Genomic DNA, 72,089 nt, shown 5'->3' with positions numbered 1-72,089 from the left:
TTATATTTCCGGTTAATTCAAAAGATCCACAACCAGGAATACGCGCACACTCACCCTTAGAAACACGAAAAGAAGCGTCACAAAATAAGAAACCATTAGACTCTGATTCGGACATAGAGGACTCAAGTGCCGACGAGGACATGACACTCGATTCCGTATTTATTACCGGAGGTCGACGACTTAGGAAAATAAATGATAGACATGTCAGATTTCGGAATGGCACAAGTTCACAACCATAATTTACATTTCCATTTACCCTGTAAACTTGTGAACAATATGATAATATGTTATTCTAATCTGATAACTAAGTTATCATATTCATGTAAATTTTCCCACTCAAGGTTATATATCCAGTGGTAAAATATACATCTTTTCTCTTCAGCAGGGGAGACCAACTATATGCAATATACGTCGACTAAAGAGTCGATCCCTTCAAAAACACTTACATAAAAAAAAAATTTTTGCATATAGAGAGTTTTGATTCTGTATAGGCAAACAGAGTCAAACGATTGATACAGATTGTACAAAAATACGAATGTTACAAATGTTAAATATGCACCCTGACATATACACAAAAACTATTTAAAACATTTAATACAAATTGTATAAAGTGTACAAACATAACAGTACTAATAGGCAACCTATATATATACGCCTTGAATTGTGATGAGTTGATTAGTTATTAGAAACTATAACCACTCTACATACAAAAAATATGTCAAAAAACTTTAATTATAACTTCGGACAGGAAACGCCCACTCAGAATTTTAGTAGTAGTAAACAATAACGATAACTTAAATTTTATCCTGAAATTGAGTCAGTTTATTATAACATATCCACAAGTGAGGAAATCACCAACCTTGTGAAGTACTACAGTTATCACATAACACGTAAGTCTTAACAGAATATTTTACAAAAGTTATAAAATGCAAACTAGATTCCGAAAGCCTATGCCTAGATCACAACGAATTCTACATGAGACCTTCGCAAACCTAGTAGAATATTGTTATAACTTGCTTACGATGATTAAAGAAATGTTAGCGTTTAAAATTAGTTGTGGAATCAGCCAACCTAGTCGTATTGTACGATACTTGCATTGTCGTATACTTAGAAACACTTATAGAGACGCATACAACCGTTTGGTTATACGGTATAGACAGCAAGAGTATAGAAGCCGACAGACTATAACAGACGAATTACGGGCAGTAGCACGCCAAATAGAGAATCTGAGAGACACAGTCCTCCTTATTTCTGGACATTGTACTCTCCCCACTATCCACGAAGAGTAAACTAGATTACAACTGATTCTTATAATCTGATTTCTAAACAATGACGTACGGACGTATCCTAACGATATAAAAGTTTTGCATATGATAAAACCTCTTGTACATATGTGTATTGATGTAAAATACTTATATTCTCATATATCTCTATGTAATTATTGAAAACGATAGGAAATTAATCGCATAAATCATAGTAGAGATATCAAAAAGAACATAACAAGAAATTTTGTTATTTATACAAGTTATCATAAACCAAGTGAATGTAAGCTAAACTAAGCACCTTGTAAAAATAAACTTTAATTATGTATCTAACTAAATTAAGGAACAGACAATAATACTTATAGAGTAGCTACGTAAACGGGAGTTGTACACAACAAATACTAAATCAGTAAATAACAGTGTATATGCTACTTAAAATCTCTATATTTATTTTAACAAAAGTAAAAATCTTTAGAAAAGGTATAAAATTTTGACAAATATTTTTCATTGGTGAAAACTTAAAATTAAATCAATTCTGAAAACAGAACATAGACTTTTATTTTTACAGTTTTTGAAAAACATTATGATAGTAAGAAGTTTTCTGACAATTTAACATCTTAGTTAATATAATTTGGACATAAGCTGTATATTGGCACATAATAAAACTTCGAGATTGCTAATACGATTAATTGAATGCTAAATGTTGAATTTGTACATATAAAAGGCACATAGCCTAATAACAAGCCAACGGGAGCCAAAAATTTAACTCTACTTGTTGGAAATAAGACTTAGTTTAAATTCTAAAGGGACATAAGAACATTTTACCTTGAAACTTTAAACTTTATGACTATTGTATTGAAATTTAAAAGGGAAACGCTATTTATTCTAAGCCTTACTAATTATATAAAGCTTCCTTAATGAGATCATCCAATCAATGATATTACTTAAATTACTTGAATCACAAACAGTCTTTACATGAGTTTTCTTAAAAATACTTAAATAAGCGTATGTAAATAACTTTGTCTAACGTCAGTCTTTCGGTCTACTTAGATATTGGTCACAAAAAAAAAAACATATATATGCTATTTACAAGTCCTCTCTATATCACAGCACAATTAAAATTCACGATTAATGCACAGGGATGGATATAAATGAAATTTAGAGAAAAGGTACTGAGGTGCGAGTTCGATTAAATATCTATATATACATGACCCTTACAAGCTAACAAGAATGAATAAACTGCGACATAAGGCTGTAATTACAGTTGTTAATATACTATTGAGAAAGAAAAAAGGATTAGTTCGCTTACGAAGAAAGTAATTAAGAATTGAATGAAGTTTTAAATTATGGGCATAAAGAAAATACAACCTTATAATCATTTCCTTACATACTAAATATCCTTACAGACTAAACATATATATATATAATATAATGGCAGAAGTGTAAATTAATGTTTGGCTTTGTACAGTATAAAAAAGTCATAATGTCTAATAACAAAAGTCTTTACTTCATAGTGATTACTATTTTGACTAGTTACATAAGAATAGAAAATCTGTAAATTTAGTCACATGTTGTCTAAAACTGGTCATTGTCTTAAAATTTGTATGTCATATTTTCAACCAAGCTAACAGCGCCACTTTACGGCGTACGTCTAGGGAACGTGGGACCCCGACGTCGAGGGACTCCCTCAACGCCGGAATCCTCTGTCCTGTTATTATCTGAGGAATGCGTAGCTGAATTGAAGCTACTCTCCGCTGATGTTATCTCTTCCAAGATGGCAGGAGTTGGAGTACGCATGGAGCGGCGCAAACGTTCTAAACTGAGGACCCGCAGTGGAGTGGGGTACTCGATCTCATCAGTCACCGCATTAAATCTAATGGGCGGGAGATCGGGGTCCTCGATATCGTCAACCAGTGGGACTAAACTGGCCGCATCCTAAAATTAAGAAAAGGGACATTATTAGACAATCATTTTAATAAATGTTCACAAGAGAATGTATCAACGCTAATCCATATATGTTTGTGAGTAAATTTTTTTTCACTAATACTTTATCTAGAATCTTGCTATTAACTATTAGGAAGGAATTACACCATAGTTAAAGTAAAGTTATTGTCTAAAAGCATAGCTATCTGAGCTAAACAGCCTAGCCTAAGTTACGTAATTTTTGCAACGAAGAAATATTATAAGAGCTTATCAAACTTACCACAGACAAATCAGCTGCAGATGGAGATTCAATGCGACTTAGGCACATAATAGAACTCAAGGAAGAGCTGTCGCTGGATCCCTCAGCTGTCCTCTCAGAACTGACCCGATTACACCGCCCCATATTGGTGTAAAACTGCGTCAGGGGGATGGAGTTGGTCGCCTAAAATATAATAGATCTTATTAGTTTAATCGCAACGCCAACAAAGAATCTAGGAAAATCAGGAAATAAGAATGCCTAAAATCCTGAAAAGCTATATGATTAGGTAGCTATTCAACCCACTTTATACTAGAATTAAAATCTTAGATCGGTTCAAAAATGCTTATGCAACCATACATTTTAAGATTAATATTCTACCAATAAAAGAATTTTAGTTGCAAATACCTCTAGATACGTGTACAAATATACAGCCTCTTTCTGAAAATTAATAGAAAAACTAAAGCATGGATACTTACATGTAAACGCTCTGTTTGATCAAAGATCAACGGACGGAAGCCAGGACTTCCCGTCGAGGCTTCCAATCCCGCAGGCACATTACTTCCAGTAACTCGATCCTCAGTGGCAGACAGACGGTGTACGGCAAACAGCCCAATTCTGGACCTTACTTCTGCTGGAGTCGATGGACTAGCAGAGGGAGCCTAAAACAAAAGGAAAACATTAAAGTCTTGATCTAACATTTAAACCCCAATGAGAAACGTGCGGCACGAGCAAACTCTTAACCTTCCCAGAGGGAAATAATATTAGGTTGCTACTTAAGATTTTAGTAAATGTTAACTGGTATCTCAAATTAATTGCGGTAACCGAGCGGATTTCTCTGGCGACATAAAACGACGACAAACGGTGAGCGATATATATGGAAGAGCCGAAAGTCAACGTTGAGGAAGTGAGAATAGGACAGAACAACCCTGCAACAACATGATGCTTTATTAGACAAAACGGGTGGCTAGAAAAAAAATTATACAAAACAAAAAAAAAGAAATATACAACAGAAGAAAACTCACCTGTGTATCTGACAGAATATCATCAATCTCAGAGGACGCGGCTTCATACATGGTGTCCGACGGCTCCGCAGTTGGCGACATAGCCCCAGATCTAGTCCTGTTGGTCCTGTTACCGCAGTGAAGAAGCTCAATGGTCCTGACGCCTATGTTTCGGAGGCGCGTACATACATCTCTTATCCAGCGAGCCAGCGACCTGTCTGAGGTGTTGTCAATACGTGTTAGAGTCTCAAGCCCTACAGCGCCGAAGAAGACCACTATGAGAGCACATGAAAACAAGCCTAAACCCAACAACATGTTAATTAAGCCATCCATGTTGAATGTGTCCAGACTCGTCTTCTGGTCTCTCCTCGACTCGGCAGACCCAGAATCACCTCCGGCAACATCGTCACCAATGTCACCGCAGGAGTTCTGCATCACCGAATTGAGGAGAGACCAGATGATTTGTATCGTTCTACTAAGCATCAGTGAGAGATGCTCGTTGCCAAACATCTCCCCTTGATCCCTTTCGGACTCTACAGTATCAAAAGTACTTGTACTCCCATAGTCATTGACATCAGCAAGGCTTGGCATCCCAGACTGGTCGCTGTACACTGAACTCGAGTCGTCTAAGGAGTTTTCAAGAAACGAGGAATTGGCAAGAGTGGCCGCAGCCGCCCTCATTGATTCCTCGAATCTTTCCTTAATATTCTGATGCGCGTCCAGGCTGTCAGGCACATACATTATGAGCGAATGTAAATTTAAAATAGAGGACTAGTGATTCTGAAAGGCAATATAGTAAAGTTAATTTTATGAAAAAGACTGTACACACGAATTTTTGTATTCTAAGCAACTATGGTTGAACCTCCTAACCATTAAAACTTTGATTTATCATCTAAAAGTAAAATTCTTTAAGTTAAAGAATATGTAATTAATATTACATGATTCAACGCTTAAAAATAGCTATCGCTGAGCTATCAAAAACATATTCATTATGATGTATCAAGCAATTAAAAACTTATATACTAGCTAAATCTGAATATCTTCAATGATGTTTTAAAAACACGTTCGATAAAGCTAGCTAAATATAATTTTTGTAAGCGATCAATTTTTTTAATATGGTTGAGTTACTCGTAACATAAATAACCTATCAATTAACGTCATTATACTTGAATTAAGTAAAAAGAAAATCTTATTTTAAAACCTATAGTAAAATTGTTTTAGAAAATTTGAATCAGGACTCAATAAGTTTTGATTATAAAAGGGAATGCTGTAATCAAAAGTTAAAACGAATAGAATGATGGAACATATCTGTGTCAATATAAGTTTTGTTTACGGCGAACGAATTTAACTTTTGCAGACGGAAAACGTAAACAAAACAAGGTACGTCAATTTACCTGATGACTCAGATATGTCCTATCAAAACTACAAATATTATATAAAACAAAAATTGTCATATATCGAAGATGTACCCATATTGCTTCTAACCCACTTTCGTTTAAAAATACAGTGATAAAGGCCTTATCGACGAAGAAAATAAGATTCTTGAGTCTTAAATAGCGGCTAACGAATGCAATAATGGGCATATCAACAATCTATAACATAAAAACATTCATATAAAACAAACGGGTTACTATATTTTATCACTTTTATATAAACTCTCTTGGAATTTAGCGGTAAAATTAAACACTCGAACGCAAGCTCCGCTCGCAAAGACAATTATTATATAAATGAGCATAATTACTGGGCCGCCAGCTTTTTATAACCTCGCTCAAATCCAACCCCTATCACTTTTGACCGCCCAAACATAAACAAAGGGTTGACAACTTATTGTTACGTAAAATTTAATTACGGACGTCGAACGATATATTTTGTAGATATTAAGTCTAAAAGGTACACTTGATAGCGACGTAATGTAAGATATTAGTCTTTAAAATGATTAAAATTTATTCATGTTAAAAATAACATAAATACAGCTAATGCCAACAATGGTATAAACCATATGTACATATACAAAATATACAAACAAAGGGTTACCAACTATTGTTAGTAAAATCTTATATTTTTACATACATACGAGTAATGTAACCAAAGAAAATAATACGATATGTAAATACTAATTGTACTTATACATTTTTATATAAAATATTGTTTATATTCAGGAAACAGTTATATTTAACAGAGATAGAGATAACTAACCAATCCATTATAGGTCTATCTGTAACGAAAGAATTTCTAGAATATCCCAGGGATGAAAGGATTAATAAAAGATTATTAAAACTTCTTTTGTTTAGATTACCATAGCCAGGATACCCCAAGGAACCGGTTGGAGCACGCGCACTAACTCTTTTTAGGATCTACCATGGACCAGCCTGGAGATAAACTAGATGATCATGGAGTATTGGAGCCCTACCACCACCCTACCTTGGACGGATTGCGGTTGTGTTCCTGTCAACACCTTGACACTATAGACGAGAACAACAACATTATCACCACACCAGAGTACGATGGATTCTCAGAGAACCTGTCCATCACCATCAGGAATTTCTTGTTAAATACAGCCCTGAATACCACAGAAGATAGTAGAGTGGAGACCGATAGTGACATTAGCTCCAGCAGCACACTATCCCTCTCTACAAATGACCTCAACCAACTCTACTATGACCTGGAGAATCACTCAATCACCTTGGACGAGAATGGAAACGAGGTAGCACAAGTGGACGCCCTTGGCTACATATCTACCTCACCCCCAACCTCAACCTACACTTCGAACGAGAGCACTTCACCACCTAGTTCATCATCAGAAGAAGCTGAACTATCCAGAACAACCAACGCAAAAACATTTATTGATGTGACAATGTTAGATAAAACTAAACCCCTCAAGAAAAGAATGTACTCTATTTGGGAGGTTTATCATCTTGTATACCCAGCTATGAAAATACGCAAAGCATACTTTCTTAATGGAAAGCGTATTTAACTTAGCTTGGAATACATTTATAGTTTATTATATATGCCTATATACTGGGACTACTAAACTTTTTCTTTTTCTCTTTTTTCTTTTTTAACAACTTACCCCCATTGGAGATGCGATCCTCAATTTTCAAATTCTTTGAACGTACATATGAGACTTTTACAGAAATGCTTCGCATCCACGACTATCTATCTATGCTTGATATAAAGTTAACACTTTATAGATCATATTATGAACCTTTGATTGACACGTGCCCTGCAATTAACTAGTAGCACTCAGGGGCAAGACACAATTACTTTAGCTAGGCCCAAGGCATTATTTGTATCAATTTATGCATTCATAGGCCTATCTTTACCTATATGACACCATATATGGGTAACGCTAGCCTATTCGTGGTAATCTGTATGTGATTTGCTAATATCATATGTTTATTAAAGATATTATGTTTATAGTTAATGTAATCTTATAAACAACCAGTTCAAATATGTATGCCTACAACCATGCCTGATTTACGTCACATATTAACACACAGATATTTAATTGCACAGACAAACACTAAAATCCTGGTCCAGAGCTAATGTTATAGCATGTACCTCTTGAATTTATTCAGTTATTTACTAACTCTCCTACCATCAACTTCTCTTTCTGGCTTTAAAAGGTAATGACTTAGTTGTTTGGCATGCATTGTAGTTTAAATTTAGGCCCCTTAGTACTTAGCATGAATTGAGCTCAGGCCTTATGTTAGAACTCTAACACTTAGCACAATTCACTGCTTGGGACTTAGGGCACATTTCTGTCCTACTCTACTTATAATTTTAACACTTATCCTGTAAATATTTTCATACTTAACTTATGCACTTGTAATATAAATACACTTTATAAAAACATTTTCCTTCCTTAATATTTAATATGCTTATATAATTCTGATCGAATATCAAAACCAACCATTTATTCTTAGGTTAAAGCAACATAATACCTCGCGTGGGACTTTTGTTGAGCTTCCACCAGCTCAACCAAATTCGTATTATACTTGTGGGAATAGAGGGTTAAGCATTCTAAACAAACGAACCGACGATGAGAATGTCTATGTGTATTGCATTAAAATTAGGTTTTAGTAGTACTCATAGAAGAGCGGTCTCCATACCTAAATATGGACAAACGCCCCATTCGCACACACATCCCTGTCAAAAGAAAGTAAATTTTACAATATTCGAAAGAAACAAAAATGATAACATCGAAATTCATATTATGTAGTCAATAAATGTAATGTTTATAGACAATTGTATATATCATTAGTGCATGTTTTCATTTATTAAAATCACTGATATTTAAACGAAAACATTTATCCAGGTGAATGTTAGATCTATTGTGCGACATCATTAAGATTTGGTCAATAAACGAAATTGAAAGTTATTATATGTATTATAGTTATTTACTGTGGGAGTTCTTGATAATATAAATAAATGTCCTGAATTAATTTGGTATTTATGATAGGATAGATATTAGATTTTAGTAGCCAACTTTGCTTTAGCCTAGTTTCTCTACAAAGCAGAAAAAAATTATAATTGTATTAAAATGAAAAGCAATTGAATAGACGATGGACAGACAAAGTGATTATAAAGCTTATGCTCATTGGTAGGAAGAATTGTCAGTCGTTTATATCTAAAAGCTGCCGTGCAAATTACATTTTCCCAATAGAACGGACAAGCAGATGGACAGACGGAATATATTACCTCGAATTGCACCAGTTGTTTGAAAATATTATTCTTTATCATAATGAACAACCTGGAGGAGGGAATTCCTGGATGAACTGAAAGGAAAGAATCTATCATCTTTCAGTGATCCCTGTGCCCAATTCAAAGATAAATGGATATCTATGCTCTGGAAAGAAGAGATAAATGGCAATGATGATGATGATTATAATGATATCCTCGAACTTCTAATAAACATTCAAAGATAGTTATCATGAATTAAAATTTATCCAGTAATTAATTATAGCCATATATGTAATTACTTTCCTGAAATGAAATTAGACCAGCCATTTTGCAGATCTTTTCCTTCGGACAAAAACTTATCACAATATTTACAATTTCAGTTACTACACTAAAGAAGGTGTATCAACTTTTTTTTTATGGCTAGCCGGTTCTTTTAGTAAGTAGTAGATGTAAAATTTTTCATAGAATTCAGATATGCAATCGGTTTTTTTGTAGACCTCTTATTTTTTAAGTAATTTAAGTTTTTTTAAAAAATAATTAAGTCGGTTTTAAGGTACTAAAACGCAACAAAATAAAAGAAGAAAATGGCCAGTAAGAACAAAAATAGTAAGATCTTTAATTTGACACCTTACTTTTAAAATTCTGTTGAGTAATTATTGTAAAAATCTATTTTTTTAACCTCGGTTTAATAAAAACTTTAGACCTAAATATTTTCTCAAACAGACATAAAAAACATGGGTTCATATATACCTTTAGAATCAGAAAAATATTACAAATCCATTGTAAGCAAAATTGAAAAAAAGTAAAAAAATAAAAAAATATAAAAATGGCCAATTGTATTTTTTGTTCTGGCAACACTATCGTCTTCCCTTTTTTACCCCCTCTTTACCCCCTCTATACCCCCTTCCCATTTTTATACCCAATTCAAAAGTTAAGACGTTGCCTGTACAATATAATATGATATTTTCATATAATTCCTTTTATTGTAGTTTATATACTATATTGTAAACTTTTTTTTTCAATTTTGCTTACAATGGATTCGTAATATTTTTCTGATTCTAAAGGTATATATAAACCCATATTTTTTTACTTGTGAAATGATAAAATTGAGTTCAAAGTTTTTATTCTCGTGGGTTAAAAAAAATCGATTTTTTCAATAATTACCTGACAGAATTGAAAAAGTAAGGTGTAAAATTAAAGATCTTACTATTTTTGTTCATAATGGCCATTTTCTTTCTTTTTTTTGTTGCATTTTAGTACCTTAAAATCGACTTAATTTTTTTTTTTTTAAACTTAAATTACTTAAAAAATAAGAGGTCTACAAAAAAACCGATTGCATATCTGAATTCTATGAAAAATTTTACATCTACTACTTACTAAAAGGACCGGCTAGCTATAAAAAAAAAAGTTGATACAACTTCTTTGAGAATTCTTGATTATGTTCAAAAATTTTCCAAATTTTCATTACCAAATACCATTTAGGCTCATTTATAGATGGCTTAATTATTTTCTTATGTTAATGAGTATATCTGTACTGCCTTGGGATGTTCTTCCTTATTATTATTCTTATCTTTAATTGTTAACAGCAATACTTATGTACAATTTAGTACAAGATCGTACTTTACTTGTTAATGTTTAAGAATTTTAGATTAGATTATTATTATTTTTTTTATGTTTCGTTATAAAAATAATTGTATACCGTTTAGTTTAAAAATAATAATTGAAACTTCGAAATACATACTATTTGACCAACCCAGCTAGCTCTTTATTTTAGTTGTCTTTTTAAAAGCAAAGCTTTTCTATAATTAGGGTCGGTCCGTCCGTACGTCCGTCCGTCCGTCCGGAACCTAGTAATAGTTTCTAACTTTTTATCTTTGTGACGTAACAAAAATCGAAGGATGACAGGGGAGGTGGGGAAGGAAACCCCTAAAAAAGAGATGGATTTTTGTTACGTCACAAAGATAAAAAGTTAGACACTATTACTAGGTTCGTCCGTCCGTAACGGATAGCTTTTTTCGTTAATTTAGGCATGTTAGAATTGTCCTATCGATTTCAAATTTTGCATGGGGATTCCTTTAGTAATTAGGTACGATTTAGAAAGCGTAGCAACTCTATAATCATTACCAAAATGTCCGTACGTCCATTTGAAACATGTTGATTTTTTTTCTTTTTTAACAACAAATTTGTATGTGATCTAATCATCCGATTGATCTGATTTTTGGTATATTGATTCCTGGGACAACAAAGTATAATGTTATTAGCGAAGCAACTCTATAATCAAGTCCTAAAAATGTTAGTATGTATATAAACATAATCCTGTATAAAGCAGTTTTTAACAAATTTACATTCTGATTATTCAGTTCTGACACTATATAAGTGTTAATGTCCGTTTGTCCGACTATTTCAGTGCTTCGCTTTTATGGATGTTATCATCCTTGTTTAGAAATATCTAATTACCCTTTATTTAATTAGGGTCGTTTCATAAAATACTTTAATTTGCCTTGGTTTTTTATCTTATTTCTAAGAATATGTTTTCCTTATTTGTTTTTTTTTAAAGCGAAGCTTTTCTATTATCAGGGTCGGTCCGTCCGTCAGAACGTCCGTCCGGAACGGATAGCTTTTTCGTTAATTTAGGCATGTTCTTTTCTTCGCTTTTATTGATGTTGTCATCCTTGTTTTCCTTAAAAACAATTTCTATGTTCGCATTATTTGAAGTAAATATAAATTTCACCTATTTAGTTTAAAACTAGGTTTTTTAGGAACCTGAAAACTCATATTATTTGACCGACCGAACAATCTTTGACCCTTTTTTCAATTAGATCTTTTCATGGAACACTTTAAATTGCATTGTTTTGTTTGTTTATTTTTTTAGAAAGCGCTTTTCTAAATTTTAAAGTTTATTTTTCAGTTTAATTTATTGTTTTAATATCATGCCTGTAATGTTAAAAAGGAAATAAACATAAATAAGAAATGTTATTAGTTAATTTCAACAAAGTATATAGAAATACAAACCCTTTGAACCATATTACATATTACACTATGGTTTATAATTGAACAAAATAAAATATACTTGGGCAAAACTATAATCGCCAAATACCTACCTACAATCATTGAGATTTTTAAAATATTTTTTTACCATTTTTTTGAGCCAAAAAATTCCCCCTAATCTAACAAATAGTGTCACGGGCCAGACATAGCAGAAATAAAAACAATATTTAACTTCTTTGTGACGTGGTATTGTTAAAACTTGAATCCGACGCAAGCGGACACGCAACTACTACATGTATGTATGATTTGAACCCAATGTGTTTTGGTAAGGTATATAGTTGCATGCCCCTAGTACATAAAGAATGTGGTTTAACAAGGAAATATAACCAATATACTTTATAGTTCAGAAGAACCATTCCTTCCATCCCCTTGATTAAATAAAAAAAACGATAGCCATGTTTTTTTGTATACCTGGTGACTGTGAGCTTAGAAAAGTTAGTGAGAATATTAGTCTAAAAAAGTATAGACAAGTGGCTCCGCCCCTATATATGTCTACGAGTTGTATGTGTTATAAAATGTAAAAAAATGAATTGGCTTATATTTCAGTTTCAATTCTCTTTTTGGTGATCTAGTTCCATCAAAAAAGCTGAAAAACTTACTAGGATCAATATAAAGCGTATCTGAAAACAGTAGACCAATCATTTTAGTAGTATTTCTAAAGATTTACAAGGATTGAAATGAGGTTTAAAAGAAGTTAAAAGATATTGTCAAAAAAGTACTGTGTTGAAAAATAATTAGGGCCTATAATTAACTTTAATCATTTCACACTTCGCACACTTACACTCATTATTACACGTTATAGATGTTTCCATTAGACAACCAGTTCAGCTAAAGAAAGATACCGTTTTTAATGTCCTAAATTAAGTATAAAAATCGCTGATTTCCAAACATAATTTCTGTTCAAAAAAGAAGAGACTAATCCACAGCACAATCACACATTTTAGACTACCAAAGGTTCAAACTCAAATACACTTTTCCATTGGTACAAGGAGAAATAGTAATTTAATTAGTACTCTAATATGTGACACTCTAAATGTTAAAACTGTTATTTAGCACATGCAAAAATATTTTGCCCCCAGCTAGGTTTGCAAAGTTTTACTTATTATTATAAATTTTTGGTAGCACAGCTTCTGTTTAACTATGGAATGTCCGACAGACGAATGGGAGGGGCTCGAACTCTTGTATTCCAAATGTTTATAAGGTTTTCTTGAAAAAAGAAACAAATGTTAATAACATGTGACATGACCTTTTATTTAAGGATAAATGTTCAATATTTTCAACAAAGTTCATTGTTTATGATAAAAACATTTTAATTTTGACCTTGATAAAAAAGAGTTATGAGTGTGTTATGAATTTTTGCAGGTGGGGGGCGAATCACAACAGATAATGCAAATTCCCCATGAAAAATTGTGAGAAAAAAAAAGAAAACAAAGTAACTATGAGACTTTTTTGATCATCTAGCATCAGCATAAAGGAGCAACGTTTTTGAAATGTGTAATTTGTTTGTAAGCACTATCCTTAAAAATATCAGGAATGGATCTTTCATATTGGAATATAAAACTATCAATCAGTTTAACCTTTCTTAGAGGAAGAAAACCAGAGAGAGAGGGGACAATAGGTGGTTTATTACACTATTACCCAAAGTTTTACAATACCGTTTTGTCATTCGTTGCCTTAACAACTTTGGAGACTTCAATGAATTATGATTAGTTAGTTCATTAAGTTGAAAGTTCAAACGTTTCAACCACTAATTTAAATCTACAGAAGGGGTATTTTTTTGATCATCAATAAGAATGTACATCAATCTATCGGCAATTGTCTTATCTTTTTAGAACCCTGAAAAAAAAATATTTTTTGTAATCAGGTTTATAGTGATAGCCTCAAAGTGATATTACATAAACCCTTTTTCAAGACTTCATGGAAGATTACTTAAAAAACATATCTTGTAAACACTTTTTCTTTCAGGTCGCGGGAATATTATTTTAATATCACACTTTTCGTAAAGATTCGAGAAAAATAGGCCTAAAAGAGTAATCATATAGTATTTGAGATAATTTTGTTATTGATGATGTCCGTGTGTGTGTGTGTGTGTGCTAGGCTGTTGAATAATGATTGAATTGTGAGATGAAAAATTAAGACTAATCATAGCTATTTCAGAAACCCTTTTTCAAGGAAATGGAGGTGAAATGTCATCTAGTTATAGAGTATCTACGCTAATAGAGAGTTGGTCAATCAACCTGTTCCTTTTTATACGGCCATATTTATCTTTTGATATTTAATTATTGCATCAGGAAAATTAATTTACAGTTTATCCATATTTTTTTCATTAAAGTAATTCAGAAAAAATCGAATATATTGAAGATATTTTCTATTCTTGATTTTAAAAGTTTTACCACTAATTGACTTGGACTTCCTTGTTAAAAATAAAATAGCCAAATGTTTTTATTGATCCACCTACACAAAAATTATGAGACGTATATCATTATTTTGTCAAAACAGTCAGCCCTAATATAAAGAACATGCTTGATGAACTGAAAGTAGTTGCCGAATGTGTACGCAGTTTCCTGAGTGTTTCCTCATCCTAGCTCAATATTTACTACTAGCTAAAAAAGCTTCAAACTTTTCAAAAAAAAATCCAAATTTTAAAAATTCAAATTTATAATGTATAATGTATAAATCGTTTATACATTCAAATTTTGAATTTTTTGAGGGAAGTTTGAAGATTTTTAGCTAGTAGTAAATATTGAGCTAGGATGAGGAAACACCCAGGAAACTGCGTACACATTCGGCAACTATTTTCAGTTGACCACATGCTTACTCATAGCTAGACGGTTAACTGTTTTATAGCGCCGCTAATCTAAATATATAAAGAGTAAGTTCGTCTTTGATTCGGTGAGAACAGCAAATGGTAAAAGCATATTAATATTTAAAACTTTTTTCATTAAGATTCCTGTAAAAATGGGGTATACTCTAAAAGATGTAGGATTTTAATTCCATGTAAAGAAGTTTTTTTTAGTGCCTTGAAAAAATGACGCTATACTTACCTAACAATGGTCAATTAAAACTTTTACTGGCAAGTCATGGGTAATCAGGTCTGTATATTGGCCTATCATTGGTCATTTGCATTCTAATACGTAATTTTTTCATAGGCACAATAAAGAGCTTCCTCTGTAAAACCAGGGATGTTTTTATGCTAATTTGATATTAAATGAAACCTACGGTGATCAAGTTCTATAGTAGCTATACCTTTCTTTATTGGCATGCATTTTTTTACATTAAGCTTCTTTTGAAAGCTAAAAATATATTTTTTTAAACATGTTCATCCTTGTTGGTTAACATAATTTTTCAAATTTATTCAACGTGTACTTACATTATGTATGTAAAATTTTGTAGGCGCACAATCACATGGCCATGGTTTTTTGCAAGTTAAAAATACAATACACGCAAATCCTTATAATTTTTCGGTTCCCTCACTTTGTCTGCAACAATATTTTATCCTTTCTATATGCCAAACGTTTATTTGGGAAGATTATTAAAGTCCCTCCACAGATTATGACGTTATACGATAAAATAACCAATGAGAGGCCAGTAAAATTTTTACCATTGCATTGGTCAATTACAGTGTATATTGGCCTCTCATTGGCTATTCTATCTTATGACGTCATAATCTGTAGAGGGACTTTAATCATCTTCTTTCTTGGCTCACATAACCTCATGGTTGAAAATTGATGCATAATTTACCATGCTACCTTTTAACCTATTATTTAATTACCTCTTTGATTGGAGTAATGTATAATATAATTTGTTTAATATCACCCAAATTTTGTATCCTTTCCATTTCTGATAAACTATTGCATAATAATATATTAGTAATTTATTTTATCAACAGATAGTTTTGTTGACTATATTAATATAAACATTACGTGGTAGATCTTTGTTTCTAGTAGCAATCCTAACTAGAGTTCTAACCTCTGGACCAAAATAACTCTCCTTTTATTGTGAGGATTATTATACGGCCTGGGATGTTTTTGGAGGGAAGGTACAAAGAGAATTAACCAAAAAAAAATTTCAATCAAACAAAAACCTTTACAAAAAGCAGGTGGTTCGACCACCCCCCTTATTGATTGATATAGTCAACAGAGAAGTTTCTACAAAGTCTAACAGGGTGGTTTGTATACTAATCTCATTAAATTATATTTGTATATTATAATATCATGTAAGATCATTACTTTACCATCATAAATAAAATGATATCATATAAAACACGTGTCCCCTCCCTCCCCCATTTTGCCTGAAACTACACATTTCCGTGTTCCCATACCCTCTTTGTATTCCCCTTGTTGTTTTATTGTTGTTGCTTCAGGGATTTGGGATCTTGGGATTTTCTAATTAATTGCCCTAAATATAGCTTAGTAGACCTTACCTTTAACTTTTGAAATTAATCGCACGCAGCCGTCCAAAAAACAGCAGAGATTTTCGTGGAAAATTAGCAAAGCGGACAGATGGACAGCCCGACAGACCAGGTGATTTATTTCAGTAACTTCGCCATTCCCTTTATCCTGAATCTACATAGTCTAACCCCTCTATAAAAAATCTATTAGAAGTGGGAGGGATTATTTTTGCATATCATCTTTAAAAGAAAATTTTTGAGGAAAAAAATCCTGTTTTTTATATACAATTATTTTTATATCCTGGTTATTTATATCCAAGTAGTATTTTTTGGCTGTAGCTTCAGATTTCAATATCTACTGAAACGATTTAGTTCTCCATTTCAGGGCAGCTTCACTTAGACCCCGGGATGGTTTTAGGCTATTTTACTAATAGATCTCAGTCATAGGATGTTTTGGGACTTTTTGTCCTAATTACAAAAGACATACAAGGAAAATTCGAAGATATTTTTCCAGGTTAAAGAATTAAAATGTGGCACCAAAAGTCCGGGTTTCAAGGTACCAAATATTTTTAAAATCCTAGATTAAAACCAAAAATTTCCCTCCAACACTTGATGTCTTTGATATGATAGTTTACTGAAAAGTCATTAGAAACGGAATTAGAAATAGAAGTCACGTTTTTGTTTTGTTTAATTTGTTTTGGATCTAGAGCTAATTATACATAGATCTTATTCAGGAAAAAATAAATAGATATTCGATTTAATAATTATCTTAAATTTTTATTCTGTAGAAAAATTGATGGTATATAGAGTGAGTAGCACTAAAAACACAAGTATCGTATACAATTATAGACAGTTGTCAAACAAAACATATAAATATCTGTACTACTTTTTGCAACAGGGCAATATCTATGTTAATCAATAATCATTTAATTTAATACTCTAATTCCATTTACCATATTAATTTTGCCCAATTAGTTTTCCCTATTTTCCTAACAATTATATAATACAGCTAATGACTAAAACTCCATAAATGGTGGGAAAATGTTTATTAAACGAGAAGGGTTTAATTGAATATTTCGTATACACGGATGGGGGCCCTATAAATAATTGATAGTCCTGCAAAAGGAGCTTTTAAAATAGATGATCATTGATCATTGAGCATTATAGCTTTTTATTATCTATAATACAAAGTAGCTTGATGTCTGTCCGTCTGTCCGTCTGTCTGTCTGTCCCTTAAAATCTCGGTAACCACTGAACCGATCGGATTCTACTCTTCAGGGAATATACCTACTGGTCCTGTGGTGGTTTTAGGCTATTTTCTTGGGGGGTGGGACACCCCCAACCCCCCCAAAAATAAAAAAACACCCCCCAAAATTTCTTTTTTTACATTTTTTGTAAAATCTCAGTAACTGCTGATCAAATTGGGCTCTACCCTTCTGGGAATATACCTAATGGTCCTCTGGTGGTTTTAAGCTATTTTCTTGGGGGGTGGGACACCCCAACCCCCCCAAAAATAAAAAAATCCCCACTTCCAAAATTTTTAATTTTTAAAAATTTTTGTAAACAAAAACCAGTAATTGGGGTGGGGGAACCCCACTGCAACATGGGGCGAAGCCCCCATGAATCCCTCCCCCCCCCCAAAAAATAAATTTTTTTAATTTTAATTTTTGTGTATGCGAACAACCTAGGTTTAATTTTTACGAATTGAAATTTTTTTGTACAAATGAAAATTTTTGTGCATAAACCGCACAACCTGGGTTTAATTTTACCACAAAGTAATTAAACAAAGAATAATTTTTTTGAATATTTCTATTAAGGAGGGTTGACTTCCCATAACTTTATAGGGCGAAGTCCCTAGAGGCTAGGTGTCTTAACCTCTTTTTAGGAAGCTTTGTGTTTATCAAGATCGAAATTAATTCCTTATTCAAATTTCGAATTAGGCGCAAATGTCGTCTTTGTTTGACTTTCCTTTTCCAAAGAGACGCGGCATGGATTGTTTATATTTTGATGTGTCCTTGTTCTTTACTTTTGAATGATATGTGAGTGGGTGAAGAATTCGGAGAACAAAGTTGGGCCTATCATTGGTCTCATAGTGCGTGAACGACCCTAGTATACCAGGGGCTTTAAACCATAAGAACTTCAGGTAGAATTTGTTCATTTTATTTAAATTGAATGGCGTATAGGACGATTTTAGTAAGTTTAAAAGGCTTTAGCCAGCTAAACATGAAACTTTATTATGATTAAATTATTATGTTTTAGTTATTTTTATGTGCCTTTATTTTTGCATTTAACAATGATTTATTAAACCAAATAATTTTCCTTTAAAGCCAAAGTACCCAAAGATTCTTAACCGTAGAAAAAAAGATTTTAAAAAGCAAATAAGATTACGTGGTTATAAAAACTGGAATTTTGTATTAATTGATTTTGTAATTTCAGGACTTTGAAATAGTTTTCCTCAATAAATCTTTAATCAAACCTGCTGTTGAAACTTGATGGTTCCTGGTATTGGGGGTTTGTGTGTCCGTCAAACAAGATCTCTAGAACTTCCCGCTAATTCGGAAGTCACACTCAACCAAAGTGTCATGGTTGAGACAATTTCAAAGTATCTGAAGAATAGGCGTTAGCATTCTTCAAGAGATCAATAGCATCCAGTGATTATTGATGCAAAAAGCTGTGACAATTTTTTCTGTAAAATAAGTACCTAGTGAATCAATATGCCACTAACCAAAAAGCAGAAAATTGAGAAAATTGAAAAAAGTGTCATGGTTGAGACACTAGGGGCGAAGCCACTAGTGTATATAAAAAGAGAAAGAAGAAAGGGGTTACAGAAGAAATAACATACACCGCAATTTTTTATGAAACCTTTCTATTGGAAAGCTAAAGTTGGCCATACTGTACTACGATAATAGTTATTTCTCGCATCGTATTATAAACGGCTTTCCGCGGATATAGAATGTACAATTATTCGTAGAAAGCTGAATATAATACGATGCTAGACATAGTTTTTCGTATGAATGAGAACCGGTTCCTATCCAACGGATTCGAATAAATACTAGAAATAAATTTATATTATCTTGGTACAATATTTGTATGTATAAATTTATTAAAGCACTTTTATGTTCTTATCGAAATGCTTGATTTTTTAAACCAAACAAAATAAAGTTATCAAAATAAACAGTTTATGCGTTCTTTTTGATTGTTAAGCCATTTTAAAATTTCTTTGAAAAATATCTTATTAAATAAATTAGACCCCTTTGAGGCTAGGAGCGAAGCACCTTGTAAGATATTAAACAGGGAATATGAAACACAAAGAAACGGGTAATTTTTTGTATTCCACCAGATTTATTGAATTTTTCTAATTTTCAGATGTTAGATTCTCACCAAAGGTTACGCTCTTTTGTTACTCTTTTGGAATATCTAGATATAAAAGATCGGTAAATGTTTGTTATTCATTTTATGCTTACTTATATATATAATGGCATAGAGAAATTTTTTTATACACAAGATAATTATTTGTAAGTTGTTATCATTTTGTTATTGTAATGTTTCTAGTAGATGATTTTTACAGGCTCTTCAAAGATTGAACTCCCCCCCCCCCAACAAAAAAAATGAAAAAGACCTCTAACTATCCTGAACCATGGTTGCCATGTGATATCTCAATGTTCTACTTTAATTGTATCAATATCAATCATTATGATTATCAATTGTAAAACTATTTAAAACTTACCAAAAAAAATCAAATTATAGAGGGTGGATTTTGTAGAGTCGCTGCATTTTCAAAGATTCAGTGAATCAGAAAATAAATATTTATGTGTGAATATTGAAATGTATTTTTACTGGAAAAGTTCAATGGGCAGAAGATTTGTATTGATTTCTTATTCTTCAATTTAATCAGGTATCTAAAGGAAAAGACAGTGACCGATAAATTGATGTACATTCCTAATGATGATACACAAAATTATCCCTTCTATAGATTACTATTAAAGATTGGAACGTTTGGAAACCCAACTTTATGAACCAACCAATAAAAATTAAAAAAAAAAAAAAGTTGTGAAGCCAATGAATAACGATGACCTTTTTCGTCTGCTAGCAAATTGTTTTCTTCTACATGGCTGTGTTATTATTCCTGACACAATTGGTTGATTTTAAAGACGCAATTGAGAGTCAGCACAAGGTCACCAAACCAATCAGACAAATTTACATTTTTACAAATGTTCTAATTTGATAAACATCCAACTATTGCTATGAATACATATAAATTAAAGATGTTATAAAACTTTTCGGGTATAATCTAAGAAGTTTTACATTTACTGTCTTACCCAAAATCGCTAGGGTTTTTTTTAAGGAAAGATTCTTTCATTATGGATGTTCTTGTTATTTTAACATACTGTTAAAGTTTATCTAAATTTGTATGATAATATGGAGAACAATACTTAATAAGAAAGTTGCATTTAACTTTAACATTTAACTCCAGGTTGAAAAAATGTTACCTTGTAATATTGTTTTAAAACAAACTACTGCCAATTATAATTGTAGAATTTTTGTGGTAATGGTGCTTGTTATCGTTGACGTAAATAGTAGTCAAATTAATTATGTTATGCCAATCTCGGTCTTATGTCAGTTATCGCCACTTTGATCAAATGTCTCATAATCAGTTTAACCATTTCGAAATTTTTGACATTCTATTAAATGTCATGGGTTTTTGTCAACAATCTGACTTTGATTTAAAGTTGCCATAACTGACATAATAATGTCATAATTTATTATACAATAAATCTGACAGGATCTTAAAGTATTTGGAAGTTTTGCATGTCTTTAGTTTTACCAGGTTCACGCCAGGACTTGAACCCCTTCCTCTTATATATAATATATAACTTGAAAACACCTTACTTTTCTAACTTTTAACTTAGCACTCCTTGAATGAAATACATTGTATAGATAAACTACCAAAAGTAAAAAACAAAATCTTTTTATTGGGCGATAAAATTCGATACTTATCAATTTTATTGAACTTCACTGCCCTTTTAAGGAAATCAGAACGGTTTTTATACTAGCACAGAAGGCCTATGGAACGCATAAGAACAATAATTATGCGAAGTCAAATTATTATGAAAAGAGTATAATAATACACATAAGTATGAAATATCTAATACTTACTTTCAAAATAATAACACGAAAATTTGTATTAGTATGTAGAAGCTAATAATTTTTAGATCCAAATAAATTCAATACCAACTGATAAATTCGCGTTACCCCCCATGTAACTGACGGACATATACAATCATAGAGTAGTTGCTGAATCTAAAACAGATTAAATTTGTATTTTTCACTCTGTTAAATCAACATTAACAATTTTTATACTGAAACAGATTCTTAAATTATAACTTTACTAATGTATGTATAATTGTCTTTCTTTTCTAAACGAAACTTATTCGTTTTGAATCTTTTGATACAACTGCTTAAGAATCAAAGATACTGTTTTGTGTGTCTGTCAGTCTGCAAGAACTCATAAATTGTTCTTTACTGTGTCGTCTAGCTCTATACCACCGCATTTTTTGAGATAAACTAATGTACAGTTTTATTCAAGCCTTGTGACTGGTCAAATTTCCTAATTCCAAAGAACGGCCAGAGGGGTGGTGGATTAATGGGGTGTTTTGTTTACCCACCCCACAATTTGAAGTAAAGCCACTAAAAACTAAGAGCGGAGCCGTTCAAGAAGAGTACAAAATCGTAAAGTATTGATGTGAAATGATGTAAAAAAAACGATTTCGAGATTTGAGATTAGTTCGTGGTAGAGAATTTTTAATAAAAATTCAATTTCAAATGTTGAACACCATATGTTACAATGGGGAAAAGAATAGTTATTTCTCGCATCGTATTATAAACGGCTTTCCGCGGATATAAAATGTACAATTACAAGATTAAAACCAGTTTTTTAACCCCGAGATGCCAAAGGCACAGGCTAAATAAAGTGGTTTTAATCTTATGATTGTACATTTTTATATTCGTAGAAAGCTGGATATAATACGATGCTAGACATAGTTTTTTCGTATGGATGAGAACCGGTTCCTATCCACCGGATTCGAATGAATACGAGAAAAAAATAGACAAATAAATGAGTCTCAAGTTTATTTATTTCAAATATAATAGATGGTATTTGTGTTAGTCTGCCTGTTGTCTGCATCTCCTTATTTTTGCAGTTTATTAATATAGGCCTTAATAGGATTTAAATATTTAGGAAGGTTAACCTCCCCCGGCCAAAAACAAAAATTTATTTTTGCAGATATTTTACTGTATTGGTAATGATTCAAAATTTTTTTTTAAATGGTCCTAAATCGTAAAAATAAATAAATAAAAAACGGTTTTTCCTTTCAACTTTTCATAAATCTATTATAAATTTGCAGGATGAGACACTCTAATGTTTGTCTATTTAGGAAATAGATTGGCGATTAATGTAAAATATGTATATTTGGAATTTTCACAGTTTAAATTTTAATTTTAAAAGATTTTTAGAATTGTGAAACTAACATAATTCTTATAAATACACAAATAAACAAAATATCTTTTTTAATTGAAAGATTTATTCAAAAGTATTTTGTGATGTTTTGACTTTCATAACGCGTTGGAAAGTAATCTTTTTTATTCTCTAAAATGAGTTAAATGATATTATCGGTTGGTTATTGCTTCGCCCGTTGCCTTAAAAGAGCTGCAAGGGGATGGGGGCACTCCAGAAAGTTAAACCTAAATATAACCCAATAAGAAGCTATCTTGGAAAACACAACCAATCTGATATACTTATTAGTTTTGTCTCTGTAAAAATAATCTTATTTTCATTTACACAAATTTTATATTCCTATTATATTCTTTTTCTGTCCTTGGCCGATTTTTTTCCTAAAACTGGGCACCAAACCAATCAGACAAATTTACATTTTTATCAAAAACAAATTTAGAATATTTTCCTGGTCTAGCTGCTCTAAAACTAACCATTTTCGTATGATTTTAACTTCTACAGCAGTTTAACTACTGAAAAATTTTAATTGGCGGATTTATCGGAAGCAGCCAATAGTGCCTATTAAAAATGACGTCATACAATACAAATGCATTGACCAGTGATAGGCCAGTATACAGTTTATCATTGGTTAATTAAAATGTATACTGGCTTAGCATTAGTCATTTATATTGTATGGCTTGTTCTTTTAAAATATTAAACAGCGATTTGATTCCAGCTTGTTTGCGTTTAATTGTGGCTACTGAACCCTACAATGACTTACCCCCAAAGGATTTGTTGATATATTTCCTGATTAGTAGAGTAGAAACAGATAGGGTGGTTATAAGATCTTAAGCTTTAAACAGATATCGTTTTAGTTTAGTATTTCTGAATATTGATGAAACGTTTAAGTAAAACTGTTCAACTTAGTAATCTCTCCATCCTTGTATTATATAAAATAAATTCAAATCTAGTATTTCTTTTTACACCTTTTGTTTTAAAGGATTACTAAGTTTGGTGAAAACTAGGGCGCGTAGCGCAGTTTTATAGAGGCTAGGAAACCCGACATTAAATTATCCACTCTCTTATCTTAACATTTAAATAACTTAGGTTTTTCTCTGACCGTTAAGATCTCGCTATCTAATGAACAGATTGAATAATGTATTTTAAGAAAAGTGTCATGCAGGTCCAAAATGGTTTTATGTTATTTTATTTAAAACCTAATACTTGGAATGTCTTTGGACTTTTTTAGTTGAATATTAGCCCTTGCAAATATCATAGAAAGCGCTGGAAATTGTCATAAAAAGTGTGACGTCATAAAAATGCGTCTTTTTCCATCTTATTTTTATGGGTTTCCTTTCCAAATTCTCCTCTCAGCCGTATTTTTATAACATCACACATAACACTTTCCAGCACTTCATATTATAAACATGTTTACTCTTTTTTGCTATAGATTAAGCCATCTAATCATGATTATTCTATTGTAAGGATAAAAGTAAAAAAAAAAAAAAAAACTTGAAAACTTTAACAAGGAATAAGGAAAGTGGAAGGGAGCGAAACTTTATAAAAAATATCAACAAACAAAGGAAATGGAAAGTTGAAGGCAATATTTCAAGGAGAATTAGGTAATATAAGTAGTTTAAAAATCATAACAAATATAATTAATATGAAAGTTATAACCAATTCATTATATGAGTATGAAGATTGAAGACATTATAGAATTACTAACTGCTTCGTTCTTTTCTCTCAAGGCTTTATCCCAAGAAGGAATGGAGGGTCCAAAAACAAATTTTTTATTATCCAAAAAATATATTAGTGTTTGTATTTTTTATAGGGTCATATAATATCTCTAATCAAATGTTAAGAACTTCCTCCTAAATAGCCTAAAACCTTCCCGAAACTTTCCTAAGAAATAGTATAGTCGTTTACAAGATCTTGGTGGGCATGTTTATATAAAATTTTAAAATCCTATTATATAAAGCAGTAAGCTTTTTTGTCTGTAGCGAAAGATCTCACCAACCGCTGAACCAAAAAAGGTCTTTTTTAAAGTGTAGCTTCTTATAGGCCTAGGGAAGATCCATGACTATTTTTTGGAAGGGCGTGTTTACACTACTAAAAGAAATCGCCCCTTGTAAAATTAATCTACCCCCGCCTTCAAAAAAAACTAAAAAAAGTTCCATTGTCTTTCTGATTTAATTTAAAAGTGAAGGTTTGACTTCCCACACCCCCTTTAAGTGTACCTAGAGGCCTCTAGGTGTGTAACCGCTAGTATGCAATAAGATAAAAGAAAATACATATAAAAATGTCTAGAAAATTTTGGAATAAGTAAAAAGAAATACATTTGAAAAGATGAAAAGGCGTAAAAGGATTAAACTCTTTTATCAGACAAATATAAAAGAAAGGTAACAAAGTTATTTCACAATAGAGTTATCTAAAGTTTTTTTAAAAAAAGGTAAAAATAAAACACAAACTAATTATTTCTCTTCTATTTAAAGAGTTTTTTTTGTCTATTAAGATTCACGACTAAACTAATTGGGTTCTCCATTTCAGGTTCTGGGCCGGATGGTTTAAGGTTATATCATTTTTAGACGTCTTTGGGATTTTAGGCTAAACAAACCGCCCCTACATGCTTGATTCTAAGTCTCTAGGTAAAATTAAACTATTGTTTACACTATTAAAAAATGATTCTTTCAAATAAAAATCATCCGTCCGTCTGTTTGGCATATTAAATATTTCAGATCATAAGCTTTTACGCCGTTCTATAGTTATACTCCCTTTAAGAAGGGAAGTAATACGTATGTCAACATTGAATTTTGAATTTTAAACATTTTGGAATAATTTTTCCTATTCATGTTCAACTTTTTATAATATTTATACTTAGTTATCATTTAATAAAACTATTACACAGTCATACAGACATAACATAATCCTAGAGTAGCCGTGCAATTAATAATTGAAACTAATTTTATTGTCGGTCGATGAAAAGTATTTTAATTGCCCTTAAGAATAAACTAATCTAGATTTGTATCTACTTATATCTTTTTATCTAACTTTCTCTATATATTTTCTCTTTCCGTTCTTCTTTTTGACTTTTTCTTTTTTTCTGTTTTTTTCAATTCTTAAATCTCACTCTCTCTCTTTCTTTCTTTCTATTTCATCTAAATTGTTTGTCTGTCTGTCTGTATGTTTGTCCGCCTGTCTGTCTTAACCGATTGGCCTCTACATCAGGGAACATACCTACTGGTCCTGTGATGAACTGGTTAAGCTATTTTATTTGGAAGTAGACAACACCCAACCCCAAATCTATATTTTTTGTATACAAATTAAATAGGGGGGATAAGGAAAGATTTCCCCCCCCCCCCAATTTTTTTCACAACTTCCGTAAATTATAAAAGACAATTTTTTTCCTGGGTTTAATTTTGCTAGAGAAATGTTTTGATAATATCTGTATAGCTGTAAGAACGATTTTATAAAGGAGGGGGACTTCCCACTCCCTCTAAGGGCGAAGCCGCTAGTTGTTTATTTTTTTCTATACATGCTTCATCTATCTAAACCATCTTATCAATTGTATCTATCTATCACTTTTCAAACTATTATCCTTTGTGTCTGTGTTCGGCACTTTAACGTTGCAAAAAATTGGTAAAAAATATAACCCTATTTTTGTCTGAGTGATTTCTTAGGGTTCGATCGAAATAAAGTTCAATGTAACAAACTTATGGACAAACAAATATAGGGTAGCAGGACCTTTAATGTAAACGACGAAACATTTTTAATTTGTCAGAAAAAAAAGTTATCGTTACGCTTCCTAATTTATACCGTTTTGTTAAAGGAGTCATCAATCATAGTACAATATTTGAAAAGGAAAAAGCGTATAGTGCCTCCAAAAAATGACGTCATACAATAAAATGGCTAATGATGGCCCAATTTACATTGTAATTGACCAATAGTAAAATGTTTACTGGCCTCTCATTGGTCATTTTATTGTATCACATCATTTTTTTGGCAGCACTTTACGCTGTCTCCCTGAAATGCTTAAATTTTAGAGGAACGCACCATATATGTACAACAGTTTTGCTACTAAAATCTCTGAATTGTATCAATTAAAAATGAATCGTGAATAATAATAAAACTCGATTTCGTTGCATGCTAAAAATGGTCTCAATCTAGAAAATAAACGTAGAAAACCATACACAAAAGTTTGGGAATAAATAAGAAAAAAAATCTCCATTTATTTTCAAAAAAAATTTTCCTTAAATCTTTTCCAATGGCGTGCGCGTAACTTTTGGTTGAACGATCCGGGAAATTGACAACAATTCCAAACATCCCCTCTTAAATTTTTAGCTGCCCCTCCCCCCGTCAAAGAATTACAGGATTTGTAAACCTCTTCCGGGAGACAGGAGGCGTTTATTGACTACCAATACCCACATCCCCCTCCCTCTGGAAAACCGGAAAGGGGGGGGGGGCGGAGAAAGGTTACTAACTTGTAACAAGGGATATGGTTTATACATCGTTAATAAAACTAATATCCATTTATTGTATGCTTTTAAATCTATTAAATTATCAACCGTTGGTTAAAAGTCCTACAAGCAATAAAGATCACTTTCCCAAAAATTGTTCAATCTAATCTTAACTGTCAATCTTAGGCGTTTTTACACAGTAATGACAAAATAGCAAAGCACTTTTCAAAATCATATGAAAACCAAAAAAAAACTATTTTTATTTAGCCTATCAAACTTTTTGTTTTACTAGTATCATCATTAAAATAAGACTGTAGTCAAATGTTGATATAGCCTTAAAAAAATATAGCTTAGTTTGCTCATAATGTCGACCTAAATATCAGAAACATTAGGTTTTATAACGGCAAATCAATAATGTATTAGTCATGAACATGAATTTGACCCAGTTTTTTCCATTATGATCGATTAATGTCAGTTCATGTAAAAATATTGTAAAAACCCAAAATGTTGGCTGTTTTGTATGAAGAAATCAATCTACTCTACATGTTTGTATGTGCCAAAAAAGGGAAAAGATATAAATAAAAAGACACCAAGGACTAACTGGCCAAAAGAAGGGAGATAAAATAGAAAGGGCAAGGACACGTTTTTGTTATTGATTTATAGGATATTTTATTTATTTTTTAATGAATACTTTTAAAATATTTTTTTTATTATGAAAAAATTGGTAAAGAATCTTTTTCCTACTTTTCAGAAGTTTTTTTAAATTCATGGATTAATAAGAAACTGGTGGCTATTCTTATACTGCAATTAAGATTGAAAAGAAAGGGAACGTTCGTTTGTATGACTTAATTAGCTTCGCTTTTATGATCTGTCAATGTCATCCTTGTTTTTTGTAATAGTATAAATAACCCTTTTTAAATCCGCTTTAATTGATTATCCCAGTTCAATGTACAATTCATTTTAACAGACATACATAAAGACAAACATTATTCAATTTTTATCATGAGATATTTCTGTCTATTTTTTTAAGGCTAATTCAAGTTTGTTGTCTCCAAGGAACCGAAGACACGGGTCAACAAAACTGGTATTTATTTTATCATGTTAAGAAAATGGTACATAATGTTTCATTATGGCTCAGAACCGGTTATTATTTGTTAATTTAGACATGTTAGAATTGTCCTATCGATTTCAAACTCTTTGTAATGATTCATATAACAGCTAGAAACGTAGTAACTCTATAATAGTTACCAGAAGGCCCGTGCGCTATTTTAAAAAAAGCTGACTTAGTTCAGACACTTCACAAAAATTATTGTTCGTTTTCCTTCCTTCTGATTTTAGTGCTTCGCTTTATTGATGTTATTATCCTTGTTAGAGTATACTTTTATTTATAATACTTATCTCTGATTAATTGTAGGTGTCTTTTAAGAAGAAAATCCCTTTTTCCGCAAGTAAGTCAACTCCCAAAAATTTTAGTTTTGAATCTTCGTATTTGACAAAGAAAAGTCATCAAAGCACTGTGTTTACAGCTTCTTGCAGTAATTCAAAATAAGCCTGAAACAGTGAAGATGGGGGTTGCTAGTGTTCAATTATCACTAAAAGGATATTATGCCATCCAATCTTAAGAAATAAGTTTTACCCTAGTCATGTCCGAAACACATTAACTGAAAAACTGTTGTATCACTGTCTCATTATTTATAATTTCACTGCAGAGCTTTAATCTTTTTTTTAACTGAAATAGTAATTAAAACCGCCACAATCAGTTTTGGCTCAACCTAATAATCCCGTTTCATATAAATCATGAAAGGTTTCTTATAGATGCTTATTTTTTTTAAAGAACATTGTATCATCAAATAGTATGAGGCTCAGCGGAAAATTTGATAGATTTTTAAAAAGTTTGCAAAACCAAAAACATCTAAAATTTCCAAATAATGAAAAGACCTAAATATTTTTAAAACTTTTTCCAAGGGATAAATTACTATTATTTCAAAGCAAGAATTTAAAAAATCATGTTTATTGGAAAATTTTTAAACTTCACTGTATATGGTATTTTAACATTTTAAAGAAAGTGTTCATTTAAATCTCCAATTAGGCCGAAAGTAACAAATTATGTGCCAATGAATTTGCCTGGAAAGATTAATTGACTTGCAGCTTTTCCACCGATCAAATATGGTATTTCAATACTTTGATCTTCAGATTTCAACATTGTTAATTTTTCTTACTTTTTCGTTTTTTAGCGTTTTAATATTTATTTGTAGTATTAAAAGAATACTTGTATTTTAACACTTTGAAGAACTGAGTGAGGGATATTTTCAAATTATTCCCAAAATTCAGACCACAAACAGTGGATTGAAATGGAACAAAACACAAAATAATAATCATAAATGTATAGAAAAGTCTTTCTGTACACTATGGTTGAAAGTAAATATTTTAATTTTGTCCAATAATTTGTGAATGTGTCCAACAGTGCACTTTGGTGCATAGTAAACATTCGTAAGTTTGTCCAATATTTTTAATATTTGATTTCCTATTGTGCATTATGGTGTAAAGTAAATATTTTTAAGTTTGTCCAATAATTTGTGAGTATGTCCCATCGTGCACTTTGGTGTGTAGTAAAGCTAATTCTGGAAAAATTTCCTAGAATCCTTAAAAATTTTTAAATACAGTGCGCCCATTATACAACCAATTTGAGTAATAGCCAAGCAACAATGTAAAACTTTGGTATTGTCGTGTAGGTATTTAACTGCAATTATAGAAATAAAGTTGTAAAACAGTCATAGCTATAAAACATTATTTCTTAAAGGTGGTATTCTTAAATTCTTGAAATACAGCATTAAAGCTAGAAATTGTTAAACATTTTATTTAAGCTCATATACTCATTAGTAAAGATATTTTAGATCAACAACATGTTTCCAGGTTCTAATTGTTTCAGCTAATACCATTCAATTTTATTACTATTTTTTTTACAAAATACCTTTCCCCCCAATTTTTCTTTACTTTACTCTTTTTCTCCAACTATATTTCCCCTGTAATTGCCATAAAGGAAATTTTGACTTTATTCTTGGAATAGTTAGCTATATAAACCTTAGAGTATAGTTAGGATTTTCAATGACATGTATAAAAGAAAAAAGTATAATTAAGACTGTTGTTAAAAGATGTTAATGGATATATTGACACTTACTTTTAATGAAGAATTAAGGACAACAAACTCTTATTTTTGTCTAGCGTATTACAGCTTCCCTATCACCATGCTAAAATATTTCCAAATCTATTAATAATTTGCAATATAGCAGCAGACTGGTCTTTTTAAGTTTCATGCATATAAAAACTTAAAATTTTGACTTAAATCTAAATCCAGAGGGTATATTAAATCTAAATCTCTCAGAACTGTAAACCCTCGTTATATGCCTTAACTAATTAATTCACAGAAATAATGAAATTAATTTGTAGAATTTTTTCGCCTACCATGTATTAATACATATTTTTTACTTTTATTGCTTCTGATTTAATTTAAAATTGTTAACACCTTATCAATCTGTTATTTAATTATTTTCTTAGCTAGAAATGTAGTCATAATCCAATGCCATTAATTATATTTCAGTCTTGAATATTAATTTTATATAGTAAGAATGGAAATAGTATCATTCAAAAAAATGACTCCCTAATATTTAACACTACCAGAGGCATAATTTAACATTTCTGAATTAATGTTTTTTTTTCCCACTTCCAAATTCGTGAATTCCGTATTTTTAATGATACTGCCAAAGAATATTTTTTTAAAATATATCCTGTAATATAAAATAACTGAACCAACAGCGCCTGGGAAGGAATTGGGTCACATTTAAATTTCTTAATTAAAATTTGTGATGGTTTTGGATATTTTTGTCAGTTTTCTTTCCCTTTTGAATGTCATGCTACTTGGGTGAAACCAAATGTAATGTTGAAACCAAATAAATAATAAAGATTAGGGATGAAAATAATAATAAGGTATGTGTAATTTTATTTGATTATAAGCAGTAAAAAAACAAGGGGTTATGCAGCAAAAACATTGATTGATTTGATGTCTGTATTATTTTATTCCATATATAGATAGATAGCTAAGAGACTAAAAGAAACATAGATAGATAATTGATCTTTAATGTTAATCTGCATATAGGACAATAAAAAGGTTTGATAAAAAGATATGAAGCATGCCCTCTTCATACATATTATTTAACATGGTTACAAAACATAATTACATATTAAGAGTTACACAAATGGATATATTTATTATCAATTGGACCTTACTCCAGATTTTCGTGTTCTCTAATAATGATTAATAAACAAGTCCAATGTTAGCAAGCTAAATTAACAAAATTTTACTCTGTCATAATATCCACAAATACTCTACTTTCACTGTTACACAGAATTGATTAGCAAATCATTATTTTTTATCCACTTATTTTATCTTTATGATTTTCCAAATGTTAGGTACTGTTCATTGTTTACTAGCGGTTGCGTCCATTCCATAGCAAATAGGCACTCTGTATTTAAAAGGAGAGGAGGGGGCACGAAATATCCTAAAACTATCTCAAGATTTTAAAATAATATAGGCTAAAACCACCCCAGGACATTTATATAGATTCCCTAAAATTGAGAACTCAATCTGTTGAGCGGTTCAGAGAGATCTTAACGAGGAAAAAACAATAAAACTTGCATTGAAGAGTTAGTAAATAAACTTCCTTGTAATTAGGGTATGCTAAGTCATCAAAAAGATATTTTTCTGTGCCTCTTATAATAAACATAATCGTCCTTAAATACTAAAATTAATTGTATTTCTCTTACATTTTTTTGAGAAGTTCCATCTCTTATTTGGCAACTTGCATTACAGGCATACCACACAGAGATATCATATTGTTCTTGCAAATTTATCTTAGAATAATATAGAAAAATCAGGCATCTTTCTTTTCTTTTTCATTCTAGTTATTTATTTAGCGCATTTCCAATTTTGTTTCTTTATGAACTAAGTAATAGTGTCTAACTTTTATCTTTGTGACGTAACAAAAATCGAAGGATGAGAGGGGAGGTGGGAAAGGAAACCCCTAAAAAAGAGATGGATTTTTGTTACGTCACAAAGATAAAAAGTTAGACACTATTACTAGGTTCTTCTTAATTTACGAGATATTTCTACCTATCTCACATAGAGACAAACCAATCTCATAATAGCTATGAACTAATGAAATATGATTAATTCAGAATATGTGAATCCTAGCTTTTTAGTAAATCGACCATCGAACTTATAGATTTCTACATATTTATTTGTCTATGCCTCAAACCAATCTATCATAGGAGAGAGGTCTTGAAATGTTTTTGCAGTGATCAAAGAGATTGGTTAGATTGCATGTTTTCTCAGCCAATAATTGCTAAAACAGTCTGGGTGAGGGTGTGCAAATTATTAATATTATTAGCACAATATAGAATAGTAAGCAAATTAGACATCTTCAATGTTTTTTCTTTCTTTGTTCATGTTTTACTAATTGTAAGATTTACAATTATGCCCTTTAGTACTAGCGCAGTAATAAGATAAGTTGCTTATAAAGCTTAATTAATAGTAATCTTTATACAGTTCATGTCAATAAATTTGAAATATAAAATTTGGGATAGAAATGAGAGTTATTTCATTTTAGGTTATGATCATCTAAAATAGTTAACAATATCTTTTTTGTGTAACGTCAGAAAAAGTCAACATATCTTTTTAAATTTTTAATATCTCACTTATAATATTTTGATTTCATATATCAAAATTTTTGTCGATATTGTAGAAGTTTTTCCTTGTTTTAAATGTAGAGAAAGAATTAGAAAAATATTTTCTAATCTTGTAATTTGTTTTCATAACAAGGACAATCATATCCTAGAATTAAGCTAGAAAAAATCACGTTAAACAAAATGTAGGTTTCTTAATTTAAGCTATATTAATTAAAGTAATGTTAGTATGTCCTTTTTCAGGAATAAAGTGAGTTATTGAGTTGCACGTTATTTAATTTAAGTATGTCCCATTGCAAGAATAAAGTTAGATATAGAGTATCTGTGTTACTAAATACTATGTAAGTAAGTCCTATTAATCTATCTATTTGTTTTTGTAGCTAGAATTTTCAAATTCCAAGTAGTTACTAACAGAGTAATAAAAACAATAGAGTTTTATTGCAAGGGCGGCAATATATTTTAAGATAAAAACGTTGATGTAACATTTACCTTTTAATTGATTGATTAGCTATATTTTCTTTTGGGAGGAAAGGGGGCAATTCTATATAACTACATTATCTTATTTGTTTGCTTAAAAACATAAGATTTTTTGATTGGTTGGTTTCATAGCAGTAGTGTCTATACTTTTTAACCAATATTTCTTAGCAGGCATAATATTCTGTTAATCATTATTGGAGATATATATTACAATTTATAATTCATTGTCAAGTTTCTAAGGGTTTGAACCCATGGGGTAACCAACAGGTAGCAACTAGGGTAAGTTCAAGCTCAACTTTCAAGGCTAATTTTAACTGACCTAGGCTTCTCGGGATAACAGACAACCATCTAACAGCTTAAGTATGACAGGTGTCCTAAATTAAGTCACGACTAAGCTAAGAGTTTTTCTTTATTTATTTAATAATTGACTGTCCAAACTTCTCAATAGACTGAGAAATTAGATGAAATACATGTAGAAGAATAAAACTTTATTATTTGGTGACTTAATTAAAATTATACCTAGATAAAAATATACTCATATGATTTGATCTCATCTTTTAAGGATTCGACTCAGTTAAGTCGTAACTATTTGTAAGCAATTGTATAAACATGCCTTTCTTACACTTTTCTTTATTATAGCTGTGAAATATATTCCCTAGATGTTAAATTCAAACAGTTAAAATTTAATTTTGTTCATTTTTCGGACTGCAACAATAGATTTATTATTACTTGGATCTTACACCCAATTATCATGTATTATTATACTAAAAAAGTGAAACTTATAGCTGGCTAAGATAAAGATCCCCCCATCCACACCTTTTATCTTATCCCCTCCCCTCCAACTGGATGTACGAATTGATCAATAAATGATTCCATGTTAGTAATCTAAATTAACGATAATTTTTCCCGTGTCATAATATCCACGCATATTCTATATCTATTACTGCAACTAATTTAAATAATGTAAATTGAAATAGAATTTTGAGGACATCTAAAAAGATTGACATCCAATGATATAGTCAGACTCAAAATTGCAATTACTTTATATTACTAGCTCACTGTACTACATTAGGTAAATATTAACTCAATTGTAGGAACACTACTCCCTGTCTTTGCTCTAATAAATGAAATAGATTTCCTGTTTTGAGATACACTCACTTTGGGATATAAACAACATTGTATGTGCAAAATAAAATTTATTCATTAATGAACAAAGTTTTTTTTTTTTTAAATGCTAGCAAAACTGGCAGAATTAACCAGGTACAGAGCAAAAATAAATGTTCAAGTCAATTACAATTAAGTATGATCCTGTAGGTCCCAATCCTCAAAGATCTCCAACAAACATTGAATGGCTCCTAAAGACACAAATTGTTACTTAGGTCCAGAAGGGGGCGCGACTTTTAATCAATTTATACCTAGGATACAAAAAGAAAAATAATAAATTCTTACTTTTCTTCCCATAAAATGAATATTGTCCAACAGTGAGTTATAAAAATATTATAAAAAGTGTTGATAATTCCCATCAAAATACAAGTCAAATACTCAACAAATAAAGGGTCAACAGGGAATAATAACAACCTGGGTTGCAAGGACAGGATAATGTAAGATAAAGATAAATGTAAGGTACAAGTAAGGTTTAAAACTATTTTGGCGGAGGGTACCACCACTGTCCCTAGAGAAATTGCCAAAAATAAAGTGCCAAAAGGCAGCGCCACTGTATGATTTACTGGACTTCCCTTCCTACAAGGTTGCAGAAAATTTTATTTTTATTACTATAATTAAAAAGGGTTTACCATTAAAAAGGGGGGGTCGAGTTGCTTGACTAAGATTATTATTTATAACAATAGAAAATTAAAGGAATAGCTCCACAAAAAAATTCTATATGGATTCAGGGAAAGAAGTAATTTAGCCTATCCTTTAAGGTAAGGATAAGTTTTACAGGAAATTGTATTAATGAAGAGTTGTTATCATATGATTATGTATTGAAACAAGGAATTAAATGTTATAATAACCTTTCATCTTTAAATGTGATTTATATATATAGTGAAGTCAATTCACGTGAAATTTCTCAAACATCTTAACAGACAAGAAATCACATTAATCATATTTTTAAAAGCGAAGCTTTTCTATTAGTGTTAAACTAAAGCAGAAGGACAATTTTAATGCAGTACCATAGTTCTAAAAAAATTGAAAAAAATAAGGATAAAAATATAGAAAAATAAGAGATAAGAAAAGCAGAAATTAAATTAATAAATATGAGAACGTAATAAAATGAAATTGAAAGAGAGAGTTAGAGTTAGCTAGAAGAGAGGTCAAAAACATCATTAATCACAGAATAAAATTTTACAAATTATATTTGGGTGTTAACTAAATGTAACATAGAACAATACAATTTTAGCAATTCACTAAAATAAATTTGTAAGATGCTTTCATTTAATAAAAAATTATTTTCAAAATGATTAGAAAAAGACTTCAATAAGGGATATTTAGGGACAAAGTGCAATTACGATAAACAAAAAAAAACCCTAAATATGAATTAAAATTATTGATGGAAAACATTGGACACTGCTAATTTCTTCTTTACAACTTAACTCTTTATTTACTTTTGCTACTTTAATGCCTTAAAGGGAGGAGACATTTGACTGTTTTTTTTACACTGGTCCTCAAAGTTTTTTAATCACTTTACCTTATTCATTACTTATTTTTAATTAGTTGAGTGAAAAATATTTCAACCACTAATTGTAATCTCCAGAAGTGCAATTTTGTCTATCAACATTCGGGATGTACATCAATTGAACGCAATCGTCTTATTCCTTTAGATCCCTAAATTTATTGCCACGTGGGACAGTGTCCTAGTTTTAGCTATTTTGAAACGTCAAATTGTAGTTTTAAGGAAACACTTTAATATATCACTGGATGCAAATGTCAATTCACCAATTTCAAACAATTTAATTGATTAATGATGAAAACTTTTTTATTAAAGTAGCTACCTACTCTTTATGTAAGATAATTCAAAGCAACAGACGTATCTGACAATCCATCAATAACTATCTATTGCTTGTTTAGAATAAACTTTAAAGAGATGCTGCTAAATAATCAAAGGAGGTTCATACGTTTGCATGAAAAATGGTAATTTTGATAATGCACGTAATTCAGGCATTATTTAATTGTTCTATTGATTTCAAACCTTCAATAACCATAATTTAATAAAATAATAATTTCTACAATGACTATATTTTAGACGTGGAAACCCTTTAGCTATATATTTTTGTTAGTTTATCGGTCTCATTCATTTTAAGCACCGCGTTGTAGGATTTTATCCTTCTTGTTTGATCAATATTTCATTGCTAAATAACTTAATTTATATATTTCATAAATGAATTATATTAATGGTGAAATTTAAAATCGATAATGATTTCAAAATAATGTTTAAGTATTTTCTGCGTTTGTGGGGTATATGTTTTTTTATGTCTGTGTCATGCGTAAGACATTAATTTTATGAGTATGGGATGTGCATAAACCCCTAAACAGATGAATCTCGTCTCGTTGGGACTTATTTACAAAGACCTTGCAATAAAAAGTTTTACTGTTTTTGTACATATCTACAGGCAAGCCTTCGAACTTGATTGCAATTTTGTGGGCCTGAAATATCATATATCAGCAAATCTTTAAAAATGTATTTCAACTACATATTTTCTGTTAATAAAACGCAATAGTTCTTTTTTTCAGTAAATGTCTTTTCATTTTAACTCTAGTTCATAATTAAGTCAACAATTAATAAATCAAAGAGTTAAACCGATACAAAATAGAAACTAAATTGCAGTTCAGGGTGTAGGAGAAACATTCTGTATTAAAAATAATAAAAGGATCTGTGTGTGTCTGTACAGAAGGATATCCCTAACCACATCACTGATATGGTTCTCCTTTACAATGTAACTTCTCATCGGTCCTGAGGGGGAGGGTATCACCACCATCACAAGAGAAATCGGACCAAATACAAAAAAAAATAATTCTGAGGTCCGCTAGAGACCACCACTGGCATAAAAAACATTTTATAACTAAAATATTTTAAAATGCCTATAGAGTCATCTGGTGACGTAGCCGCTTGTTTAAGGTATGGCATTTAAAGGATCTCCTCCAATCTTGCTGGGAAAAGCATAACTATTGGAAGTGTACTTTTAAAAGTCGTTAATAGTGTTACTTTTTTCAGCTAGAGTTAAATCAAAAATAATTTAAGAAGATTAGATAAATGAAATCTACTAAAATATTTGAACAACTTTCCATGTTCTTGTCCTGAACAAAGACATTATCATACACTCAAAGCATACTATTACAAAACATAACAGCAGAACTGCATAATTTTTAACAGCGAAGCTTCTCTATAATTAAAGGTTGTCTTAGTTATGTTTGTATTAGCTTTTCTTTTCTCTTCTCCATCAAACTTTTTTGCTGTTATCATATCTACTAGAGGCTTCTAAGGACACTTGAGGGGGTTGGTTGATTTCTACACAACGACCATATCGGTTCAGCTGTTAGCGAGATCCTTAGGTAAACACAAACAGACATACAGAGATCCTGTTACTTTTGTAAGGATGACACTAGTATTATATTATTTTTAATTATGGTCATGCTTGAAATAATCAGCCTTCCTGTACGTCTAATTTATTCATAATTTTAGTTTCGCTTGTATGGAAATTGTGAAACATTTTTTTGAGGAAACAGACATAATTTTTTGTAGTATTTTTTTTGCAAGGCAGAGTGAAAATTTGCATGGAACGTTAAGTTTATTCATTACACAAATACTAAAATCTGCATAAAAGCCAATGGACATCCCCCCTCTTTTTAACCAAGTACAACTTTGTCAATTATATTATACGCGCAGAATCAAAAAGCTTTTCAGTGACTATTTGTGTCAAATTCACTCACATATTGACGGACGGATAGCTTAGTAATTACAATTTTTGTTGTTTGGTGTTATGCAAGGTTTAGAATAATTCTCGGATGGTAGAAGATTCGTATAGATTTAAACCAAGTAAAAAAGTAAAGATAGGAATTTTAGGGACCTGATATTTCACTGCATTGTAGTAAAATAAGGGATTTTTCGCAAATTTATCAGAGTGGAACAAGAGATCATTATATTATAGATAGCTAGATAGATGTTTCAAAAGATAGATAGAAAAGCAATTTGACTAAAATACTCCAGATCAACAGTAAAACCAACTGGAAATTATACAGACACAGAAGCAGTCCAAAAAAAATTCAGGAAAAACGATAAAGAGACAAAAAAAGGCACAAAAAAGATAAACAGCCTGAAAAACAGAATAATAGAAATAGATATATATAAACAGGTAAAATATTTTAATCTTTTTTCCCATTTTTCAGAAATTAAAATTTTTCATGTTTAATACATATTTCTTTTAATTATTCTTAGAAAGCACGCGTTCCAACTAAACCAATTCCCCAACAAGGACGGAAAATATATTTCGTTTATTTAAAGCATAAACTTCATCAGGGTTGGTTGTTTACGCACATTCTTTAAAAATCAATACCTTGTATCTTCATGCATTGTAGAACACGGTTCAAAAAATCTTACTTCTGTATTTTATCTAGTTTTCCTTTGATTTGCTTTATCCCTTGCAAAGGCAAATTTCTCCCTATATGTTACTCTTAACAAAGTTGCTGATATTTTGTATTCATTTATCTTAGTTTTTTTCCATTTATCATACTTTTTTCTATTGTATGCTCTCGTTTGTTGATTTCCCCTCTTCTGGTATAGAGACAAACTTTCAACGATTTCGCATTAATTTATGTATCCAACCCCCTAACACTAACCCTAAAACTACACCTCTTGTTGTCTGTAATACACCCCCCTTGTTTTTAAAGGATTTCAAAAATTTCCTCTGCAAAATCATCTGCACGCCACTGTTTTATTACTTTCTCTCCACATTATAATCTTACCTTTTATTAAACATTTTTGTAGAAAATTCAAGAATCACATGTTCTAAAGTAAAATCTATGAGAATAAATATAAGTGTTTATAGAATTGTCCCTTTCCTTACTGAGCTACGCAATGTGTTCAGTTCATCTAAAGTAAAAAGTTTTGTTTATCAATAGCAATTTATAATTTTTATAGTACTTTCGTCGCATGGGCGTGTTTTATAGTAAAACAAAAATTTAAATGAGAAAAAGGTGTTAAAATACGGTTAATGTGAGTGCGGTAGGGATGCCATAAATTAGATATCCTTGTCATGACATTTCTATTATTTTACTTTTTTGTAGAAACTCTTTTACTTGATTCTTTATGTAAAATGATTTATTTATAACGAAAAGTTTATAAGCTTGGGGACACATTACTATTTGGACAAAAAAAGATATTTTTGCTTTTCCGTAATTTTGGAACGATATGTTTTTCATCAGTGACGTGCACAGTAATATGTCAAGGGTATTTAAAACCAATAGGGGGTCAAATTGGGGAAGTCTTAGTCACTCCTTTCCCATTTAAATTCAAGAAGGGGTTTGACACCCCTCTACTATACGCTACTGTTTCTGAAAAATATTTTTAGCTGATTTATTTTTCTTAATTATGGTATTTTTTTATTGACGCATATTTTTACATTCTTTCATCAATAAAATGAATCAAAACTTCTTTATAACTGTAGTGTGTCAGCCTGTTAGTCTTACATTTCATAAAAATGCATTGCAAGACTAAGTAGGATCTCCGTCTGTGGGTCTGTCTAATAATAATTAGATAACTTCCACTGGTCATCTGCGATTTATAATAAAAATAAATTCAATTTTTTTTTTTAAACTATTAGTTATCGGTTGTTATTTGATATGACCTGTTAAAAATATCTGATAAATAAAATCTTAATTCGTAATTTTATATTTTAGTAAATATTAAATGTTTTTATGTAAAGATATTGAATCAGCATCTTATAGAAAATATAGAAAGCACTTATTAATCTTAATCTTTTTCTTATTTTCCTTTTTCTTTTATAAAAAAAAAACCGAAGATTTGTCAGCAATTATTAATTATAATAAATATTGGGGGATTAATATTAGACCTAAGAAATCTTTATCCTTAAGTAGCGGAGCTTTTTAAAGAATCCCTAATTAAAAAAAAACATCTTAAGCTCAATTTATGTTTCTAAAATTTCTATTAAGACAATTAGGATTATTATTCATCCAAAAATATACCAAGAAGTAACCAAAAATTTTAAGCCAAAAATAAGAGATTATGTTTACAAAACTTTGTGTACCAATATAATTTACAATTATTTCCTTTTCTGTCCCCATTATAACCACTGATATGTACAATTCAAGTGAAACCAACCGACCCAAAATATGAACTATTGCTAGAAAAGCTTTGCTACAAAAAAATGCACTGTCAAAGAAATATATTATAATAAAAAATATGGTTTAGAAACAAAAAAAAATGTAGGGGAAAACATTAGTAAATGTTAATAGAACAACTAAAACAGTTGAAAGGACTTTTATATCTTTTTGAGAGAAAAACCTTCTTTTTAACAGAGACAAGTTTCAATCATAAAAAAATATTTTATTTCAATGATTGAAGAAATCTGGTTTTAGTCTGTTTTCATTTTTTTATTCGCGGAATGCAGTCTAACAATGCGATAAATAACTATTCCCCTTTAACAAAATGTATTTTTTATTGACTGATCAAAATTCCAATTCATATCTGATTTATACTGTATGTTCTTGTAATATTGCTTAATTGTTTTCAGCAATATTTTTATTTTTTTATGGTTAGTTTTTGGTATTGAAATTTAAAAAAAGGTCGAGCAAAGTTTAAAGCATTAATAACATAATACACAAAACTAAAAACTGTAAAGCTATAAAAAGTGTACATAGGATAATGGAATATTAAATATCAACCCTTAATATCTTCTTATATCTTAAAATATTTTTTTACTTTTACAAAGAGAAACCCTGTATTTGATTGGTTTTTAATCAAGTCAATTGTCCCTTTTCCATCTTATTTATAATTCCTCTGGGGCTTATTTCTTCATCATAAAAATGTTAAAAAAAATTAAATATTATTAACAATCGATGGGTTTTTTTATTAACAAAAATCGTACTTATTAGATTTCTCAACTTCCTCTTAGTCGAAGATTCAGCAAATTAATACCATTTGAAAAGATTTGTTTTTTAGTAAAACTTTGGCGTAAAAATTTGGTTTGTACTAAAGGTATTTGTGTAAGATGAGTGACAAAAGAAGGATTCCTGGTTCCTTGTCCCTGTGTAGATTAAAATAACCACAATATTGAATTGGACGAGTATTATGTTAGGAATATTCCAATACAGCAAGAGAAATGTCAGTGAAAGATATGCTAATAATAATGCTAATGCGTTAATAGAAATTGATTCTATTGTTTTTAAATGTAGGTTTCGAGTTACCAATCACTCTAAATCCTTATTTATATATGTTTGTATATCTGCAATAATTTTTATGAGCTTTTTAGATCCATTATCCCTGATGTATCCACAAGGACAAGAATGGGGTTATAGGATAACCAATGATCAGGGAAAAAGTGATATATTAATTGAAGTAAAACTAAACTTTATCATGACGTATAAGATTATGCCTTATATTTTTAATAGACAATCTTTTTATCCAACTTTCAAATATTGTGAAACTTGTTTTAAAAACCCCTGCGGGTAGATACAATAAGTTGAAAAGCTGTTCTCTTATAGCTTATTAAACCTAACTAAAAAAGATTTGTTTGATTTTTAAATTATGTTTTTGAGGGGAGGGTGAGATGATGTTTTGCAAAGCACAATGTTTTAAAATATCCTTTAATTTTCTTTTTATCTGTCCCTTTATCTGTTAAAGGTATGGGTTATGAGTTAACCAACTAACATGCACTAATATTCCAACCATCTGTCAGTTAAGGAGACACCAGACAGGAAAGGATATGTGAACTGAACGTAAAATGGTACTGAATGTTTCAGACTAGAAATGGAATCAGTAGGGCGAAATGACATGATTTAAAAACTTGTTTTTTACAATTTATTCTATTTTTTCTATTGACTTTTTCATGTATCCCTAAGAAAACCATTTTAAAGTTAGAGAGCAATAGTTAGAGACTAATTTAGTGATTATTACTCTTTTGTAAAAAATTACTTTAATTTGAAATCCCTTCTCCAAATTTTGCTTTAACTTTCTGGTTTATTTTTTTCTTGGTCAAGGCATTTGTTCCATCATAAGCTTAAAAAATTTCATAGTTTTATTACAAATATACTGTAAAAAGATTATGAAAGATGAATGACGTAAAATTATTTTAAATTACCACACACATACACATATTAAAATAGAAAAGCTTCACTTTATTTCAATTTAACCATATAAGTAATATCTACCACCCTGCGCCCTATCCCCCTCGCTCGTTCACTCTGATTTAATATACCACAACCCCCCGGGAGGATGGTTTAACCCATTTGCATAATTTCCAACAACTCCCTGTGTGACCCCCCTCTCCCCCTCCTCATCAAGACAGACACACATCATTTAATGGTGTTCCCCTTGAAGTATTGAAAATTAAAATAGCATATAAGCGAATATGTTCTTGGCAAGCTCAGATATTCTGTTCAGTTTAGCCAAAATATCACATAATTTAACTGTTGTCCATACGTTTTAACATTTTAAGGAGCTTTGAAATGTATGTGTAGTAATTATTTTCAGTATCGCTTAATATTCGGTGGATTAGAACCAGTTCTCAGCCACACTGAAAATTTTTGTATAGCATCGTATTATATGCAGTTTTATATGAAAAAAAATTACAATTATAAGATTAAACCTATTTTTTTCCCTGCGCCTTTGGCATCTCTAGGCTAAAATGACTGGTTTAAATCTTTTAATTGTACTTTTTATATCCACGGAAAGCTGTTTATAATACGATGTGAGACGTAACTATTATGATATATGCCCATTTGTAAAAACACCCATTTAAAATCAACATTCATATGTGGTGTAGAACCACCACAACAACGAGGTTCTAAGTGTTCATGTAAAACAATTTACTATTCTATGACATTCTTACTACACTTAGATGTAAATTTTCTGCCTTACATCCTGGTTACAAAAAAGTGAAGTAATTTGAAAAAGGTTCAGTGCGGACAAAGTCTTACATAAGCATTCGTATTAAACAAATTGTTCTCTTACATGATTGTTAAAACATCTTAACATTCATGAATTTAATTCATCATTTTAAAAAAATATTTATCATTTATCTCCTCGTATTATAGACAGTTTTCTGCGGTTAGTAAAGTAGGAAATCAGAATGTTTTTTTGTCTTAAGGTCCTGGCTAACAAAGGTCAATAAAGGTTTGTAAATGGAAGATAAATTATTTTGCTAACCAAATATTGCAAGATTCATAAGTGTTTGATAAACAATTCAACTATACCTATATGCTATAAAATATTTATTCAAAGTGGTTCTATTTACGTATTTAAATTATGAGAAAAAAAAACTCTATATCAATACACATAAGAAGTATTAAAAGTATCAGGGATAATAGATATATTGTTTTAAATATTTTTGATATCCATAAATCGATGTCATGCAATACACATTTGAAGCATTAAAATAATGGATACATTTTTATCTATCCATATTCTTCTCTCTCTCTCCTTCACCTCAGTGTTTTTAAAAGCTTTGCTTTTACGGATTTAATCGTTCTTCTTTTTCTATTATTGACCTACACATGAAGCTCTGAATTTTTCTAGGCAATGAATCAATGAATGATTGAACATATATTCAATTTATTTATGCAGTAACATTTACTCAGGGAAGGGAATAAGAATAAGGAATGTTTATAGAAGCTTTCTTTTCTTCAACAATAAGAAATATAATACCAATTTCACCAAAACAGGATTAAATCCAATAACTGCGTCCTAGTACCTAGTCCTGCATAATTCTTAAAGAACCTAACCTTTGTAAAAATTGTTACAATTAAAAGTTCAGTTCACCAATAAAATGACCACATGACATAATGTTTTCAAAGCTAATTGACCTGTCATATATATCAACTTTATGTTCAACATTAAGAACTGCTAATTGTGAAGCTCCTTACAGTGCCTAATAAAAGATGACGCCATGCAATACAAATGAAAAATGATAGACCCAAATACATTGTAATTGGCCAATGGTAATGCATACTGGCAAATCATTGGTCAATTGTATTCTATAACGTCAATTTTTATTAGGCCCTATAAGCTGCTTCGTTAATTTTAAGTGCTGTTATGGTAGGCGCCTGACGATGTTCATTACAATGTAAAATTAGCAGTTCTACGAAAAACAATTTTTTCTTCATTTATAACAATTACAGCATGTTTGAGAAAAAAATAAACTAAGAAGGCAACATAACGTCATATATATTATTTTAATTCGTTTATTTTATAATCTTTTTTTTGTTAAAATTTATCTGTGTTCTATGAAGTTACGTTTAAGGATAGATAGTTATTGATGTAATACAGATACAGATTTATCATATTTATGTATATCTATCTTACAGAAGCTAAATAAAGATTTTATAAAAGGAGAAAGGCAAAAATTTAAGAGTAATAGGTAGAACATATTTACATAAATGCTATTTCTAAAATCTTACTTTTAGCATTACTTGAAAAACTAACCCTTCCAACCCCTTAAAAAAACTCAATGTGCATTTACTAGAGTAGCTTTGCTACAATAAAGCTTTTATTATTATGTAGCTTGTAAAGAAAATCTTCTATGCCTTACAATAAAGTATGAGTTTACACGACAGGATAATAAGACATGGGTCGAATTCTTTAAAACATAAAGCATTTTTAAAAACAACTTTAAGCAAATGAATTAAACAAATCAGCTATTAAAGAACTTAATTCCTCAAAAACTACATCTAAATTATTTTAACAAATAAATTTTTGTAAAAACTTCTTAAGAATCAAACTGAAAAAATCTGTTAAATGAGATGTTTTTAAGTATCGAACTGTAAACCTAAAAAGTTTGCACGCACAACAAATGATGTTTAATAAATTGGTACTCTTCATTTCTCTATGTGCATTGCTTTATGTATGTTTTCTACCTATTCTTCTTCAAATATACTTAGATGTTTGTCTGTCTGTGTGGAAGGAGTTTTAAAATTCAGGAAAGCTCCGTATGTAAGGAAAAATTTACCAAAAGTAAAATCTAAGTTGTTTTTTTTAAATTCTTTTAAGAATAACTTATATGAAATCTCAGTTTTATCACAGCTTTTTTGTTTGATGTTTATCTTAATTATTTTATAATCCATTAATAAGCAGGAGAAAATATTATTTTTTGAAAATGTTGGTTGGTCGAACGAACTAACATATCATAATTTTATGAAGCTGCGCTACTAAATATGAATTTCATAAAAATGATCATGTTCAAAAGATACAGAGATAAAATTACCATGAAAACAAGATTCTTTCTAGAACATTACTTGAAAATTATACCTTTACAAAAACATAAAACACGTTAAAAAATGATTTACGATGTTCCTAAAATATCTTAATTAGCTAGGCGATTATAAAACAAGATTTTACAACGGCTGAAAATGGTGCACTTTGAGGAGTGAAGCAGCTCTACAAGCGTTATAAATGTTGCTACAAAATTTTGATGCGAGTTTATTTGAATGGTTACTAAAGTAAGCAGCCTATAGTGCACAATAAAAAAATGACGCTATACAATACAAATTACCAATAATTGGCCAGTATACATTTTATCATTGGTAAATTACAATATATACTGGTGACGTATGAGGGGATGTACAGACAGACTGGAATACGAGTATAGAGTAGCTTCGATACAATTAAATATCAATAATATAACAAAGGTATTTCTAAAAAATACAACATTTATTAAGCAATTAAAACTGGTTAGAATAGGCAGATTAATGGGATTATTATTAAAGGATATATTTAATATGATATCAATTAAAGGCTTGGACGTCTCGTTTTCTGTGAAGGACAGAAAACCACGTGTATAATATAGATACCGCCAGCCTAGACTTATAGGCTTGTATCTAACCGAATGCAGACGGGAGAGAAGTATTTACTCTGTGGCCTGCAACAATCAACTAGCCCTCAACACAGCAGGATGGAGTATAGTGGCGGTTACAAGTGGAGGTCTGACTCAGCCAGAGAAGTATAGGAATGTGGACAGGGATGGAGATACATAAACTTGGATGGTGAATACCACACTCGCCCCCTTCTGAGGGAATATGAAATATTCCCTCACAGTTGACCTGCACGCCTGCTTCTGCGGGTTGCTGTTGTACTCGCAGGTTCTTCGATTGCGGCCATAGCCCTCTTTACGATATCAACAGGATTGGGTTCTGAGGAAGTAGGATCTTCTGGAGCTGCTGGAGGCTCTGGAGCAACAGCATTCTGGAGGGCCAACACGCCCTCACAGGGAGCCGTGGCCACTGGATCTTTAGAGGCAGCGCCAGCCTGCGGATTAACAGGCAGATCAATTCCAGATGGAAAGAGCTCACTGATTTGAGCAACGAGCTCTGTGTCACTGTTTTCCTCTGCAGGATCCAGGACCTCGGGATTGCCTTCTCTATCGGTGGGCCTGTACTCATCAGAGCACTCAGAACCACCATAGTGGGAAACCAGCTCAACTCCATCATCATCTGGCCGGGATACGTCCTCAGCGGGAAGGGATGCCTCTATGGTCGCCACATTCTGCCCAGGTACATTCATAATATTACAACGAGTATTAATATATTTAATTACCCTGTCAGAGTTTTGGTCCAACAATCGACTAGTGGCCTCAATAACCGTGGTCATTCGTGATTTTAACTCAACGGTCGAGTCCTCAGAGACAGTGCGAATTTTTTCGCGCAAAGTTTTGCGGTTCCGCAGTAATTCTGCGGAAATTTCAATAAGGCGCTTGCCATGTTGTATATATGCTTTCTCAACGAATGAAGCATTGCTAGCAATTTTAGATTCCAGGCTTCTCTGGAAGGGGAGAAGAGCTTCCTCCATTGCTTCTTTTACAGTGGAGGATAGGACTTTTTTCCATTCCTCAGCAGTCACCCAAAAAGCCTTAGGCTCAGTTTTGCTTTCTGCTAATGTCTCTTTCTTTTTAGGGGGTAATGGAGGCGGTTGAGTTTCCACCTTAGCCTTCTTGGCTGCTGGGCCGCCGCTGCCTGTTGGTGTTGGCGGACGTTTTTCTACCGCTTTTGGGGCTGATTTTACGGCGACTACCTCCAGTTCAGGTGAGGCACTACGTTTTGGTGGCGATTCCACCCGATTTTTTTGCGGTTCCCCCCCCCTATTTTGTTCCATTAGAGGCCTGGCCCTAGGCCTGGCTTTATCGGGATATTCGTTGGCCTCTAAATTTTTAGCCTGCCGCAATTTTTCTTGCAATTCAAGGAGTTCCTTTGGAACATCTTTTCTCGCGGTGCGGTAAACGTGGATCGATCTTGAGACGCATTGAAGTTCACTGAGGTTTTCAGGGTTGCGTGGCGGTTTTACTCGCGGCTGATACCTGTTCTCGTCAGGTTCATAGTAGGCTTCCTCAGGGCCGCCCTGGGGATAGCCATGATTGCTGTCATAATAATAGTCCTCTTCATTGTAGAAGGGTGCCTCTTCATATTCTCGACGGTATGAAGAGTGACCGGCCCCATGGGAGTGGTGGAAACCCCTTGAAAAATTCCGCCTGGGATATCCTAAAATAAAAATAATAAACTTAAAATTAAGGGTCATTAATTCCTTATACCGAATAAGGAAATATTTTTACAAAGACGACCTTTAGGGACGACAATCTTATAGGTATATATGTCTGTTTACAGGTCGTCCGTTTTTTGGAGATTAGTTTTCCCCATTATTTGTAAAATCCCGCAATTCGTGTGTTTCACTCGTACCTCCTTCTTTGTACGCGTGAATTTTGGTGCAGGCTAATATATAAATGATAAAAGCGACGCATAATAACGACCCTATTCCTGTAAGGATGGCTGCTACTACAAGCACTATATGATACCAAGTACTAGATAGAAAATCAACCACCTTATGATACGTTTGAATAAACCAGGAGTCAGTTATTTTTACTTCGAAATTATTGGAGTCTGCGGCAAGTTGGCTGAGGTATAATTCCTCGGCACTTTCTGAGAAATTAGTTTTTTCTAGGCTTTGCCAAGAATGATAAAGAAATAGGCTAATCGGTTTATCCATAAGATATTGGTTTACATTTAATATTTGCATACCCTGCCCTTGATTCCCAAGGAATTTTCCTTGGTACAAATGTAAGAAAATTGGATTTTCGGAGCATTTAGTCGGAGTTAAATGGGTGGTGTTAACCAATCTGCGTGAAAATGGTGATATTCCCATAGTCTTATTATTGATTGAAACCGAGAAATGATCCACAAAACAGGGTAAATTTTCTCCCAAAGAAACATTGATTTTAAGACTATCGCACTGTATTACTAAATCCAGTTCACCGAGCGCCCTAACTAGTTTTTTACGATGAGTCTGAATACTACTTTTAGACAGAAAATGGTTCTGTAAACAGCGAGTTTCGGGGACAATTAATTTACTATATTGTTGGTAGGAATAGAAAATCTCTAGTGGTAACATGTCATCCTTTTCCTTAGCGTTTAAAAGTGGGAAATATGGTTTTACAGAGTTTGTGAACCATACCATTAAGTTATCAATATTAGTTTTGTAATAAGATAATTCGGGAATTAGATTTTCAAAATGTTTTTTATCTTTAAGTTCTAGCGCTAGCGTAATTTGGGGATCGATCACTAGATATTTTTGGGCACCCTGTTCTCCTTCAAATGTAAACAATGAAATATTAAAGATGTCTACCGTTCGCCAAGGAGAAGTGAATTTTTGTGCGTTATCAGATTTATCATCTGAGATAATTCTATCGTAGCCTATTCTAAGATTGTGATCTAAACAATTGTTTCCCACCCAGTGACTGCCCAGGTAACAGCCCGCTTTTGTTTGTAATAATTCAACAGGCTCAGCCTGGACCCCTATTTGTTTTTCCTCAAATGTCCCAGGGATAAAAATGCCGTTAATGGTTACGCCGTTTCCCTCGCAGGCGGGGTCGATGCCGTTAAGGAGGTCGTTGGGGTAAGTAAGCGTCCCGTTTACCAGGAAACGCGTGTATGACATCTGGTGTTCATACACTGAGACTGATTTTCCTTCAAAGTTAAATATTTTAGTTTTGGACATGGTGTAACAGTCTTCATAAGTTACGAGGCTCGGTATCTCCACGAGTGCTGGAGCAGCGAGGTGGATGTGGCTATATCTGCCACAATACCAGTAATGAGTACTGGTTCGGAGGTGGCAACGAATTCCAGGTATAATTTTTCTTTCAACCTTTTGCAGTAGGTGAAATTGTTTTTGTTCAATATTGGTAATATTAAGAAACGCAGCGCATTCAGAGATTTTCAAACGCGGATTTTCGTTTGCTACACATTGAGTCGCATCTATTTGTATTATTTCGGACGCATTTGATTTTGCCAAAATAATAAAAAGCCCCAAGAATCCCAAAATAAATTTACCTCGAGCTCCTGGTGCCTTTGCCAAATGATGCTGCATTTTATTTTTATGCTTCTTGTTTTTCTCTGAAATATGTTAATTAGTCAGTTTTAACATATATTTTTTATTTATTTTCGTTATTATACATACGTAGATTAAGCTATATACATTTGCCACCTTGGTTTTATATAATTATACATTTTATATACATTTTATTTCTTCCTTTTAATTGGGTTATGCAGTCCGATTTGGACATGTATGCGGTTATCCCCCCCTTGTGACCTAGTTTTTCTTTCTTCTTCTAATATATACTTGGGTACTATGCTTTGTTTGTTAACATTAATAACCTTTTCAGGGCTGGATTGTTTGGGTCTTTGTGCGAAGAAAGAAGCCTCGGACGGGACGGTTTCTTCCAAGAAACTATTTTCGACGTGGATGTTAGGACCGGATGACCAATCTGCGCCAGGGGGTTCTTGGTCTTTGGGCTGTGGCTCAAATGGTGAGTTTTTTTCCATTATATCCCCTCCCCCATCACAATCCACCTCCCCCTGGGGTAAGTCCTGACTAGTTTCAGGGTTTTCTTCTATAAAATCGTCACCATCGTTATCTAGGTAGGTAAAATCGTCATTTTCCATACCTTTATTATCGTTTATTTCGGTTTGCCCGGTATTATCTATGGTCAAGGTTATTTCCTCAGACGGGACAATTTCCTCAATTGGAAAGACGTTAAAGGAAAGTGTTTCCCCCAATAATTCTACTTTAGAATCTATTTTTCGTATTTTATCTCTACTAACAACTTGGTTAGTTTTTATTGGATTTGATCCAAAGGGACTGAGTTCAAAAAGGGCCTCTGAGAATTTTTTTGTTACAATAAAAGGACCCCCATAGAAAGATTGCAATTTTTTACTGACCCCTATCTTGACTAGGTTAAAAAAAGCAAAGCATACGTCGTTAACGAAAAGGGGAGATGAAGCCTTTCTAGATTTATTTTGAAACTCTAAATAGATTTTAGATTTTTTGGAAACCTGTGCAATAATTTCTTCCAAATTTTTTAGGTAGTTTAAGTAAGACCTGCAATCAATGTCTTGCCTTTTCTGCAGGATTGGAGAAAAGAAATCGAGATTGAGAGTTGGTTGTCTGCCGAACATAAGGTAATATGGCGTATACCCCAATCTTCTAGACGTACTAGAGTTAATTACAAAAGTGGTCAAAGCTAATTTTCTTGCCCAGTCTTTACTTTCGAATCGGTCATCAGATCTTAGACCTGCATAAATGCTTTGATTATGCCTTTCACATGGGTTACTATTAGGGTTTCTTGGGGGAATAAGTTTAGTTTCGATACCTAGTTCATCCATAACTTTTTTGAAAACTTCCCCAGTAAAATTTGTTCCCCTGTCACTCCTCAATGACCGAAATAAGCCGTAGGTGGGTACCACCTGTTCAAGGATGACCTTCACCGTGCTTTCCACGGTGGCGTCCTTGATGGGGTGGGCGATTATGTACCTAGAGAATAGGTCAACTAGGATAAATATGTAGCGGACATGTTGTCCTTGGAAATAGTTAGGGGTTAAAGGACCGATAAGGTCTACTGATACCTGGCCAAAAATCTCGTGACTAATGGCTGAATGGGTGATGGGTTGTTTATGTTTAGGTACCTGTCCTATTTTTCTTAGGCAGGTGATACAATTTTTGATGCGTGATTCAACAAACTTATTAATTCCTATAAGGAAGAATCTTTCATTTATCTTGCGTATTGTTTCGTTAACCCCCTTGTGACCTATAATATTATTATGTGCTAATTCAAAAACTTTATTATATAATCCAATGGGTACGACGGGTCTTTCAATGAATGTTCCATTGCTAAGAGGTTGTCTAAATATTAGAAGTCCTTCCATAACGTATAAATGTTCTATTAATTTAAAAAGGACCTCTTTCCGGCCGGTTAGTTCAGCTTTTTCAAAACTCGACAACTTCTTTTTTTCGAATATCCACCTACGAATGTCAGATAATACTTGATCTTTTTGTGTTTCAGATTGCCAAACATTGTGCACACCGACTTCCGAAGCCGCATGTAACTCAAAAATCTGGTCTTGGTAGGGGCAATCCTGTTCGTAAGGATCCAAGGTAAATGAGCTAGTACATTTTTCACAATCGGTTTCCTTATGTTCTTTGCATAAAAATTGCCCTCTAGATAGATTGTCGGCATTGCAATGGTCCCTACCCTTCCTATGAATTACTGTAAAGTCAAAACTTTGGATGAAGAAAATCCATCTCAGAGTTACACCATTTATTGTTCCTTTTTGCCATTTTTTGTAATGAACTAAGGAAATCGAATCTGTACGTACAATAAAGTTTCTAAATCTTAAATAATGAAGAAAGGTTACATTTTTTGGAACATATTCCAATAATTCTTTCTTCCCCCCCCCTGGTTTTGGCTGAGAATTCCAGCAAAATAACTTGTAGAAAAATCTACATCTACTATAAAGGGGTTAGGATTATCCCACTGGGGATAGCCTTTACTTATAGAATTTGAGAACATATTTATGAAATTTTCCCAATCTTTTGATAGGGAATCGGTCCATTCGATAACTTTATCGTTTCTGTGTTCATCTAGGGTACAAGAATTTTTTGCATAGGATGGGAAATAGGCCCTATAATAATTGGAGAAGCCCAGGAAACGCTGGAGTTCCTTGCCTGTCCTGGGCCTGCTCCAATTTTTAATTTGTTCTAAATATTCGGGGTTCATTTTAAGTCCTTGGGAACTGACTATATGACCTAAATATGTACATTCGGATGTGAAAAATTTACATTTGGCTAGATTTAACTTAAGTTTTGCTATTTTTAGGACTCCGAAGAGTTTTCTGAGATGCTTCAGATGTTCCTCAACATTTTTTGAGAATATAATAAGATCATCAAGGTAAGAAATTATAAATTCGTATAAGCCAGGGATAAGGGAGTTTTGTTCCGTATGAACATTATTTGTAGGAATCAAGGGTATATTTTTACTTTCTTCGACTATGTTAATTGTCGAATTTTCTATTGGGATTTGCTCGCCAGTGGGGAGCTCGAAGGACAACTTATCTAGTAACAAATTAATTCGATTAACTTTGAGAAATTCATATCCTAGATTTATAATTTTAGACGTCGTTTCAGGGATGTAAAACGTTTCTTCGAATATTTTATCTGACCCATCAAAGCTGAATTTTAAACTTACGTGTCCTATGATATTTACTGGTTTTAAATCTACAGACAGAGCGCTAAGATTGGCAGGGGTGAATGTGATTTTATTATCATCTAAGATTTCTTTAGAAATAAGGGACCTAAAGTTGTTTCCTGTATCCACTAAAGCGTGTTGCAGGAATTCCCCCCCCACGGGATTAAGAACTTTTAGTTTTGCACAGATAGGCATTATAAAATAAATTATATTTTTAGTCGAAGCCTAAGATGCATATTTTCCAAGATCCCCACCTCAGCGGTTAGACGATGGTAATCCTCACACAGAGATTTCCTGTGTTCCAGGTATAGTTGTCTGTCGAATCTTTTTAAATAATGAAATGTTTTAACAATATGGTTAATTGTTAAAATAATTTTATATAACTTTCTGGGTTTCATTAAGTTTTTATTAAGCGCTTTTCAGCTCCAGAAATTTCTTAATAAGCATGAGAATGTTGATAGTTCTAAAGAGACTACTAAACTTTAATACGGGTCCTTATTTATATACTTGGATATATGATAAAAACCTATCGGAATAAAATTGAACTAAAAAGTTTTTCGAAAGATTGAAAGGCTACAAAGTAGCTTAAAAATAAGTGTTCAGCTTGCAACTAACAAGACATTAAAAACAGACTGACTTATTTTTTGACTTATATCTGTATTTATACAAAATATAGTTTTACTAGTTAGTATTTGATTCACAATATCAAATTATATAAAGTTAGCGCTGAATTACAGCTCAAAAAATATTAGATATGACTAATATAATAAAGAGGGTCAATGATGACTGATTTATTATTCCGATATTGTTAGTATTTATACTTAGTTTTTCCACCTATGGGGTAGAACAAGTTTATATATTTACTAAAGTATAATTAATGCTGAAGTCAGCTTCAAAAATAAGAATTGGTTTGTAGTAACTGCTTTGATAGTAACTGGCCTTGATTAATAATATGCATTCACTTTTATATAGACCTTTTATTCCGCTGGTAATCCTAGCGGAAGCTAATAGAACTAAATTTATTTTATTCTGCTAGTAATCCTAGCGGAAAATAATTTTAATCAAAATGTTTTAAGATTTTATTGATCACGTTTTAAGTGATTAAAGTTTTTAATTTTTAACTGCTGCTTGATTGCAGCTCAAAAATCAGAGAGGAAATGATAACAACAAAGAACAACTGAATTAGATTTGGAAATTTGCTCGTATTTATACAGATTTTCCAGTAGACCCCCCCCCCCCTTCTTATTATTTACTTATATGGACCGCGGTAGCATTCTAGGCGACATCTTTCGGATACATAATAAATTAAATATAGTTCTATTATTGTCACTGTACAAAATGCAATAATATTTATCCATATGAATAAGTTATTATACATAATTGCTGAAATATTTCAGCTACAAAAATCAGAGGCTAAGAGTGTGCAACTCTCAGATAAAATTGATACTGAGGATTTAACTCAAAAATCATTGTTTATATACAGATAATTTGCTTAAGGTCCCCTAGCGGTTAAAAATTGAACTAGAATGTTTTAGATTCTTATATATACACTCAAAATATACGATATTTACATTTTAGATAGATCATGCGATATTAAAAAAATAAATACTACTAAATAGAAAATAGGTATTCACTTGTTGGCTTCTTTATAAAGACTATTAAATTTTAAAAAATGGAAATATTAAGTGCATGTGAAATGCTCCTCAGGTTACCTCCCTATTTCCCCCAATTTCCTGTATCAGCTACATTTGGATAGGGAAAGGAGGGGAAGGAGTTTATTTTGTGTTGCTTAGTCAGACTTAATAATAACAATTTGTTTTATTTTTTCGCGCCAAAGCATTGCTTGGCAAGGGATATTTGATATTAAGGAATTTGCAAGTTTAGCTTGACATGGGATATTTTGTTTATCTTTCATATCAAAATATGAAATTCATTCAGCAAATTTTTATTTTCTGGGATAGGGACAATTAATATCGCATATAACCACTTATTTTTTACATCTAATGGACGTGATTTTTAACAATCGCTTGTACATATTTATCTATTTCAGATTCCTCGCTGGCTTCCTGATCCATTTGGTTGATAGTTTTACGTGCATACTGCTCAGGTATTTTATTACTATTACCCGGAGCTTTTCTAGGTGGTGTGAATTTACTCCGTGTTTTACCAAAGCGGGACTCAGGATGTGGGGGCTCCCCTGCTTTCTTTTTGTTGCAATTCTGCACTACATGGCCAGGGATATTACAATGCCAGCATTTAATATTTTTACTCCTCCCATTAAAGGCTCCTATAACGCCCTCGATTTGATCCCAAGCAATAGGATCATCCTCATGATCTACCCATGAGGGAACCTCGTCAGGTTCTTCGGTTAAGTTTTCCTTATACATTGCCGTGTTAGTGGGGGTATTATCTTCGATAATGCTGATTATGGGTTGTTTTTTCGTTTCCGCAGAATTTTTAGGTAGGAACATTTCCATGGCTTGGGAATAGCAAGCCGAAAGGTTTTCCTTGCTAATATGGCCAGACCCATCCCAATTAACGTATCTTTGTCCGAGGTTAATAAGTTTATTTAAGTAAGCGTTATAATCGTCCAAAAATTGCATACTCTCGACGTAATTGGCCATGTCCATGGCAAGGTTGGTATACAGCAGATTTTTGCTAACGTTAAGATAGAATTCTTTCCACTTCTTTTTAGGTATGAGGCCAGGATTCATGAGTTTGAACACCCTAAGTTTGTTTTCAAAATAGGTGTCAAGGGGTTGATTAGTCTCCTGTTTTAGGTTGTAGAAGTACTGCGAGGCTACTTCTGGATCCGAGAAAGGAGTGACCAGCCTCCTAATCATCAGGTAATAACTTAAGGCAGATAAGGCCTGATTTCTTTCAGGCGTAATTAGGTCTCCTAATCGTTCCCCTCTAGAGTCATAAATTCGCTGGTATAAAATATCCTTAAAAAGGATTGGGTCACAGATTCTGTATGTCTTTGCAACCCTCCACAAATTAGAAAAGAAATTATCAAAGTCGGCCCTGCCGTCCCACCTAGGGGCATCCCTCGCAAAATCGGAATCCCATTTTTGTCCTTTAATAAAGCATTCTTTAATAAAATCATCGTCGGCGGCGCTAGTTGTTGCCGTCGCGGATGTGCCTGTGTTTGGTGTGTTTCTTGTAGAGGGTCTTGTTGCTACATTGGGTGCAGACCGTGTAGGTCTACGGAGGGGCTCTAACGACTTAATCCTATCAGGGATAAAGGGAAACCTTTCTAATAAGGTTTTTTCATATTCCGTTAGAGAAGTTTCTCTTACATTCATCCAATTGTCATTATCCGCCGGACCTATAAAGCCTACAATTGAATAGGCCATACAACCTGGGGCTGTAATTCTATCCTTGGCGACCCATTCGATCACGTTTATCTTTTGCTGGACCGATAGCCGGTCATAAAAAGTGGCATTAATTGAATCATCACCTATGGTGTTAAAATGAGTCGTGTTAAGACTTTCGTTTAACGTTTTTTCCGCAAACAATGGGCCAAGATTTCCGTCCGCTGGGAGTTTTGATACTCTACGTTTTAGATCTAAGATGTCGGTGTCGGCTAATAATCTGCGATGTGATTCCGTGTCCTTAAACCCTGCCCATTTTGTTTCTATTTCGAGCTTCATAATCTCGGATTCTTGTTTTATTATATCTCTATAATGTGACGAGTATTCGTTTAACTTAACATTTAACGCTTCCGTTATGAGTTCTTTGATTTTTTCAGGGGAAAGCGGGTCAGACTGCTGCTGCGAGGTACCAGGGACGGCCGGAGCCGGCGGAGGCGGCGGATTTTTGGTTTTATCATTATCCCCTTTCTTGGCATTATCGGTCATGGTGCTGGAGTGTAGTGTTCGTTAACACTGCTTTGTCTACCACGAACTTTTTTAAGAACTTGGAAATATCCCTTTTCTCCTGTTTTAGGGAGAAAATATGGAAATGTGTGAAATTAAATACTAGTGTGAAAATAAAAGGCGGGTTCCTTTTTATCTTTATTTGGCAGTTTGCCACGAAATAATTATTAGAAATATTCTGTAACAAATTGTTACTATAAACTGCTTCCGTGAATAAACTTAGTTATCAGGAAAATATTAATTTCACTTTGCAATCGAAGCTACTTTACAATTTAATTTTGTCTGTACGTTAATAATTATCTATACCTTCCCCCCTCAAAAATTGAGTGGTAGACAAGACTGCGCCAAAATGACGTATGAGGGGATGTACAGACAGACTGGAATACGAGTATAGAGTAGCTTCGATACAATTAAATATCAATAATATAACAAAGGTATTTCTAAAAAATACAACATTTATTAAGCAATTAAAACTGGTTAGAATAGGCAGATTAATGGGATTATTATTAAAGGATATATTTAATATGATATCAATTAAAGGCTTGGACGTCTCGTTTTCTGTGAAGGACAGAAAACCACGTGTATAATATAGATACCGCCAGCCTAGACTTATAGGCTTGTATCTAACCGAATGCAGACGGGAGAGAAGTATTTACTCTGTGGCCTGCAACAATCAACTAGCCCTCAACACAGCAGGATGGAGTATAGTGGCGGTTACAAGTGGAGGTCTGACTCAGCCAGAGAAGTATAGGAATGTGGACAGGGATGGAGATACATAAACTTGGATGGTGAATACCACACTGGCTATTGGTCATTTGTATTGTATGACGTCATTTTTTATTAGGCACTACAAGCTGCTTCTTACTGGATTGTATTCCAGAGTTAATGAGTAATAATGAGTTAGGAAGATGGTATAGGCCATGAATACTTATTTATCATAATTTCACATTTTTACCTTAGTTTATATCAATTGTAGAAAAACTTTACTTCTAAAAATCATAAAAGACTCTTATAAAAGTTGGGCCATTAATGCTAAAATACTAAGTTCTAATCTTGGAAAGTAATGTGCATTCTAAAATATCTGAACGCGTTAAAACAAAGTTAATACAAACTCTAAACAACATATAAAGATACTTTAAGGCAGTCAACATTGTTCTTATCTTATTAGAAGCGAAGCTACACTATAATTTGAAATATACGTCTGTCTGACCGTCTGTCTTAGTTTAGGGGGAACGTGATTATTATATTTAGATGATTTTTTAGACAGACTTAGTCTTACCCCAGAGCTGCATTTCAAAAATGGATACAGGATATACGTGGATATAAGGACAATAGAAAAGTTGTCGTCAATTTACCTTGCTATTCAAAACCTCTTTTATTGTCCAGTTTGTTCATCCAGTTAGACGGGAGGGGACGGGGTAAAGGGGAAGGATGGGAGGTATCCTTATTTTAGCCAGCTGTGCGCATCACATAATCATATTAAATGAAAATTTAGTGCAACATCCAAGTAATAATATATCGATTTGTTCAAATCAATTTTAACAAGGAAAATTATCCATATTAGTGATACAACTGTAATATTTTTCTCCCCTACTATATTGTAGTAAATATAGTTTGTCTAACACCCCCAAGGTATGTAATAGAAGGGTGAGGGATGGACATAATAGACTTATTTTTAGAGTGGTCAAAACTATTTCTAGTGAATAAATACCAAATAAATGACTTATAGGGAAAGGATTTTACTGTCAAGAACTACCGAAATTCTGGGATAAAAAATATCTTTTTATTTGTTAAAACTAGAATCACATTTTATTTTTTTTTAGAAATTGATAATTTCAAAAAAAGAGTTGATTAATCTAGATATTTATTGTCTAATGGTTTTAGTGGACAATGACTGTAAAAGATAAATACAGCAAAGCTATAGAAACTAGAAACAAGTTGCATTAATATACCCTAAAAGTAATGTGCAGCAGAGTTGTGGCTGCCGCAGACTTTTTCAGCTGCCATATTTTTGAAAATCTGCAGTTGGTACTCCCATAAAATAATCATTTCAATATAATTAATCTTTTACTAAAGTTGTTTATGAAATCAGGAACAACTTTGGTAATCGAAGACCTTATTTACAATAATTACAACATCCATAAATACAAAGCTTGACAAATCAAACGGACAAACAAACAGAAATTGATAAATTTTCAATGCATTTATTAGTTTTAAATGAAACGTGTAAATCTATTTTAAAATTACTTGAATCCATACTTCATGATAAGGACATACTTACATTTTAAGACTTAATTAAACAGTATCGTCGCAAATTATTCAGTGATTTATCGTCCTAGGAGTCATTATTACAAAAATAATGGACATACTAAATTTATGGCACTGATTATATACTTGCTACGATTTCTTACTGTAACAAAAATTATGATACCAAGTTTGAAATCAATAGGACGTTACGGACGTACTGTCGGACGGACAGGCTAACCTACTATAATTAATTTAAACTCTTTCCTTTAAAAACTTTTAACCCCGTTTGATGAATAAAGGGGAATCATTTTTACACCAACAAAAATAAAGGAAACTTTTTAAATTTGACACATTTAACATCATGCAATTTTATATCATAATTATTATTTTTTTAAGCAAACAAAGAAAACAAGTAAGAAAACGTTCATTTTTATTAAAGCGTTTATAAAAAAAATAAGTAAAAAATCTGGCATGTAATAATAGTAGGAAATTGTAGTATAATAGTGGCTACGTCACTTAAGAATCTTGGGACAATTAATTTTTTTAAAGATATAAAAGAATAACCGGAGGGGGGGTCATTGAAAGGGTGGAGATTCAAAAACCTTACCTGGACCTATAGGAAGCTTTACTGTAAGGAAGAACTATATCATTTCAGCGGTTAATGAGATCATTCTCGACAGACACACAGGCTACTACTTTTTATAATAGGATGTTGGGTAAATGAAGAAAAGTTACATGAAAACCACCGACTACTACCAATCTAATAAGTTATAGAGTTTGCTAAAGTTCAAATTTGCGTATTTACATTTTGGCAAATTTGATTTAAGTTTTTAAATTTTGCAGTGGTAATTAAATGAAGTAAAGGGACACCTTGTTTTTGAGATTTGTTTAAAGGTCTTTTAGAGTATTGGTGATTTCATATTATGTTGTTGTTTTAAGTTATACCCTCAAATAACCTCTTTTGACTGACTTTAATTTAAATGAATCTGGACTGAGATTGCGTGTGCAAAGGGCCCCTAAGACCAACTTTTCCCAAATTACTTTTATTCTGCATTCAATAGACACTAGATTTGTCGGCCTGTGAGCAATATTTCTTTACAGTTTAAGATAATGATAAACATAATTCTTAAACAATTATAAATATAAGATTGTCCTTTAGAATTTGATTACTTGATGTAGTACCTGACTGCTTTTTAGTAAATGATGTCGCTTCTTTAACAGCACACTATTTTAATTATGCAATAAATATCTACATATTTACACACAATTCTAAATGATGGAATATCCTCTAGAATTATTTGATTACTGGCTATGGTGCATGATTAATTAATATTTTGCATGTGTCCCTCATAAATTAAAAAAGATTAAATTAAATCAAAACAATTACTAAATTACATGTGCAAATGTATTTAAGTTGTTACAAACTAGTGGCTACGCCCCTAAAGACATCTGGGGGCATTAGACACTTGAAAATAGGGGGGAGGAGTTGACCCTACAATTTTAATATATTTTTTTCTGAATGCGATTTCTCTCATAAAATAGTTATAAAATTTCCCTAAGAAGCAAAACTTTAAAAGAGAACTATATCAATTCAGTTGTTGGCGAGATCCTACACACAGACAGACAGACAAAAATCCTATTACTTTTATATAAGGATTATGTTATTTCTTTTCTTTATTTTTTTTATTGTGCTTTTGCATTCCCCATTTAAATTTAGCTCGGTTGTTTTTTTGTAGCATTGATCTAAACCAAGCTTCTCTGAATAGCAAATATTCTATAAGAAAAGGGTTTTTACGATATGTCATCGTGTTTCGAGTAGGCTTTATATGGGGTTGAAGAAAAAGAAAAGAAAAAAATTATTTAAAACTAATAAATATTAATTAAGAACCTATGGGCGCAGCCAACTGCAGTGTTTGAAGCCACTATATAAATATTTAATAGAATACAAGACTTAATTTACAATAACATATCAATGTGGTGGTTACTATTGCATTATGTGTATGTGCAATTAAGTTTTCATATTAAAAGGAACATTTCTTAAAAATGCCCATAGAAGTTGGCAAAAAGTTTGTTATAGTATTTTTAAGTCGGCGAAATTGCTCACAAACCAGTATTTTCCAATATATATTCAATTTTAGAGAGGTTTATAGCAAATAAAAATAACTCTTGTAGTTTCCTTTAATATGTAAATAATAAACAAATAAAAAATTAATATCCCAACCACGCCTTTATAATTAACAATTATACCTTATTATTAGGGATTTATTTTAATAATATACTTATTGTCAGTTGAAAAGCTACCTTACAAGTATTTTGTCTGTCATTCTGTATGTGTGTTTAAATGACCTCAGCAAATAAGGATTTTGTAAAATTTGTAACCATCTAACAAGGACTAATTATGAAGCCGGTTCGCTTTTTTAGTTTAGGTTATAACAGAACGTTATTTTCTTTCCTAATCATAAACTAATACTAAAAAACAGACCTAATCCTTAATGTAAAAAAGGGCTCGCTTTAAAAATGAATGATGCATTTTTACTTCTTGCAAACTAAAGATAATTCATAATTCAATATCTCCAAATATGGAAGCTTATATAATATATATACATATATTATCTAAAATTTAGGGACAAAGATGTTGGTAAAGAAAATTATGCTTCGACATATGAGCTTAATTGTAATCAAAGACATTATTGCTAATTTTGTCATCACGGGCCTTCGGCAACTTGGATAATATAATACGATGCAATACATAATTAACTATTCCTTAATCCCTGATATTTATAAATTTGAAGTACATGCATGAAGAATGCATTGTTTGCCTGGCAGACCTTTTCTAAAATTGGGCTTTATTGGTTGGTACATGATAAGGCTAATAAATCTCTCAAAATTACACCAATGAGCCGCAGATCAATTAAATTAATTAAATATATTTCTTTATATATTTTTTTTAACATTAAGAATTTGCTGGGTAGTGTAAGTAATTAATTTTAACCCTCTTTTAAGATTACGTTTCCCTAATCTTCCTTGGAAAAAACTCTTCGAAAATTACATAAAGTCTGTAAGTTCACATTGGTATTACTTTTACGAATGTAGTTATTCTTGTTCAAGTATATAAAAGTATGCAATAATATATTTGCAAGGAAATGCATTCAATAGTGTGTATTTACTTCTGCACATGTATTACATTATTTAGTTACGAGCGAGATAGAAATCCTGTATATAACATTTCTATATTGATACACAACACATCATAGACTAGTATTCCTATTGATTTACTTCCACAATAAAACCTCTGCAACTTTTATTTTTATGCTGTTGTGTCTTTCTGCGATTACGCACATGTGATTAGTTATGCGGAATTGATTGCCCATCACACTCAATAGCAGGATAAAGGAGTGCTTTGTTGTGTAAGTATCAGGATTCATTTTGGGGTTCATCCTATCCTCCATATTTAGTTTTTTTCGACATAAGCATTTAGTCATTATAATATTCTTACAGCGATATTATGTTAGCTAGGAACACTGTTTTTCAATGACATATAGTCAAAATACAATTTAAATTACATATTGAGAAAATGCAAACCGTTTTCTTTTGATAGCTATCAGCGTTACTGACTGACTAACGTACATCATTTTAAAGCAGGTTAATAATAAGAGTTGCCTTTCACTGATAACGACTAAATAAATCAGATTTCTTTTAGAATAGACAGAATAGGTAAGTTGCCTCGAAACTTAACATGGCTTAGTTTTAATAATTTCTTGAATCATTAGTACTAAAAATCGTCTAATAGATGATTTTTCATAAATTGTAAGTGTTTACAAAATTCACAATAATTATCTTTAACAAAGAGCACAATATCTATGATTTTAAGCATGTAGTGCATCGAAAAAATCACCTTTTTTATGGACAAAGGTCGACTTATTGCAAATTCATCTTGTTAGATGGATAGATTGATAGGTATCCTATTATATAAAGTAGTCAGGTTTTTTGTCTGTAGCTTAAGATTTCGATAGCTACTGAACCGATCGAGTTCTCCGTTTTATGAGGGCTTCTTTTAGGTCTCTGGGTGGTTTTAGGCTATTGATATTTATATATTAGTTTAGTTTTAGACTTTTTCCTTACTCCTAGATTCTAGGAGCACATCAGCTAGTATATAAATATAGTATAAAAAAAATAATAAAAGACAGATGTAAATAATATTCTAAGAAGTAATGTAATTCGTCTTATAATGATAATTCTCGTTTGTCAGAAAAGTTTCAGGCAAAATGGTTTTCCTTTAGATGCTATTTCAATGTAGTAACTTTCTTTTTGATGATTGCCTGTGCCTGTTTCAGAGCTAAGGCAATCACCCTAATTTTCATATTTATATAATTATTGTCACTTGCCTGAAAACTAAGAACATATCAAACGTCTTAGGCAGCTAAGTTATCATATAAGACATTTGAAGGTTATTTTTAAAACTAATTTCTATAGATAACTTCTCAATCAGTCATGCATTTAAGGATAGATTAATACAACTAAAAGCCTTTAAATTAAATGATGTCAATAGAATTTTAAATTTCATCGCACAAAAATAGTATTAAAATACAAAACAGAAAGAAAAATTATTTTTTCATAGAAATTGTCCACAGAAACGTATATCAATAATCAAATGATTACTACTGTTTTGTTCACATTTTTTTGTTAGATTTATTTATCCCTTAATTAATGCAATTATCTGATTTACTATGGTTTCCAATTAGATAGGTTTTTAAAATCTTATTAAAACAAATTTTTCATGGTTTACTTCACTTTTGTCAGATATAAAGGAAGAAGACTGCGTTAGGGCGAGATTCTACTTTGATTTAAGTGATTATCTAGAGAAGCTAGATCATCATCTGCTTGTATTGGGGTGCGAAACTCTAACATCTGAGGATATTAGGTTAAGTAAGTAACATTCATTATAAAACCTTTGATTGCACGACCTTTGTCTGGAAGTCCTAACCTCCCCGACAGCAAGAAGGCACGCTATCATTTACGTTAATGCCGCGGGTTACAAAAAATAAAGGTATAAGCCCACGAAACATATATTTTCCCCACTATCACAATATCTCATTTTTCAAACGACTTATTGATTTCGGTTTGGTTTTTTTTTTGGGGGGGGGGGTTAAAAGATAGAGGATACAATGGATCTTTTATTTAACTATTCCTTAGTCCCTGAATATGTAGACAAAGTGTGCTTCTTAATAACAAACGGGGCTAAAGTGTAGATGTTATTTGCAAAGATTTTCTATATATATAAGATTTTCGGCCAGTGTTTTAGAAAATTTATACAAACATTATTTCTACATTTTTGTCCATGGTCTTATCGCTTAAGATTCCTTAAAATATGGTTAGCTTTATGTTTCTTTGAAACTTTTAAAATTGTCAAAAAAAAATTAAAAATATACTATTTATACTATTTTTCTCTAACCTAGAGATATAAAAAAAAAATGACAAAAGATGGATGTAAAATTGTCATCAAAAATCCATTTAAATATTCCCTATACCATTCACATTCAAAACATCAAGTATTAGAGCTAGTGGTTTCAGACCTATAAATAACATGAGACCATTCAGACCCCACATTTTAAGCCCTCCCCCCCCCCCCCCTGAATAAAAGATATCAAAATAACCCTCCTCGTTTTTTCAATCCTTCACGTTTCACACAGCACGGATGAATCGCTGTGTACGTACCGGTTTCGATCAACTTTTAGATCTCAAGTTTAGTTGTTTGCCTAACCTCTGCCCTCCAGGAAACTAAACGACTAACCTACCGTAATAAGGTAAGTAAAAAAGGGGGAAATATTGAAGGAATTGTGTATGGTTTTTTACCAACCAGCCTTTATAAATGGTGCAATTGCATACGGTTGCAATTATATTTCCATGTTCATTAGGGTGGGTTCATATCGGAATTAGACAAAGCGGGGATATGCAACAGATAAAATTAACCTTAAAAACATTTCTGACCGAAAAAGAATTTTAAAAAATTGAGTTTTAGAACACGACCACTTAAAAATATAATTCATTACTTATTAGTATGCAAAGACGACATTCAAAAAAAATTTTTGAATCAGAACTATGGCTTTATGGTGCTCCCTGGAAAGGCCTTGAGGAGCTGAATCAGGAACTTTAGTCCGTTTCAAAATATCTCGTTCCTAGCCTTAGAAATCACTAAAAAACCAAAATTTTTTAAGGTTTATTGAGAAATGTCCAATTTTTAGAGGTTTTTTAGATTTTCTCAGCCTAGGAACGAGATTTTTTGAAACGGACAAAAGTTCCTGACTCAGCTCCTCAAGGCATTTCCAGGGAGCACCATGAAGCCATAGTTCTGATTCAATAAATTTTTGACTCCCATTTACAAATAGCTATACTGTGGTATCCGCCTAGGGTAAATGGCAGACACCAGAGTTCGAATAAAGACTACGGCAGTGTGAACAGACGTGGACACCTTACTATAGAGAAGCTACGCTTCTCTAGCATTCACTAGACAAGAATCAACATCTATTTCAGTTGTCACTTTATTGAAGGTGTAAAGGATACTAAAGCTATATACAACAAACAATAACTACATGGATAGGAATAAATGATCATAACATAAAAGCATTATAATACATATACAATAGTCAGTTTGGGCAATCATGGTTCCCCATCCCTGGAAAGGGTGGGGGGAATTAAGAATACAGTTAACCATAATATAAATACCTATGGATTAGGAATAAAGATAGTTAAAGATAAATCATACAGTAAAACATAGATAATTGCAATGGTTAGGTAGATGGATATCCCTGTCTGGGGCAGGCAGGATAGCCCCATGGAGCAGCACAATAGGTAGATAAGCATAGGGGGTTGAGTGGTAGGTCTGGGTACTAAAGAGGGAAGGTTTGATGATTACTTGTGACAACAACAGTCTGTGTGGGGGTGATTCTATCAGGTGAGGGCAGGTTTAGATCCTTTATCCTCAGGGTTGAGGTGGTGCTGATAACTTGGTGGTTGAAGGGGAAGGTTCCGGTGCTTAAGATGGGAGAGGGAGGGGTAACACCCCTCCCTCCATTTGCAGGACAACTGAGAGATGAAACCAGTACCGTTATCTGACATATTTTCAGGTGGCCTTATAATTGTAGAATAACAGGATTTAGCTAGGTGCGTAGCATCACTATAATGTCCTGGTTTCTGCATGGTCCAGAGCTGCCGCATACCACAACTCTCCCCTCGGAAGGCTGGAGGGGTTGTCTGCACCGCCAGACTTCCGACAGTGGTTGCGGCCTTCAGTTTGTTGTCCTTGTGGAATGGGTCCGCCAGGATACCAGTTGCTGGACGGTGGTGGACTCCAGCCCTCCCCAGGTCTAACGGAATCGGCTATATCTGCTGGAGTAGCTGGTCCTGTTGGATATTCTGGCCGTTGGATGTGTACCTCTGAGGCCACCCTGGCAACCTCCAGGGGTGGCACAGCACATGAGGGGGCTTGGACCAACAGCCGCCTGGTATACACCTCTTCAGGTTTCTCCACTGGGCTGGTGGTCTCCATCGTGTTGGTCACCTTGCTGCTGGCAGGCTGGCTACTGGATGCAGGCGCAGTTTCTTCGCCCTCGGGGCTGGTCAGGTTCATTCGGCTTCCAGGGTCTCTGTCAACGCGGGCAGGTGGTGGTTGCCATACTGTAGGAGCGTTGCCTCCTTCAGGCTCATTCTGGACATTGGCAGGGTGGTGCATGGCAGTCCGACCTGCGGGGTAGGGAAAGGTAACAGTCCCTCCTTTATGCCAGCGGCTGTCTTGGATCTGCAAGGGTGGCTCCGCTCTAGTTGGCTGGGAGACAGGCCCATCCACGAACACTGCTGCTGGTGGACTGGAGGCACAAGGCTCCGGATTTCCTCCCCTAGCCTGAAGGGGTCCAGGCACATTGTCTCCATCTTGGGTAGACATAATTGTTGGGGATCCTCTACTTCTAGGGTTAGGCTCGGCACTTGGCGCATCTAGTTGTGTTACTCCCCAGGCAGCGGTCAAAGCTTCTTCAGTTTGGCTGGTAATGGCTGATACCCTGGCTCCTGGGGCAGATGCAGGGGGCGCAGGCAAGTTTGGCCCAGCCCAAACTTCCTGGTACACCAGTGCAATACAATTACCCTGGCTTGGTTGAGGGAGGTAGACAGCTGGATGCAGTTGAGGGTGTGGGACAGCTGGACTCTCCCTGCTGGCTGGGGGCTCTGGCTGGCTGGGGGTGACGGGTGTCACCCCTTCCTCTGGGGCAGCGGGCTCCTTCCGGGGTCCAGGTATCTCGGTGGCGGCGACGGTTGTCGCCCCAGGCACCAGTGTGGGGGCGCTGGATAGCACCCCCCAGTCTTCACAGGGGTCCAGGTCTCTCGGTGGCGGCGACGGTTGTCGCCCCAGGCACCAGCGTGGGGCGCTGGATAGCACCCCCCAGTCTTCACAGGTGGCGGCGACGGTTGTCGCCCCAGACATCAGCTTGGTGGTGCAGGGAAGCACCTCTCGTTCCTTCCAGGTGGCGACGCCGGTTGGCGTCCCATACATCGACTCAGACTCGCTGGCTAGCGCCTCTTGCCTCTCCCACTCGGCGGCCGCCAGGGCCTCCTCGTACACCGTCCCGGTGGCGCTGGGTAGCGCCCCTCGGCTCTTGCTGGGGGTGACAGGGGTTGCGGACACCGGTCCCCTGTGGTTGCGGCTGAGGTCCAGGCCAACCCGGTTGGGTTCAGCCGCTCCTCCCAGCACGTTGATCCTGGCCACCATGGTCCCAATCTGAGACACAGACTCCTGGGTAGCCGCGGCCCCAGCGGTGGCAGCTAGTTGGGGTGACGGCTGGGCATCTCCCTCCAGGTGGACCTGGGTGGCAGACTGGTTGCATGCAGGTTGTTGGGCGGCCTGGTGTTTCTTCATTGCCCGGTCCCCACCGGTTCTGCACTTGGCGGCTGTGTGGCCGTTGAAGCGGCAGCGCCCCTTCGTCCAGCTGGGTCCCATCAGGCCGGCTTCCCCAGGGTGTATCAACCTGCCAGGTCTCTCCTCCTCCAGTTGGGGCACCAGCTGACAAACAGGGTCTCCCCTACTAGGGGTCAGGCGGTGCTGGGCTGCTTGTGGTGGCTCCTTGGTTACATTCAGCCTCCTCCCCATACACACAGGTTCCTTCCATCCAACAGCGGCTCTCCTCCCCTGGGTGGCGAGGCCAGCCTCGGCCTTAGCTTCTGCAGGTGCTTCTCCACATGAGGGATCCTGCCGCTGGGTATGCCAGGTGGTTGGTAGCAAAGGCCGTTGATGGTGCCAGTCGGAAAGGGGGCTATGATCTCTGGGGGGTACCTGTGGCCAGTGTGTGGACAGGTACCCACAGGTGGACCAGCAAGGCCCAGAAGATGCCATACTGATGGTAGCCTGAACTGTATTCCGGACTGTCAGCAGACTGTTGGTAGCCACCTGAGTTGGGCCAGAGTTGCCAGCTGGTATGGCGTCCCTGCCAGGCTCCGTCAGCTGCTGGTGGGGAGCCCCTGCGGTGGTCCTGGTTTTGGCAAGGGGTGGCCTTCTTATTGACTTCCCTGGCTGGAGCTCTGCATCCTGGTGGGCCTCCATCTTCAGCAGCATGGGGGAACTTGGCTGGGACATGTGCAGTGGTTCAACAGAGTAGCGGCATCTGGTCTTGGAGTGTGGGGGAACAGCCTCACTGCTGCTGGTCAACCCTGCTCCCTCCGTGCTGGGTAAAGTCTTCCACTGCAGCAGGTCACCAGTCCCCATCCTTAGGCCGGTCCCCAGTCGTTCCATGCCTGGGGGCTCCCAGGGAGGCTTGGGTGGCGGCTCCCCCACCCCCAGGTACGCGTCGGGCATCTGGGTGAAGAGCCTATTCCCCTGGGACAGCTCCCCATCCTCCAGCTTGGTGAGGCCAGCGCCAGGGAGGACCTTTCCACCCCAGAAACAGGTGGTACTGGCCCTAGGGTTGGGCCCCGTTGGAGTCTCAGTTCTGGTGGTAGTGTCCATCTTGGGGCTGGCCACTAAGTCTCTGAAGCTTGTCACCTTCTCATTAGGCTCAGTTGCATCGTTCAACACCCCCAGGAGGACACCTACAGGTTCAGTAATCCCCAGTCCAGTATTGCTATTTCTCGTGCGTTGAGCACCAACTGAACAGGAGCTGTGCAGCAGACATTCAGTCACCCTTCCAGACAAGGGCATCTCAGGGACCAGGGGTCTGTGACCTGGCATGTGTTTGATGTTCACTGTACTCAACACAGTAGGCCAAAGTAATAACAGAAGTAGTATCTTGTAGATATAGAAGCAGAGTAGAGTAGCCGCGCCGCAAGGAGGTTCGAGCCGGCTCACCCCTAGTATAAATACTATAGCTGTGTGATTAGGGTGGTAGTCCACGTAGCCGTAGGCTCGGTCCTCCTGGCTCAAGAGTTTCTGTGGCTGGCGCGCCCCCATGATAAGTAGTAGGGGGTGGGTCTGTTGGGGCCAGCGTCTTGTTTAACTGTTGAGCCTGAGTTGTTCTCCTTTCCAGTATAGCTCTTGATTTCTGTGGTAACCAGCGGATCTCAGCTTAAAGGTAACAGGGAATATGTTAGGCATCCACAGATGTCTCTAGGAGCGTATCCGCTAGTAGATATATGGATAGGTAGGCTATCTATATATATACATGGCTACACGCCCATATATATATATATACGTGTATAGGAATATCCCCGGAGCTAGCTAGCTTTTCCTCCTTGCTCCAAAAAAATCACGCTTCCTCTGTATATAGTTCACAACTATGAGGGTCGATGGTCCAGGTACACACCACCACTGCCCAGTGTGGGGCAGCAAGTCAGGCTATGTCCACAGGGTGGGCGTACTTTCGTTCAGTTACCATATCAGTTTCCAGTGTTGTTTGGTGAGGTTAGTATTCACTTGATTGTACCCATGATACAAAAAAAACAACATTATTTATCACTTGGGTATTTTATATATACATATATTTGTTTCACTAACCACTCAGCTTTGAAGTAGGGTTGGCAGGGCTAGGAGATGTTGAGGGTCTGAGCGGGTTTAAGGAACTGGTTTAGTTTTCCTTATCACACTGTAGACAGGGAGGGAGGAGCTTGCAAGTTTTTCTCCTAAAAAAATATCTCTGATGTATGCTATAGAATGGCCCCTCTCCTGTGTGGGTGTGTGTGTGTGTGTGTGCGTGAAATCTCCTGTCCTTGCAACGCGCGTCCGCACCGTCAAATCCGCGCACACGGGGAAAACGCGCTCTCACCCCTCAACTCGCTCTCTCATTGGTCCGCTTCGTCCGTTGGATTTATGATATTTTCCGCACTCTGTTGCGCTACCCGTGAATGGCGCTCTGTGTGTCCGATCGCTAGCCCCACACTACAGACGGACTCAGTCTAGTGTGGGTAGGAAGGGGGAAGCGCGTGAGGGGACGGGGGTAACTCCGTCCGTTTCCCCTGTGAGGGAGGGAGGTAACTGTGTGCTGGTGTAATAGGGCCTTTTCTTCTTAATCCTAGGCTTATCTATTATATCACCCTGATTGTATTTGCCTTCAATGGAGAGGGGCTCCTCCCCTTCCCTTGGAATAAGGGGTGTATTGTTATTGTGCTGTGGGCTTGAGATGTTTTGATTGTATATCAGGGTCTTTATTTATATTACATCTAGCTTCTATTTTTGTCCTTATCACAATTGCATAACAGATTTGTTTACCAACTCTGTTCTATTTTTAGCTGTTATCACAATACACAATAATCCAAGCCTGTTCTATTCTTAGATTTATCACAACACAACAATTTGTTTGCCAAGCTTTGCTCATAAATCTATTTTTTGGCCATTTTTCTAGATGGGTGGCTGCGTTGTAGCCTCTCAGGATACTTGGAGTTGACGTAGTTTTTCTCTGTTCTGGTGCACTACACTCGTATGTTGGCTCGCAGCTTGCAGCTATGTGGCGTGTTTCAGCCTATCGGCGGCAGGGAATGTCCCGTCCTGCTAGCGCCGCTTGCAGCTATGTGGCGTGTTTCAGCCTATCGGCGGCAGGGAATGTCCCGTCCTGCTAGCGCCGCTTATCCAAATCCAGCTGATGGCGGCAGGGAATGTCCCGTCCTGCTAGCGCCACTGGTTCGGATCCTGCTATCTCTTGCAGTAAAATTGGCCTATTTCCAGCCGTTTACACTTATTTGGCTTGTTTCAGCCGGTCCGCAGGCCTGTTTCAGCCCTTTTGGCGCTCAATTCTCCGTTAGATATCAGCGCTGCTCGCGGTTATTCGTCAAATTTCGCTGTCTCGCTTCCACAACTGCCGGATGCAGAGTTAAACTTTGCTGTCCAGGGTGGGTAATTCAGGTTGCTTGCGTCAGTTTTGCCAGATTCACTGCTGGGAGTACCTTAGCCTCAGATACGCGTCTGCTCTACACTTGTGGTTCGCCGTAATCTCACACAGCTGTCACCAAAGTTGTGGTATCCGCCTAGGGTAAATGGCAGACACCAGAGTTCGAATAAAGACTACGGCAGTGTGAACAGACGTGGACACCTTACTAT

At 33.7% G+C, this 72,089-nt stretch overlaps 2 long non-coding RNA genes across 2 annotated transcripts; both read left to right on the top strand.

The window, feature by feature from the left end:
* The first annotated feature begins 50,699 nt into the window (after nucleotides 1-50,699).
* LOC145314433 (uncharacterized) lies at nucleotides 50,700-52,344 on the top strand. Its single transcript, XR_013877769.1, has 3 exons — nucleotides 50,700-50,741; nucleotides 51,298-51,393; nucleotides 52,275-52,344. It is a non-coding gene; the product is annotated as an uncharacterized LOC145314433 (long non-coding RNA).
* Nucleotides 52,345-53,286: 942 nt separating this feature from the next.
* Nucleotides 53,287-57,382, top strand: LOC145314426 (uncharacterized). The gene is made up of 3 exons (XR_013877768.1): nucleotides 53,287-53,761; nucleotides 55,507-55,563; nucleotides 56,237-57,382. It is a non-coding gene; the product is annotated as an uncharacterized LOC145314426 (long non-coding RNA).
* The last annotated feature ends 14,707 nt before the right edge of the window (nucleotides 57,383-72,089 follow it).

Source organism: Acartia tonsa, chromosome 1, assembly GCF_053477335.1.
Source record: "Acartia tonsa isolate MP-2025a chromosome 1, ASM5347733v1, whole genome shotgun sequence".
Lineage (NCBI taxonomy): Eukaryota > Metazoa > Arthropoda > Copepoda > Calanoida > Acartiidae > Acartia > Acartia tonsa.
This window is presented reverse-complemented; position numbering and strand designations above follow the sequence as displayed.